This window comes from Macrotis lagotis, chromosome X (assembly GCF_037893015.1).
Source record: "Macrotis lagotis isolate mMagLag1 chromosome X, bilby.v1.9.chrom.fasta, whole genome shotgun sequence".
In the NCBI taxonomy this organism is placed as follows: domain Eukaryota; kingdom Metazoa; phylum Chordata; class Mammalia; order Peramelemorphia; family Peramelidae; genus Macrotis; species Macrotis lagotis.
Genome location: NC_133666.1, coordinates 230,516,202 through 230,588,290, shown reverse-complemented (window position 1 = coordinate 230,588,290; position 72,089 = coordinate 230,516,202).

The following is a 72,089-nucleotide window of genomic DNA, read 5'->3' as shown; positions in this document are numbered from 1 at the left end:
TCCATGTTCCTGGGCAAGAAAGCCTGTCAGGGGCCAAAACCATTCTTCCCAGACTCCCAACAGCTCAGAGCTAAGCTGCCTTCTAGAGAACCCAGCCTCCCACAAGTGCCACTAATGAGGAGGTTCAGCAAGGAGAGCTCAGGGAGAGCTACTCTCTACCAAGGCCTGGCAGAAGCAATGTACAAGAGGAGAAAGAAATATATTCTATGTTTTGAACATTGATTTTGATAGTGGCTAAGATATGGATTGCTCAATCTGGAGAGAAGTTCAATTCTATATTCAGATACTTAACAACTGTATGACTCTGAGCAAATCATTTAACTTCTGAATGACTCAGTTTTCTCAACTATAAAATAAAGATAGCAGTCTTTACAGAATTGCTGCTGAGATCAAATAATATATTTCCAAACATGGTGTAATAATAATCATAAATGTTGGCTCATTTTTACTTTGTTTTGTTTCATGGACTATCATCAATAGTCATATATAAAGCACCTACCATATACAAAATACTGTTCCAAGCAGTGGGGTATAAAAAGAAAGGCAAAGGATAGACCCCCAATTAAAGAACTTACAATCTAATAGCAGAGACTTATACTTTAATGTGACTGTGAAAACAACTATATACAAAAATGCTGTATACTATATAAAAAGGAAATAGTCAACAGAGGGGAGTTGTTAAAATTAAGAATGATTGGACAAAAAAAGAATGATTGGACAGAATAAAATGAGAAACAGGGAAAAGATAGAAAAAAAAAACACAGGGATTTTCCTGAGTTCTTTCAAAAACCCTTTAAACACATTTAATAATACCTCAAAATAAATTCTAGAAATGGAGAGTGCACAAAAGCATAAGAAGAATCAATTTTAAAGTCCAAGAATACCTAAAAGATAAGTAAGGAGATCTGTTGTACCAGGATAAGAATGGAGTGTTGCTCACCATAGGACATACCCCTTTAAATAGCAATAAGTTTGGGGAGCAACTAAATGAGTAACTGCAATGGTGTGTTCTAAGGGAGTCAGACAACAGTTGGGAAAGAAATTATAAGGATTCTGGTTCTGGTACCAGTGGCAGGATTCTGATTGGATCTGGGACAAAGTCTCAGATTCAGGGAAAGGAGGAGCTCTAGCATCCAGATTTTGCAACCACAGCAGTGCAGGTACCCTAGACAGGAAACGAGTTAAGAAATTAGAACACAGAGCAGGAGAGTAGAAAATTTCTCTCTCTCTCTGTCTCTCTGTCTTTCTGTCACATAACTTGAAAATTTACAGATCTTCAGAATTAATTCTGAAGTCTGTTAAAAAAAAACAACTAAAACTTGGAATAGTACTGCCTCCACTATATTTTATTATAAAGTTAAAAGTCAAGAAAAATACTGAAAATGAGCAAACAACAGAAAAGATCCTGACTATAAAGTGAATTTGATGACAATGAAATGAAAACACAGACACAAATGGAAACAACAAAGTAAAAACTCCTCATAAAAGTCTCAAAGAAAAAATATGAATGGGCCTTGGGCCTTGAAAGAGTTCAAAAAAGATTTCAAAAATGAAGTAAGAGAGGTAAAGAAAAAAATAGTAAGAATCTAAAAACTCATGAAAAACTAGTCAACAGCTTGGTAAAGGAGATAAAAATACTGTATAAAATACTTTAAAAACAATATAGACCAATTACAAAATGTAAGTAAAAGCGTTCTTTAAAAAGAAGAATTGAATAAATAAAGTACAAAAATTCACTAAAGAAATGAACATCTTAAAATTAGAATTGGAATATTCAAAACTAATGCATTTTTGAGAATTTAAGAATCAATAAAAATGCAAAAAATGGGTAAAAAGAAGAAATCTGAAATAACTCATTTGAACAACAAACAACTAAAGTTGAAAATACATCCAGGAGAGATAAGAATTATTTACCTACTTGAAAACTATCATCAAAAAACATCCTAGGTATTATCTTTCAGGAAATTATCAGAGGAAACTTCCTTGAAATTCTAAAACCAGGGGATAAAAGAGAAATTGAAAAAATCTACCACTTACCTTCAAAAAGAGATACCCAAATGAAAACTCCTAAGAATATTATATTTATTTTTAAATATTTACTCTAGCTACATACAAAAGTAAGTTTCAATGCTTACTTCTGAAAGCTTGACTTTCAAACTCTCTCTATTACTCCCTCCCCACTCCCAGCTCTGAGAAAGCAAGTTCCTTTGTGTAGTTTAAAAAGGTGTAGCCATGAAAAATATTACTTATAAAAGTCATGTTGCAAAAGTAAAGATAATCCCCCTTCCACTAAGAAAAACATCAAGAAAACTAAAGTGAGCAAAAAAAGGATGCTTCAGAGTGTATTTAGACACCAGCATTTCCTTCTTTGACATGGATAGATTTTTTTTTAATCACAAGACCATCAGAGAAATTGCTTCAATATTTTCCCCAATGTTACTGTTAGTAACTATATTTCCTTTCATTCTATCCCCCCCAGCAACATTTACTCTATTCCTTCTCTCCTTTCACCCTGTCCTTCCTCACAAGTGTGTTGTATCTGACTACCCTCTCCCCAAGAACTTCCCTCTCTTCCATCACTCACATTACCTCTCCCACTGACCCCTCTCTCCAAACCACTTTTTTCTCCTATTTTACTCTGGGGTAAGAGAGATTTTCAAACCCAAGTAAGTGTATATGTTCTTTTCTCTCTGAGACACTTCTTTTTTTTAAAGAAAGATTTTATTTATTTTGAATTTTACAATTTTCCCCCCTAATCTAATCTCGCTCCCCTCAAACACCACAGAAAGCAGTCTGTTAATCTTTACATTATTTCCACGGTATACATTGATATAAGTTGAATGTGATGAGAGAGAAATCAGATCCTTAAGGAATAAAAATAAAGTATAAACAATAACAAAATTACATCATAAGATAACTTTATTGAATTAAAGGTAATAGTCTTTGGTCTTTCTTCAACTTTGCTTAAATTGCTAATTGTTTCCAGTAGTTCTCTAGGTAGACCATCATGTCATCTGCAAAGAGTGAGAGTTTTGTCTCTTCCTTCCCAATTCTAATTCCTTCCATTTCTTTTTCTTCGCTTATTGCTGAAGCTAACATTTCTAATACAATATTGAATAGTAGTTGTGATAATGGGCATCCTTGTTTCATACCTGACCTTACTGGAAATGTCCCTAATCTATCCCCTTATAATGTTTGTTGACGGTTTCAGATAGTTACTGCTTATCATTCTTAGGAACAATCCATTTATTCCTACACTCTAGTGTTTTTAGTAGGAATGAGTGCCATGTTTTCTCAAAAGCTCTTTCAGCTTCTATTGAGATAATCATATGATCTCTGATAGGCTTGCTATTGATATAATAAATTATACTAACAGTTTCCTGATATTGAACCAACCTGCATTCCTGGAATAAATTCTACTTTGTCATATTTTATTATCCTAGTGATAACTTGTAAAAATTTTGCTAAGATTTTATCTAAGATTGTTGCATCTATATTCATCAGGGAGATAGGTCTGTGATTTTCTTTCTCTGTTTTAACTCTTCCTGGTTTAGGTATCAGCACCATATCGGTGCCGTAGAAAGAATTAGGCAGAATTCTGTCTTCACCTGTTTTTTTGAAAAGGTTTATATAGAATTGGAACCAATTGTTCCTTAAATGTTTCATAGAATTCACTTGTGAATCCATCTGGCCCTCGAGATTTTTTCTTAGGGAATTCAATAATTACTTGTTGAGTTTCTTTTTCTGAGATAGAGTTAATTAGATATTTAAGTTCCTTTTCATTTAACCTGGGCAAATTGTATTTTTGTAAATATTCATCCATTTCAATTAGATTGTCAAATTTGTTGGCATAGAGTTAGGCAAAATAATTCTGAATTATTATTTTAATTTCCTCCTCATTGATGATGAGTTCACCTTTTTCACTAATGATATTAGCAACTTGGTTTTCTTCTTTCTTTTTTTAATTAAATTTACCAGCATTTTATCAATTTTTTGGTTTTTTCATAAAACTAACTCTTGGTTTTATTCATTAGTTCAATAGTTTTCTTGCTTTCAATTTTATTAATTTCCCCTTTCATTTTTAGAATTTTTAATTTGGTATTTGAGTTTTAAATTGTTCCTTCTTTAATATGTTCATTGCATATTTAGTTGATTGATGTCCTCTTTCTCTAATCCATTCATGTAAGCCTTTAAAGATATATATATATATAATACCTCCCCCGACAGCCCCCTTGACTGAATCCCATAGGTTTTGTCATGTTGTTTCATTATTGTTATCTAGGATGAAATAATTAATTCTTTCTATAATTTGTTCTTTGGTCCACTCATTCTTTAAAATGAGTTTATTTACTTTCCAATTTAGTTTGGAATCTATATCTCCCTGACCCAATAATGCATATGATTTTTATTGCAATATGATTTGAGAGAGATGTATTCACTATTTCTGCCCTTTTTTGCAATTGATCATTAGGTTTTTTATGCCTTAATACATGGTCAATTTTTGTGTGCCATGCACTGCAGGAAACAAAGGATATTCCTTTCTATCCCCATTCAATTTCCTCCATAAGTCTATTATATCTAGATGATATGTTTTTCTAACAATCTGTTTACCTCCTTGACTTCTTTATTTCCTGATTAGATTTATCTAAATCTGAGAGTGGGACGTTGAGGTTTCCCACTAGTAGAGTTTTGCTGTCTATTTCTTCCTGTACCATCTTCTCCTCTAAGAATTTGGATGCTATCCCATTGGGTACAAATATATTCAGTGCTGAAATCACTTTGTTGACTACGGTATCTTTTAGGAGGATATAGTTTCCTTGCTTATCTCTTTTGATAAAATCTATTTTTCTGCTGCTTTGTCTGAAATAATGATTGCTACCTCTTCTTTTATCACTTCAGCTGACACAAAATATATTTTGCTCCAACCTTTTACATTTACTCTATATCTCATTTCTTTAAATGAGTTTCTTCTAAGTAGCATATTATAGGATTCTGATTTTTATTCTGCTTTGCTATTCACTTACATTTTATTTGCAAGGTAATAGAGTTAAGTGACTTGCCCAAGGTCATGCAGTTAGGCAATTATTAAGTGTCTGAGGCTGGATTTGAACTCAGGTACTCCTGACTCCAGGGTTGAACTCTATCCCCTGCACTACCTAGCCATCCTCTCTTACATTTTAAAGGAAAGCTCAGCCCATTCACAAAGTTCTTATTAGTTACTCTTTATTGCCCTCCATGTTATCTTCACTCTGTTTGTATTTTCCCATCTTTTCACTTTATCCATATTCCCCAGTATTATGTTTCTGAATACCATCATCTTCAGTGTATTTGCCCTCCTATATCTAACCCCACTCCCCTTTATTTTTCCTTTCCCTTTGCCCCTTCTTCTTTCTCTTCCTTCAGTTTGCTCCCTTCCTCCTGCTTCCCCTTTTCTCCTTTTCTTACTTGAAAGATAAGATAAGTTTCTTAATTTACCTGAGTGTATGTTAACTTTAAGCCAAATCTGATGAGTGTAACATTCAGGTGGTTCTCACTTCCTCCCTTCTTCCCCTCTATTATAGTAGATCCTTTGTACCTCTTAATGCAATGAGATTTACCCCATTCAATTTCCTCCATCCTTCCATCTTAATATCTCCCCTTTTTAAGGAAGTATTGTTTTTAAATAATTCTATCTGAGAAATGCATAAGTCATTAGTGTCCATCACTTCTGGCTAAGTATATCCTCTCTAATAGAGTTACAATTCTCAAGAATTATGAGACTCTTTCTCCCAGGTGGGGATATAGCTAGGTTCATTTTATTTGATAGCAGGGTTTTTTCTTTAATTGTTTTTTAAACTTTTCATATGTCTCTTGTCTCAGTCTCCTGTCTGATGTCCAAATTTTCTTTTTAGCTCTGGTCTTTTCATCAGGTAATGTTTGAATTCACATTTTTTGTTAAATGTCCATCTTTTCCCCTAGAAGAGAAGGCTTAGCTTTGCCACATAATGGGATTTTTGCTATATTCCAAGCTCCCTTGCTCTTCAGAATATTTCATTCCAGTCCTTTTGATCCTTAATGATGATGTAGCCAGGTCCTGCATAAAAACAATAGAGGCTTTGTTCACTTGACTTCATAGCTCCAATTTGACCAGCCAGTAGAGGGTGTGAGTTGCTTTATTCTGTTCTGTTTAAGGCCCTCTCCCTAGGCCAAGAGGGAGTGAGGCGTGCCAAAAGGGCTTGAATGGTCCTTAAACAATGATCTGGGCCCTAGGGGAGCTAGTTAATCTCCCTTTCAGCTGAGGGATCTCTATGCTGTCCACACTTGATCCTTTGGGGGTGGCAAGGCACTTGCTGTTTTTCTGGGAAGGGAATTCTGCTAAATGTATGAAACCCAACCCCCCCCAGTGCCAGATTGATGTCTAGCCTTGCTCTGCAACTATCTGTACTGGATCTCTCCCTCTAGCCTGGCTGGGACTCACCAGACCTCCACCTCCTCCCCCAAACAAAGATTCTGTAGCTAAAATTTGGTCCTTGGATCCACCATTCTCCAAAACCTCTGTGGCTAAGGCCAATCCTATGCCTTCACACCACCAACTCTGCCCCATGCTGGCTGTCTGCTCTCTGCTCCTGGTTCACCCAAAGTCCCCTGAGACAGACCATGAGGTAAACAGACCTTGAGGTAGATGTGCTTCTCCTAGCTTCTTTTTCTGTGTTTTGTCAACCAAATTTCTGTTAAGAAGTTTTTTTCATGTTATTTTTGAGGGGAAACCAGGAGACCTTAGCACTGTGCCTGTCTTATCTCTGCCATCTTGGCTGGAAGTGTCTGAGACACTTCTGATTACAGTAAAAGCTCAATCACTCCCTCTTACCTTCCCTCTTTTCCACTCCATTGCAAAAGTTTTTTCTCGCCTCTCTTATGTGAAATAACTTACCCCATTCTACCTCTCCTTTCCTTTTATTCCAGTGCCTTCCTTTCTCACCCATCAATTACATCCTTTTAATATATTATACCTTTAAATACAACTCCATCCTCTATCTGGTCTATATATGATCCTTCTAACTGCCCTAATGAATGAGGTTGATATGAGTTATCAGCATTACCTTCCTATGCAGGAATATAAGCAGTTCAAGTTCTTTAAATCCCTCATAATTTTTCTTTCCCATCCACCCTCTCTATGCTTCATTTGAGACATGTATTTGTAGATCAGACTTTATACTTACCTCTAATTGCTTCATAATAAAAGTTTGAAAGTCCCCTATTTCAATGAATCTTTTCCCTTGAAAGAGGTTGTTCATTTTTGCTGGTTAGTTGATTCTTGGTTCTAATCCAAGCTTTTTTGCCTTCTGAAACATCATATTCCATGTCCTATGAGCCCTCCCCACTTGATAATATTGTGAGTCACATGGATTTTGACTTCGACATTTCTGATATGTAATAAAGCCTAAGTTAATGATAAAAGGCACATGACTAAAACTTTGACTAGCGATTGATGATATACTGTGCTAAAAGCTGCTCATTAAACAATCAACCAATGAACAGTGTGAGGCATGTGCTAAGCACTGGTGAAAAAAAGAAAGAATCAAAAACAGACAATCTATGCCCAGAAGGAGTAGGATCAATTATCAATGACTGTATTCAAATGATGGGGAATGCATATATATATATATAGAGAGAGAGAGAGAGAGAGATATATATAGATAGATAGATATAGATATAGATATATAGATATAGATATAGATATAGATATAGATATAGATATAGATATAGATATAGATATAGATATAGATATCTCAAACAAAGACAAATATAAAGTAGATAGAAGATAGATTTTCTGGAGGTATAACCCTAGTGGCACTTGAGCTGACTCTTTAAGGAAAGAAAGAGTCTTAACAGTTGAAATTTGAGAAAGAACATTCCAGACATGAGGTCAGACAGCACAAAAGTCCAGAAAAATGTAATGGAATAAAAATACATCATATTTAAAAATCTGCAAGTTGAACAATGTGTTGAACCACAGAGTAAATGGGCAAGAGTAGAATGGAAGAAGATTAGGAAAGTAGGAAGAATATAGAATGTGATAAGTTTTTATTGTCAAATGAATTCTATATTTTACCTGCAGGTGATAGAAAATAACTGATATTTATTGAGTAGAAAGGTTAAATGATATCATCTATACTTTTGGAAAAATAACTTTAATAGCTGATTAAAGGATAGATTAGAATGGGAAGAGATGAGGAAGGAAGGTCAAGAAGAAGACTTTCAGTAATCCAAATGAAATTCAATGAAGACAGCACCTGTGCATGGGGATAGAAGGGGGGGGGGGGAATTGTAAAATACTGTAAGATTTTCCAAATCTTTGAATATGTGGGGTAAACAATAAAGAGGAGTTGAGGCTCACACAAAGGTTTTAAACCTGAGTTAATTGAAGGAGGTAGTTTCTTAAATAAAGATAAGAGAATAAAGAAGAGAGTCTTTTGTGGGAAAAGATATAATGGGTATTATGAGGTTCTTAGGCTGAGAAGAAAATTTAGTTAATAATGTACAACAAGTATTAAGTTATGTGGAATTGCAAAAGATTATAAAATGAGATATAGATCTGGGAATGCTCTTTTTACATATAATGATAAATCCACGGAAGTTGATAGGCACAGTAAATTAGTATATAAAAAGTTAAAAGGAATGGTCCTATGCAGAGTTGTCAGACAAAACTACAGTAAAAAGGTAATGAAGATCCAACAAAAGAGGTTAAGAAGAAGTAGTCAAACAAGCAGGAAGAAAATCAAGAGAAGTGTCATTAAAATAAAACACATTGAAGAAAGAAAATTCAGAAGGTGATTAACAGTTTCAAATATTTCAAAGAGGTCAAGAAGGCTAAGAATTACAAAACAATAATAGGTTTATTATTTAAAAAAACATTGCGGCGACTAAGTGGTGCAGTGGATAGAGCAACAGCCCTGGAGTCAGGAATACCTGAGTTCAAATCCAGCCTCAGACACTTAATAATTACCTAGCGCTATGTCCTTAGGCAAGTCACTTAACTCCATTTGCCTTGCAAAAAAAAACTAAAAAAATTGGTTAATTTGGAAGTTGTTTCAGTTGAGTGATGAGGTTAAAAAAGCAGATTGAAGAAAGTTTTTAGAAAAGTGAAAATAATAGAAGTGCAACCAAATTGGGTAGATAGTTTAGATAGTTTTCAAAAGTTTAGCTGAGGAGCGGCTAGGTAGCGTAGTGGATAAAGCACCGGCCCTGAAGTCAGGAGTACCTGCGTTCAAATCCAGTCTCAGACACTTAATAATTACCTAGCTGTGTGGTCTTGGGCAAGCCACTTAACCCCATTGCCTTGCAAAAATCTAAAAAAAAAAGTTTAGCTGAGCAAGGGAATGAAGACAAGTTATCTGGTTGGTATATCTTTATCTAATGAGTGATTGCTTTAAGATTGAATATACTTATCCTGCATTCATTCCCATTACTATCATTCAGTCACTCTAAATTTGAATCAAACTGAACTATAAGACAATTCTTAATGTTTTTATATGCACCTACCTTTCTGAATTTATTTAAGCCATCCCTCATGCCAAGAATGCACTCCTTTCATTTCTATTGAAATCCTTCTCTTCCTTCAAAATCTAATTCAGTAAACATGTCTTCCATGAAGCCTTCCCTTATGTACTAACTGATAAGAAGTTTTCCCCTCTTTAATTTCCTTAAAGCACTTTTCCCCTAAAATGGTTTGATTTTGCAGCATATTTGTTCATGAATGTCATATTCTCCTTAGTATAATTGTGTCAAAGAAAAATTATTTTTTTCTCTCTGTATTCTAAATATTTTTGACTTTCATTGACTCCTTAGGATCTTAGGATTATTGCATCATATTTAACAAGAAAGATATCAGTGCAAAGGTTCATGCTAATAGTGATGCAGAAGTTAAATGTGAATTCACTTAACATACTCATGTGGTTAACATATTACATTTATATTTATTCATTTTTAAAATAAAAAACAAACACATGGTTCCCCTTTCATTTGAATAAATACAGTAATTCACAATATTCTTATTCCCTCCCTCTAATCTTTAGTGTATCTAAATAATGTTTTCTCAAACTGAATACAGGGTTAGAAGGATTACCATATAATTATCTCTTTGGGACTCAGAGGACCAACCAATTATCACTAAAGCAATGTGTTGTGTCTTTTTTTAAGTCATTAATTTAGTGAACCTTGCATTTAATTATATTGTCAATGGAAAGTCATGTGAATGGACTCCAAGGGTAATAAAAATCAGGATCTGTTCTCATATTTGCCTTAATTAAAAGCAGTGACATTTACTTTATCTGTGATCTCTGAAGAAGCGATTCAAGATCAAATGCAGTATATCCTTACACTGTGTACCTCTAGTTTGATTTAGGTCAAATGCTAGTTTGGGGAAAAAAGAGGAAGAGACCTATGATCAATTTCAGAATTACCTTTTGTTTCATATTGGGCAAGGCAATTTTATAAAAACCAAATGAGAATTTCAGATAGGAGGAGCCAAGAGATATATTTGAAAATTTATTGAGTAAAATCTGTTCTTATTTGGGTGTTTCTTCTAGTTCCCTAGTCTAGCAAACTGTATAAATAACCTTAAAATGACTTTTAACATATTCCATCTATTTTTATCCTCTTCCTGCCTACACAGTTATGACCTAAAGTAGTCATCCTGGAAGCATACTCCTTTTCCTCCTCCATTTTGCTTATTGACTTGAACAGGATTTTTCCAGTAAAGATTTCTCAGTCAAATTAGGTTGAGATAATTTGACTCTCCTAGAATATGGTATGTATTAAGTAGATTTACATGATTCTCAAAACCTGGGGTAGAGGGGGAGCAGAGAAGTGGGGTGGAAACTGACCAAGGATCATATCATCTAAAAAGTATCTATATTGGTATAAGCTTCTGTCAGACATAATCCCAAAGTTTATAAACATGATTAAACAATATAGTTCAACTATACCTTAGATGGTATACAAGTTCATGAAAGGATCTATTTTACATATTGCCCAGATTTAAAACTTAAGATGAAGTAAATAGATTTGACTTGCAGAGTTAAAAACAAATTACAATTTTATACATCAAATAGAGTCTGAGTTCCAAAAAAACTCCTCATAGGTGTACATAATTTCAAAAGAAAGAAAAGATTTTGAAGGTTCAAACAATAGTTTATATAGATCATTAAGTTTTATCTTAGTGGTCACTAGAAAATAAGCATAAGGAAACTCAAAGAATAAAAATATAATAATTAAAGTTTATATGTTTGTAGAAAAAATACATTTACATTGCTGAAGCTTTGAATAATTAACATAAATGAGGGTGAAGTTTTATTAAAATTTGAGATTTTCCTACATTAATTGATAAAATTGCAATATTATATATGACATAATCATAAGACTAGTAACTTGCCCTCAGGATCCTCCTGGTTCTCAGACTACCTTAAAATCTATCACATCACTCTATGACACTTCCTATCTATTCCCCACCCTCTCTTTCTCTCTCTCTCCCCCACCTCCTTCTTCCTCTCCCTCCCCTTCTTTCTCTCCATCTCCTGTCTCTATCTCTGTCTCTGTTTCTGTCTCTGACTTTCTCTCTCTCTCTCTCTCTGTCTCTGTCTCTCTCTCTCTCACACACACACATACACACTACATCCATCTTTCCATGTGGAGTGTATGGTTTGTATGGTTTGTTCAAGAAAGACTAGTGCCTCTGGCATGAGTGCGGCTGAGGCCTTTTCAGAGCTGCTTTCCATCTTTGTTGTCCACCAGAGGAACCTAACCCTCACCTGTGTCTTCAAGAAGCTGAAGTATGTACAGTGGCCACCTCCCAGGAAACTGTTTTAGCAGAAGGACCAAACCAGTTTTAGGATCAGTGAGTTAGGAGAGTGCAGGACCAAACCAGTGTTAGGATCAGTGAGTTAGGAGAGTGTCTACCCTAAGTATGATAAGTCTTCCACTGGTGGAATGGACAAATGAAAACAACCTCTTCCAACAGTCATGAAGGAAGCTGAAGCAGCATTGTGGAATGCTCAGGATTTGTTTAGACATCGAAGACACTAAGATCATATACTGCATCTTGAGCCATCATCAATTGTCTTGACCATGTCTGGTAACTGGACTGTGATGACTTTGAGAGAGAGAGAGAGAGAGAGAGAGAGACTTTGTGCACCTCTGCCTCACTTAAATTCAATTTAATCACAAATCAGAAAACATCCCCCATATCATTTTTGTCATTTCTATATCAAAGTCCTGTGCTGAAATGTAAGTGATGAAATAGAATGTGTATATGCCCTGGAAGCTATGTTCACAACCTTACAATAAGGCAACCCAGATCATAAAGTTGTCTCCTCACTTGAAGAAGCAGTGAAATTCAGCAGCCTTCTGGTAGTCTGAGTAACTTTTTCAGGATTGTACTGCTCATCTGGTATGAGGCTAGACAAGTCCTCATTGTCATGGAGGACTTCTAAAATTTTCTGATAAAGAGACCAGAACATTCATAATTAGGATGAAAGAAAAACAACTGAGAAGACAGTGGTACAAAGTTAACATATTTCTGAATGTTTTCCCAACACAACTTTAAATTAAACCTTTACAATGGCATTAAAACTACAGATCCCACCAAAAAGAGCAAGTAATAAATTGAAGATATTATGGAGGATCTTCAGTTAACATCTGTTTCTTGAGGGGTAAAGAGGAAGTACATCTCAACATAGATGAGAGAGCAGGAAAACCAATGGGAGGATCCTAGCCACATCTTAACTCAAGTCCTGGCTCTGCAAGTCAGACAGCCTACAGAAAGGACTCTGATTCCAGACAAATTCTGAGTCCTAGTAACACTGGGCAACAGAAACAACTGGGTTAGGACAAAACTACTGTATAGGTAAAACTTGGGCATAAAGGTAGAAAGAAACATATGCAAAGATAATACATACACTGCATAGGCAATAGCTTGGCAAGCAATAAGCCAAGGACCAGATCCTGACTCCAATACATAAAACTCAGGACTCCACTCCCCTGTAACCCAGTTACAGAGCTCAACTATCAAAATGAACAAAAAAGAACTTTAAACATAGAAATCTCATGTTCAGATAAAGATGATAAAAATGCCATTTCAGAAGAAGAAATCAGTCACAAATTACCTACTTGAGAAGACTCAAAGGTGTTTATGAATTGGAACCAAATCCAAAGCCCCATGGAAGAGTTTAAAAAAGGCATTTAGAAACCAAAGAAAAGAGGAAGAAGAAAAATGGAAAAAATTAGTCATGTAGGATAATAATGAAAAAGCAATGGAAGAAATCTACTAAATGTAAAATGTAAACAAATTAGGAAAAGAGGGTAAAAAACTGGTAAAAATGATCAACTGGAAAAAGCATATAACTCATTAAAAAATAAAATTGAGGGGGTGGCTAGGTGGCACAGTGGATAAAAGCACCGGCCCTGGAGTCAGGAGTACCTGGGTTCAAATATGGTCTCAGACACTTGGGCAAGCCACTTAGCCCCGTCTGCCTTGCAAAAACCTAAAAACAAAATAAAATAAAATAAAATTGACCAAAAGGAAAAGGAAGGAAACTCACCAAAAAGTAAAATTAACCAACTAGAAAAGGAAAACAACACATTTAAAAGCAAATTTATCCCCCCCCCCCAGAAAAGGAAACACAAAAGCTAACTGAAGAAAATAAAACCTTAAAAAAAATTAGACTTGGACAATTGGGAACTAATGACTTTGTGAAACATCAAGATTACATCAAATCTAAAGTATGTCCTCTGAGTTCACAAAGAGATAATCATATTGTAATCTTTCTAGGTCTGTATTCTGTTTGAGAAAGCATTATTTTAGATAAACTAAAGATTAAAGGGTAGGGAAAAAAGAATAATGTGATTAATGCAAATGAAAGGAGTATTGTACTTTTATTTTCATTTTAATATGAATAAACCAAAATAAATCATGTTAGCTCTATGAGTATGTTAAATGAATTCACATATAGTAGTGATATTCACATATTCATATATATATATATCACTATTAGGATGAAAAAAATAGAAGATAATGCGAAGAACTTTATAGGAAAACAAACAAACTGGAAAATAGAGCCAAGAGAGAACATTTACAAAATAAGTATCTAAAAGTTTATTTATGAAACTGTCAGTCAAGGAAAGAGCCTAGCAAATATCTTTCAGAAAACTATCACGGAAAATTACCTTAATATTCTAGAGCAAGAAGACAAAATAGTCCTTGGAAGAACTCATAGACCACTTCAAGAAAGAGACCCCAAAGAACATAGCAGCCAAATTTCAGTATTCTCAACTAAAAAAGATATTGCACGCAGTCTAAAGGAAACAATTTAAATACCAAGGAAGCACAAAAATATTATACAGAACTTATCAGCTTCTACATTAAGGTATCAGAGAACTGAGAACATGATAGATCAGAGGGCAAAGACCTTGGAATACAAGCAAAAATTAATTACCCTGAAAAATTCAGCATATTCTTTCAGAGGAAAATATAGATTTTAATTGACATAGAACTTCCAAAATTTTCTGATAAACAGAGCAGAACTGAACAGAAAATTTGATCTTCAAATACAAGACTTGAGTCCTGTATTCCCTTATCAGAAAAGGGAAAATTTGATAGTCAAGAATATAAGATTGTATGCACTCCTAAAAGGGAAGATAAATCCCATAATTTTTGAGAATTGTATTTCTCTTAGAATAGGTAAAAGAAACTTTTAGTTATAGAGGGAATATGAGTATAGGATGATCATAAGAGTTTTGAGACTTTAACGAATACCTTAGCTAATTATTATTGAATATAGTAAAAGGCCCTTATAACATATGGGCATAAATGAGACCTGAAGTGATTATTATGATGGTGGTATTTTCAATGGAGACACAGAGAAGATTAAATCATGAAGTGATGTTACTTTACTAGATACTTTAGCTAAAAATAATTGTAATACAATAGGGATAGAGTATGGTACTACATTTAGAAGACTTGGACAAAAATAAATCATGAAGTGATTTTGAATTATCCCATCCTTTAGTTAACAAGAGTTGTGCTATGGTTGGAGTACTATAGGGATGTAGGGAAAGAGTGGGCTTAAAGAAAAGACTTGAAGTGATTTTTGTCTGCTTGATGCTTTGGCTACAATGGGAATGAGTGTGCTGGGGGGGCAGTACGAATGATTCATTAAAGGATTTGACTTTGCATGAGGCTTTGGCTCATGAATATTGTGGGTTCATGGAGGGTACTTGAAAAGAGGCTGTGGTATAAATTGATTATACCAAGATTTTATTTATTCTCTGGAAAAGTGCATTTCTAATGGGACTGAAGAGGGGATGGTTCTTACATAGTGACTTTGGGGCAATGTTGTTGGACAATAAATCAAATAACTCTTGAGAAAGGTACTTCTATCAGAGCATTAGAATGGAATAAACAACAACTCATAGAAATAACAATTTCATTTAAGTCAACAATGATAACAATGAGACATCATATCAAAATTTATGTGATGCATCCAAATCAGGTTTTGAGGGAAATTTTATTTCGCTAAATGCTTACATGAATAAAATAGAGAAAGAGAAGATCAATGAGTTTGGTATATAACTTAAAAAACTAGAGAAAGAACAAATTAAAAATCCCAATTAAATAACAAGTTAGAAATTCTGAAAATCAAAGGATAAATTATAAAGTTGAAAGTAAGAAAGCCATTGAACTAATAAAGAAAATTGAGTTGCTTTTATGAAAAACAAATCACTAAAATAGATAAACCTTTAGTTCATCTAATTGAAAAAGAAGGAAGAAAAGCAAAATACCAGTATCAGCAATGTAAAGGAAGAACTCACCACTAATGTGGAGGAATTTAAAGTGACAGTCCAGAACTATTTAGCCAACTATATGCCAACAAATTTTACAATCAGAATGAAATTCAAGAATATTTACAAAAATACAAGATATCCAGATTAACTGAAAAGGAAATAAAATACTTAAATAGCACCATTTCAGATAAAGAAATTGAAAACACCAGGAATAAACTCCCTAAGAAAAATTTTCCAGGAGCAGATAGATTTACAAATGTATTCTACGAAACATATAAGGAATATTTAATTACATTTCTAAGTTAATTATTTAAAGAATAGGAGGAGTTCTGCCACATTCCTTTTATGACAGCAATATGGTGCTCATACCTAAACAAGGAAGACTTAAATCAGACAAAGAAAATTAGAGACCAATCTCCCTAAATGAATATTAATGGAAAAATCTTAAACAAGATTTTATCAAAGACACTACAACAAATTATTACTAAAATAATACATCTTGATCAGGTAGAGTCTATACCAGGCAGGCAGGGACAGTTCAATATCAGGAAAAACATCAACTTGATTGAATATGTCAGTACCAAAACCCACATACATCATGTTTTTATCTATTGAAATGCTGAGAAGGCCTTTGATAGAATACAACATCCATTCCCATTAAAAACACAAGATAATCTGGGGAATAAAGGGATTTTTCTTAAAATAATAAGCAGCAACTATCTAAAATCATCAACAAATATTATAAATATACAAGGGATAAAGTGGAAACACTTCCAATAAGAGCAGGAATGAAACAAAAATGGCCAATATCATCTCTACTCAAAATAGTATTAGAAAGATAAACTTTAACAATAAGAGAAGAAAAATAAAATGAAGGAATTCGAACTGGCAATGAGAAAGCAAAGCTTTCACTCTGCAGAAGATATGATGGCATACTTAGAAAACTCAAAAAGCTAACTAAAAAATTACTTGAAGGGGCAGAGCCAAGATGGTGACAGGAGAAGAGCCTTAGGTGTTCTTTATAATTTTTCAAAACTCATAAAATAGTGATCTTGTGATAGTAAATTTTTGAGAGACAAAACCCACAGAAAGATCTAGTGAGGCAGTTCTTCAGACCAAGGTAACCTGGAAAATAGTGGAAAGCCTCTGCTCCACATGGTTAGAGGGGCAGCCCACCATAGTGAAGGAACTGTAGTGTTTGGGAGGCAGCCCCAAGGAGTCTGGGAACTCTAGCTCATGGGAGGGGTAGTTTAGTTTCCTGACCTACACCCCGAGGAGTACCAGATATAATCTGGAAGATCAGCAGGGGGACCTTTGCCAGAGGGAGAACATGAAGCATAGCCCTCAGGGCCCTCAGGGAGTAAGGTGGCTGTGGCAGCCCAGATACAGGAAAAGAAAACAGGCAGAGACAGTAAGCAGGAGCCTCCAGGCAACTGAGCCTTGAATGCTCAGCCCACCAAAGGTAGGGGAGTGCACAGAGACTTCTGAGCTCTGAACTCTGGGGCTCTGACCACATTCAGATCTTGATCACAGTCTAGACCCCCATAGAACAGCAGGGACACCCCCTACACCTCAGCCCAGTAGCAGCAGAGTTTGCTTGTGGTCATTCACAGATCAGGAGGGAAGACAGAGCTTCAACCACTGAGATCCTTGTGGGGGTGTGTCCCAGTAATACTCAAAAGCTCAGGAAGTGCCCCAAAACCAGGCACAGGTCAGGGAACTGAATAAACAGAAAAAAGAGGACCACTGAAAAATACATTGTCTATGATCCCAAGAAGGATCAAAGTACTCAATTTGAAGATGAGGAAGTACAAGTTCCAGCTTCTAAAGATTCCAAGAAAAATGGAAATTGGGCTCAGGCTATGACAGAGCTCAAAAAAGGTTTTGAAAATCAAGTAAGGGCAATAGAAGAAAAACTGGGATAAGAAATGAGAGAGTTACAGGAAAAAAACATGAAAAAGAAGTCAGCAAATTAGGCAAGGAGATTCATAGAATACTGAAGAAAATAGCATGTTAAAAACCAGCATAGGTCAAATAGATAAAACGGTTCAAAAAGTTACTGAGGAGAAGAATGCTTTAAAAGACAGAATTGGCCAGATGGAAAGAGATAAAAAAGTTCTTTGAGGAAAACAAATCCTTCAGATTTAGAATGGAGCTAAAGGAAGCTGATAACTTTACAAGAAGTCAAGATACAATACTTCAACAGCAAAAGACTGAATGATTAGAAGAAAATGTGAAACATCTCATTGAAAAACAACTGATCTGGAAAACAGATTCAGGAAAGATAATTTAAAAATTATTGAGTTACTGAAAATCATGATCAGGAAAAGAGTCGACTTCAATTTTAAAAAATTCCTACAGAAAAATTGCCCAGATATCCTAGAAGCAGAGGGAACAATACAAATTGAGAGAATCCACTGATCTCCCCTGGAAAGTGATCCAAAAAAAGAAAACAATCACCAGCAATATTATAACCAAGTTACAGAAATCCCATTTCAAACAGAAAATATTACAAAGAGCCAGAAGGACACAATTCACATATCATGGAACTGCAGTCAGGATCACACAGGACTTAGCAACAACTAATTTAAGGGCTCATAGGGCTTGGAAAATGATATTCAGGAAGGTAAAAGAGCTCACAATGCAACCAAGACTTAATTACCCAGCAACACTGAACACCATCTTCCAGGGGAAAAGGTGGACTTTCAGTGAAGAAGGGGAATTTCATTTGTTCCTATTGAAACAACCAGAGCTGAACAGAAAGTTTGATTTTCAAATACAGGACTCAGGTGAGAGTGGAAGAGAATGGTAAAATATGAGGGACTTGATAATTATGAATTGCATGTATTCCTGCATGGAAAAATGATACTGATAATACTCATATGAAATGTCTCATTTCAAAAAACAGGTAGAAGGAGTTTTTATAGATGAAGCACAGGACAGAGCTTAATTTGAAGATATAATATATTGTAGAAATGATATCAATGGCTAAAAGGGAAATGTAATGGGAGTAAGAGAAAGGAGAGGTGGAATAGGCTAAGATATTTCATATAATAAGTTTTTTATTGCAATGAGCTACTGCAGTGATATGGAAGGAAGGAAGGGAAGGTGGAATGAGGGAAGCTTCACTCTCATCAGAGGTGGCTTGGAGAGGAAATAGCATATATACTCAATGGGGTATAGACATCTAGAGTAAGAAGAAGAGAAGGGGGCAGGGGAAGGAGGTTTATGTGAGTGATGGAGGACAGGGTGGATTGTGGGGGAAAGTGGTCAGATATAACACATTTTTCTTTTGTACTTTTTGCAAGGGGATGGGATTGTATGGCATGTTGGGACCACAGGGCCGGGTGGTTGCTGGGCCTTCAGGGTGGCATGTGGTCTCTGAGCCTCTTGGCCTCAGGGCCAGTGATCAGTATACAGTGCCACTCAGCTACCCTACAGCATATTTAAGAAAAGGGACAGAGTGAAAGGAGAAAGAAAATAAAATATATGGTAATGGGGAAGTACAAATGGGGGGAGTTGTGATAAGCAGTGGCAATGGTGGAGAAATATGGAAGCAGCATTTGTGATGGACTTATCATAAAGAATGTGATCCACCCATGACAGAGGTGGTGGTGTTGGGACACAGACTGAAGCACATTTTTTTTATTATTTTTTATTTTTATTTTTTCTTTTTACTTTATTGCTCATGAGGGTCTATATTTTTTGGGGGGAGGGGGTATTATGTTTGCTCTTAAACAAGAATATTTTTAGTAATGCATTAAGAATATAATTTGTACAAAAAAATAAATATAATGGTAAATATTAAAAAAACCTTGAAGCGATTAACAACTACAGCAAAGTAGGAGGATATAAAATAAACTCATAAAAATCATTAGCATTTCTGTATATTTTAATAAAGCCTAAGGGCAAGAGATAGAGCAATTTCATTTATATTTGCTGTTGACAATATAAAATTCTTCAAAATCCATGTCCTAAGATAAATTCAGAAATCATATGAATGTAATCACAAAATAATTTTCACACAAAGTCAGATCTTAACAACTGGAAAAGACATTAATTGCTCATGGTTAGGTTGAGTACTATAATGAAAATGACAATTCCACTCAAATTAAATTACTTAATCAGTGCCATATCAATAACAGTACCAAAAAATCTATTTTACAGAATGAGAAAAATAGTAACAAAATTCATCTGGAGCAATAAAAGGTCAAGAATACCAAGGAAGCTAATTAATGGGGGAAAATGGAGCAGTAAAAGATGGGGAAAAAATGGAAAGAAAAGTGGAAAACTGTACCATATCTAAAACTATATTAAAAAAAACAGTAATCATCATAATTTTCTGGTAGTGATTAAGAAATAGAGTATTGGACCAGTGAATTAAAGTAGGTACATAAGAAACAGTTCTAAATGACTATAGTATTCTACTATTAGAGAAACCAAAGTCATTAGCTTTTGGAAAAAGAACTAACCATTTGACAAAAACTGATACAATTTGAAAATAATCTGGAAAGAACCAGGAATAGATCCGCATCTCACAACCTGTACCAAAATAAGATCAAAAAGAGTACAGTATTTAGACATATTCCATGATACTATAGACCAATTGAGAGATCAAGAAATATTAAATCTACTTAATCTGTAGAAAGGTAAAACTTTATGACCAAATAAGAATTCAAGAATATATATATATATATGCATATATATATATATATATATATATATATATATATATACTAGAAAATGGATGATTTTGATTTACTTAAATTGAAAAAAATTGGACTAATAAAACTAAGGCAGCCAATGTTAGAAGAAAAAAGAAAACCTGGAAATAATTTTCACAGCTGATGTTTTTATAAAGGTCTCATTTCTAAGACACTTACAGAACTGAATCAAATTTGTAAGATTGTGAACCATTCCCCAATTGATAAATGATCAAATGAGAGGAACAGGGAGTTTTCAGATGAATAAATTGAAGCTATTTATATTTATTTGAATAGATAGTCCAAATCCTTATTGATTAGAGAAATGAAAATTAAAACAACTCTGAGGTACCCCCTCATACCTATCAGATTGGCTAAGATGACAAAATATGAAAATGATCAATGCTGGAGAGAATTGGGGAATATTTCAACATTAATGTACTGTTGGTGGAATTGTGAATTGATTCAGCCATTTTGAAGAGTAATTTGGAGCTACGTCCAAAAGGCAATAATACTGGTCATACCCTTTAACCCTGAAATACCAATATCAGGCCTATATCCAAAAGAAATCATAAGAGATTGGGAAAAAACTCACATGTTCAAAAATATTTATAGAAACTCTTTTTATGGTGGCAAAGAAATGAAAATTGAAGGGAGGCCCATCAATTGTAGAAAGTTTGAATAAGTTATGTATATGTGAATATTATGGAATCCTATTTTAGTTAAAGAAATCATTAGTCATCAGATATTAGGGAAGCAAGGAAATAATTACAGGAACTGGTGCTGAGGAAAAGAACAGAACCAAGAGAACATTATGCACATTTGCAACATTGTGAACTGATCAACTAAAATAGATCCTTCTCCTCTTAGCAGTTCAGAGATCAAGTGCAACAGTGAATGATCCATTATGGACAATGCCATCCACATCCAGAGGAAAAAATCCACAGAATCTGAATGCATACTATGTTCACTTTTTTTAAAACCTTCTCCTATGTTTTTTTCTTCTTCTTACTTCATGGTTTCCTGTCCCCTTAATTCTAATTATTATTATTACACAAAATGATTAATATGTAAATATGTTAAATGTGTGTGTGTGTGTGTGTGTGTGTGTGCATAAAAACAACTTTTACCAGGCAATTTGACATTATGAGGAGGGAGGGAAGTGCCATTGATTGAAAACTGTGTAATTCATTATGGATGAATGTTGAAAAACTAGCAGAGAATGTAACTGGAATAATAAAATAAAATTTCAATTAAAAAAAGTTGAAAATTAATTCCAAAGCTCTCAAGAGAGAACTATTGCCTCTTCAGATGCCCCTGTAAGTGCTTGGGCTGTGTGAGTTCACCATAAAATGTCCTACATTTGGCATTCTAACAATGTGGCCAGTCCATTATAGTTGCATTCTCTGTAGTAACATTTGGATGCTTGTCAGTTTAGTGTGAGAAAGGACCTCAGTGACTGTCACCTTATCCTACCAAATGATCTTCAGAATCTTCTTAAGACAATTTGAATTGAAGTGATTCAGTTTCCTGCATGGAACTTGTAAACTATTTAGGTTTCACAGACACATAGCAATGAGGTTAGTTCAGGTTCTCTGAGGAACTTTATTTTGGTAGCCAGTCAAATATTTATTCTCTCCTCCCTCACTTTCTTGTAAAGCCTCTCAAATACAGAAGTAGTTCTGATAATGAAGGTATCAAACTCTTTACCAATATGTACCTCCCTGGAAAGTACATTGTCAAAATAAATTATCTTTTTCACAGTATTCAAAACTTTATTTGTTGTAATAATCTCTGGTTACACATATGGATAGCTTGGTGCTGGCTCATAGAAAAGCTATTTATTTGGTATTAATTGTTAGACCAAAATGGGCATAAGTACCAGAGAATAAATTCATACTTTGCTGCATCTCAGTTTCAGAAGCTTCATTGAGTGCACAGTCATCTGCAAGTAGGCAATCATGCACCAGTACTCCTCGAATTTTTATCTTAGCTTGTAGCCTTTTCATGTTGAAAAATTTACTATCAGGTTAGCTAACTTTGATGCTGTGTTCATCCTCAGAGAAGGCATTTGATAGCATGACTGAAAACACCATGCTAAAAATGCATGGGTGCAAGGATACCATTTTGTTTCACTCAATTGGTGACCAAGAAATCACAAGGAAATCATTCATGTAAACCCTATAGAGTTCTCATTTTTTCATTTAGCAGCTTCTGTATTTCCCCATTATTTTCATCATACCAGCCTTGATGTTTGTAAGTGTACTGAATTAAATGAGCAAATGCAGTGCTGTTCACCAAATTTTTCAAAGTTACCCATTCTTTTTCTGTTGCACTGTTGCCAACTGTTTATTGACTCAATTTTCCCTCCAAGTTAGCAACAAACTTCTTCTACTCAGAGAAGCACTCTTATCCCTTGGCATTAATTTTTCTAGTAATCATTTTGCCTTGAGGTCTCCCCTTCTATTGAATGTATTTTGCTTAAAGATAATGAGTCTCTAATCAGTCCAGCACTCTGCACCACACATTGCTTTTGTTACTATCACATCCTGTGTGTCTCTTCTCCTCACAGTCACATTGTCTATTGCATGCCAATGTTTGCTGTGAGGAGGCATGCAGTACGTTTTATTGCATTTAGGCAAACAGAAGACAGTGTTTCTGATGAGAAAGTCATGAGATGCTACTTCAGTACCAGGAGACCACTGCTATTATTGTTTCCAACTCCATTTCTCCCAAACACTCCTTGCCATGTTTGATAGTCTAGGCTTACTCTAGCATTGCTACCCAGAATTATAAGCTTGTCCTCTTTTTATACATTGATGATAAGGGTATCCAGATCTTCACAAAATTTCTTTCAGTTTTCAGGGTTCATCATGGTGGGAGTTTAAGCACTAACGATAGTGGCTTGGTGTTTTCCAGCAAGTGACAATCACATTGCCTTGAGTCTGTCATTCACTACTTTCATTAGACATACATGTTTTGACTAGATTTGCTTTGATTGAAAAATCTACTCCAGCTTCACAGTTCTCTTTCACTTTGTGTTTCCATCTGTAACTTCAGGAGGCTGACCTTCATTTACCAACCTTGTTTCACTCATGGCTGCTATTTGAATATGATACTTTCTGAACACTCTTGCTAAAAGACCTGTTCACCTTTCAAGTCTATAGGGTCTTGTTTTGCCTCTGTGTGTGTGTGGGGGGGAGGCATTCCATTCACCAAGAGTGAACAGAATCTTTTTGAAGACATTTTTGTATATTTTTGTAGTGTTTTTCAACCACAGAATGGGATCTCCACCTGCCTCAGAAATCATATCGGTATTGGGCAAACCATCAATTTTTAGGGTACATTTTCTTTTTTAATTTTTACTTGATATTTTATTTTATTTTCCTAATGCCCTAATATGGTAAGGCATTCATCCATCTGAAAATTTATGTTACAAGTTTTTTTCATTATTCTCTTGCATGGCTCTCATTTCTTTTTTTCATTTTTATTCTTTCTTTCATTTTTACTTTTTTAGGTGCTTCCATGAGGTTTTGGATTTGAGGACAACTCCTTTGAGATGTCACCTTTGGGCAATTTGCTGCTGCTTTATTCTTCTGAGATGGGATTTTTAATCATCCCTAACTAAATAATAGCTTTTTATGCTTAGCCCTCTTTATTACTTTTTTTTTATTTTTGCTCATTTTAATAGTTGAGTTCTGCCCCTGAGGTACAGGAAATATAGTCCTAAGTTTTTTATGCCAAGACCAAGATCTGATCCCTGGCTTACTGCTTGCATAGGCATTGCCTGTGCAGCCTGTGCTTTGCCTTTACAGTGGTTTTTCCCAATGTAATCCTTTCTTTTGACCAGCATTTCCAGTTCTCAGATTTTGTTTGGGGATAGGATCCTCCCTGTTGAAATGCTATATTGAACTGACTGTGACTAAGAGCCTCCAACTGACTTTTTTGCTCTCCTACTTAAGTTGAGCAATATTTCCCCTTTACCCCCAAAGAGACAGTCCTTTACTGAAGATGCTCCACAATATCTTGAGTTGGGAGGTTGTCTTGCTCTTTTTCTGGGTAGGATCTGTAGTTTTAAGTTCTGTGTAGAGGCTTCATTTAAAATTGTATTGGAGGGGCAACTAGGTGGTGCAGTGAATAGAGCACCAGCCATGGAGTCAAGAGGACCTGAGTCCAAACCTAGCTTCAGACACTTAATAATTACCTAGCTGTGTGACCTTGGACAAGTCACTTAACCCCATTGCCTTGCCAAAAAAAATTCCTTAAAAATAAAATGTATTAGAAAAAGCTTCAGGAACATGTTAGTTTCCTGCCACAATTTTGACTCCCCACTTCTCTATTTCTTAGTCAGTTCCAGACAGTTTTGATGACTGTCACATTATGAAATAGTTCCTGGTACAGTTAGACTTTATTTTCATTCATTTTAATTTCCTTGATTTTCTTGACCTTTTGTTGCTCTAGATGAATTTTGTTACTATTTTTTCTAGTTCTGTAAAATAGTTTTTTTGGTAGTTGATTGATATGGCACTAAATTAGTTATTTAATTTGGGAAGAATCATCATTTTTATTATATTAGCTCATTTTCATCAAGAGTAAATGACAATTTCTCAGTTGTTTAGATATGATTTTATTTGTGTGGAAAATAATTAATAATTGTGTTCTTAGAGCTTTGGGGTTTGTCTTGGGAGGTAGACTACCAAATATTTTATATAGTTTAAAGTTACTTTAAATGAAATTTCTCTTCCTATCTCTTGCTCTTAGTCTTTACTGGTCATATATAGAAATGTTGAGGATTTATGTGGGTTTATTTTATATCCTACTACTTTGCTAAAGTTATTCATTTTTTCAGGGAATGATTTATTTGATTTTCTAGCACTCTCAAAGTAAACCATCATATTATCTGGTTGTTCCTCTTATTTGTTGTTAAAAAAATTATTAACTCTTCTAGGAATTCTTACTATAATATTGCCAAATTGCTGGGTTGTTTTTTTCTCTTAGGCTTTGTACTTATTTTGAAATTGTTGCCTTCTAAGTTAGTATCTTCATCTTCCCTGTCACCATAGTAGCATATTATGGTCAGGATCTTCTTCTTGTTGATTTTTGCTCATTTTCTCATTACTTAAATGTTGCTCTCAAGTTAAACTTTCTTCCTGGATCAAAGTTGTCTACTGCATAGACTTTGAATATTGCTGTTTTTCAAAGTTAGATTAAGGAGATATGTGTGGAAGTTTTCTTTTGGCTTTATGTAATCCTGGAGAAATTGTGATCACCACTTTCATAGTGTAATCTCTTGACATTACCCAGGAACTTCTCTACTCCTTTATGAACATAAATGATATTGTTCCCTGGGAGCCCTGATCCTTGTGACATGAAGCAATAATTCTCTCAGGTCTCCTATTTCCTAGTGAACAAAAATTCCTCTCTATCCAGAAAATGTGACCTGAAAGAAGGTATTGTCAGCGAAGTTCTCAATCATTATTTAATTCTCTCTCCCTTAAATCAAAGACATTAGCTCTTGACCTAAGTTGCCTTGTACTAGAAAAATAATTCTTGACTCAAATTTTTGTTGGCTATGCCTGTCCAGAATTTGATTTGAGATATTATTATTATTATTATGCTTTTAGGCTTTTGCAAGGCAATGAAGTTAAGTGGCTTGCCTAAGGCCACACAGCTAGGTAATTATTAAGTGTCTGAGGCCAGATTTGAACTAAGGCACTCTTGATTCCAGGGCCAGTACTCTATCGACTGCACCACCTAGCTGCACCGAGATATTATTTTTAAAGTTGTTTGGAGGGAAATGTTGAAAGAGCTCCCCTATACTCCACCTTTCTTGTTTCCATGTGGCTTTTTAATATCTTGTCTTCCCTTTCTTTGTGTTCTATTTCTATCTCTTTAGTAATCCATTCTAGATTGTCTCAGGAGTTGAATGTTTGACTTACAAATTTTCATTGTCTGTGTTCCTGACTTAGGAAACACATATAAATGGATCTTTTCTTTTCCTGGATCCAGTTATGTTGGTAGCAGTATGGCAAAGAGCATAAAATGTTGTGTCAGAAATCACAAAGACTTGAATTTCAAACCAACCTTAGACAATTAGTAGTTCTGTGAATTGAACAAATCTCTTAATCTCTGCTTGCCTTGATTTTCACATGTGCTAAAATGGGAATAATTATAGCATTTTATAATCCCAGGATTATACTATTGATAGTTCAGATATCCATATAGGATATGGAAATGGAAATGATAATAAAGTTAGCAAAAAGTTAATTGGAAAGGGGGGAAATTTTAGAGACCCAATAAATGCTCTATTTCTTTATATGAGCAAGTGAAAATTAAAATGACAGTACCTCATTATGTTTTATGTACTATAACAGTAAAACACACTAAGATGATTAGTAGTGTTCTAAAGGTTAACTAATTCTGCTGTTTGGGCTATTTCCCAGGCCTTCACTCCTAACTTTAACTTCATGAAAAGAAAGAGATGACAGATACTGAATTTAATTATTTTCATACCACTGTGCTTTGGATTAATATAAAACATACCTAGTTATTATCAAATGTAAAAAAGAAAGAAACATAAGAACTGTTTTAATATACTTATTTCATTATCTATAATTTGAAATTTACTTTTAAAAATTAATTTAGAGAACTTTGGAAATAATCAGCAAGAAAAAAGATACTTTTTTGAAATATTAAAGTATTTATAGTCTAGATAGCAAACATCACACTAAAAATTTGACATAGATAAGAAAGATATCTTATACTGTTAGCATAAAATAGATAGTATCAAATAGTATAGTGAGTACAATATGGGCATTTTCCAGTGAGCATTTAGTCCCTTAAAAGTAAATGCAGCTATTTGCATAACACTATTTAGAGGGTGTATTTTCACTTTAAGTAAACATTAAGAAAATTTCATCATAATTTGTGATATCATTGAAGTGGAATATAAGAGAAAACGATTACATTTAATTCCATTTCCTTCAGGTTTATTAATGATTGCAAACTCCCATTCTTTTAGTCATATTAAAGCAAACAGAGAGGGAGAACTGTATTTCAAAAAATAGAGTGATGATAATACAATTCGGTTGCTTACAGTCAAATGGAAATTCTCTATAAAAAGTGGGTACTAGTCTTTAACCTTCTAGGATGTCAGTGACTGAGTTACAAGATGAAAAAGTGATATTTCTCTTGACAGGTTTCTTATCATTTAGTAACAGGCAAACAGTTCTAAACTCTAGAGTCAAAAAGTAAACATCATTTAGACGGTGATTTGGTATGAAGAATTCTTTAAATTAAAATAAGGATAAATTGCAAAATCCATTGTAAATAATTTCAGTGAAAATATTTCTTTAATTATGCTAGTTAATAAATATAAAGAATGTAATAGTTTACTTCCAAAAATTGTAGAAAAGGTCAATTCTGCTTGTATTGTATAGTAGATAAATTGTTTGGGTTGATTACACAAATCGAGGAAAATGTTCCACGATCATAGTTTTCTTGGATATAAAACAAAACTTAATGAACACCATGCCTCACAAGTAAAGGTGAAAAATGGAAAGAACTAGGAAAAACTAAAAGTCAGTCTCCTAATCATTAAGCTGAAGCTTGTATATGATCTTAAAAATTGGGAAGGGGGGTATTTTGTAGCAAATTTGTTATTTCTTATGATTTAAGTGAATTAGAAATATATGCAAATAATGAAAGAAGGGGTGGGGAGGAAGTGGGCATTGGATGAATCTTACTTCTATCTGAAATAGTCTGACTGCCAAATAACACCTATTGGTGGCTTGATGTCCAAATGCATCAAACTCAATAGAGAAACGGGTGCAGAAGAGTTTAAGGGGGAGGATATTTTATGGAAAGAATACCTGGAAGTAAATTAAACTTCCTGTTTCTGAAGGGTGGATTAAAAAAGTAAAACTCTAACAGCACAATACATTTAAAATGAAGAAAAAACTAGTAAAGAACTAGAATATAAGGAATGTTTTAAATTACCTACCAAATGTTTAAGGAATGATAAAAAATTACAGTATATAACATGCAATAAGATTATGTTCTAAAAATTATGAAAGATACAATTTCAGAGATTTCTTGTGGAGTGGAATTGTTGTGGAATGGAATGAACAGAACTGGAATAACAATTTATGAAAGGTAGCAACATCACAAAGAAAAACAACTTGAAATATTTAAGAACTTTCATCAATATAATAACCAAATGTGTCCAGAGGATATATGTCCAGGGAACCTGCAACCTGACAGAGAAGTGACAGATACAAGGTGCAGAAAAAGAAATGTTTTGGAGACATGATAAAAGTCCCTTATAACTCTGAATCCATGAACCTTTGACTATGAAACATAGACTGCTGCTCCCACTCACTCACTTGCTCTCTCTCTCTCTCTCTCTCTCTCTCTCTCTCTCTCTTTCTCTCTCTCTCTCTCTCTCTCTCTCTCTCTCTCTCTCTCTCTCTCTCACACACACACACACACACACACACACACACACACATATACAACCATTTATAACAGCCAAATATATCTGTAAGGGAAATAACTCTTACAACTGCAAACACTATACATGCATATAATAGTTATATTTAATATTTATGAAGTATTTTATTTGAATAGCAAATTTAGCATATTTTCCATATCAGAGAATTTGATTAAAATTAATGAATGTTATGAAACACATGCATTTGTATAAGATGAGAATACCAGCTGAGGGGATATTTATTCCCCATTTGACTGACTATCATATAATTGGCTGAATTATTTTATTCTTCCTTTATTTCTAAAGTGCTACATCACTTGGGTTCTCAATCTTCTAGTATGTCTTCGTAATTTTTCAAAAGAAATAGAACTTGAGTAATCATGTGAGAACTAATCCTATACAAAACCTTGAATAGAGATGAAATTTAAAGACGAAAAAAAGTCACTGAATTGATACTTGAAGAACCCATGGCACAAAACAGAAGCAATTAGCTTTCTGATTTTATTTTCAATCTTATCTAGTACAAATGGCACAATAAATATATTGAAATGTCACAATTTCCTTATATTTCCTATACATGCCTCCCTTTCATTCCACTTCCGGAACTTATTACCTCACTTTGTTAAGTTATTCTTTCAAAACAGTTGGTGAATAAACTGAGACACTGACTACAATTATTAAAATTATTATCTTTGTATATATTTGGACAATATCTTGATGATTAGGGACTGACATGCCAACACCAAAAGACTGAGTTTAAATTTTTTTTGATTTTTGATGTCAAAAGAATATAAACGCATATATTATGTGTATCTAGATATCTACCTACCGACCTACCTATCTATCTATATGTATGTATGTATATACAAGAGACAGAGAGAGAGAGAGAGAGAGAGAGAGAGAGAGAGAATGTAATACTGAATAAGAGAGGTTAAACCCTATTAAGAATCAAGATTAATTAAAAAAATCACACTATTCTGTGGAACCTTCATTATAGTTATTATTATTTTATTTTAAAATTAAAGAAAAAGAGGGCCAGCTAAGTGGCATAGTGGATAAAGCACTGGCTTTGGAGTCAGGAGTACCTGGGTTCAAATCCAGTCTCAGACACTTAATAATTACCTAGCTGTGTGGCCTTGGGCAAGCCACCTAACCCCATTTGCCTTGCAAAAAAAAAAATCTAAAAAAAATTAAAATTAAATTAAAGAAAAAGGAATAAAGAAGCTTCAATAAAGCAATGGAGAAAGTATCTGTAACTGAATCATTTTAATCCCTCCAACAAATAACCAATTATATATGAATACATATGTATAGGAACTTATTCATATGTGTGTGTTAAGGTTAGTGAGTAAACTATAGCATGTTATAATGGAAAGAAGATGCATTTTAAAGTCAGAAGTCCTGAATTCAAAGCCTGCCTCTGTCATTTAAAAACTATATGACTTAGGACAAGTCATCTAACTTCATTAAATTCCATTCTTATCTATAAAGTGAATGGATTGGATTAGATATTATCCAAGGACTTGTCCAGCAATATAACTATGACACTAAACTCTATATATATTTAAAAGATGTTGAATCTAGTCATTTCAATTTTTTTTTTTTTACAAAATCATTTAAGAATATGTATGCTTTTAGAGAACCTATTTTTTTATGTGTTTGTCTTTGATCCCCAGTGTATGGAAGTATCTGACACATAGTACTTAAATATTTCTTAATTGCTAAATTAATTATTTTTATCAAATGTTGACAGACATTCCAATTGATTGAACAGTAGTGTGATAAATACTGAATCTATACATATGAAGTCAATGTAGTAATTTAGTGTCATGCAGACAAAATAATTTGTTCCTCCTACTTAGCATGCACCAATTTTTCACTTTGGCTATTTGGATTTCTGTAATTTCAATTGTGAATATTTTTATAAAAACCTTGAATTACATAACTATTATATTGCCTTACATATGATAAATAGTCACTTATTAGCATGTTTCCAAGTAATTTCTTGTTGCTGAAAAATTTAAAGAAATTTTAGTATGCAGAAATTTGCAAGTGTTCTATTCATTTATGAAAGAAAATTGCTACAAGTTGTAGCACTATTTTCTATGTTTGCAAAAACACTTGCAAATATTATTTTTCTTGCTCCATCTTCATGTCAAGTAATACATCTTTTGAGACTAAATTATATGCATTATTATTTGTATCTCAAATCCACTTGGTCAATCTGAGGGAAAAATTTTATTAAATAAAATATTGCTTGCACCCTGAAGGGACAAAATAACCATAGAATTTCAATCCAATCAGCTCTGGATAAATCAGATATGGCAAAAAAACAAAAAACAAAACACAAACCAAAAAAAAATGCTTTTCAGTTTGCAAGATGGAAAGCTATTGGGTTGAACAAATACAATCCAGTTAGCAATATATTCTTTTTCTTGTCATATTTGTAATCTCAAGTAAATAGTTCTTCACTATAATTTTAATTACATTCCATATTTCTTATGTGTTGTGCAAGGAAGCAACATTTTACAACCTTTCTCATTTTTACATTTTATAAATTCTATCAGAATTCCAACATCTAAAGATAAACAATGAATCACTTAATCTTTAATTTAGGATTATTTTTAAAGCGAACTTAATTCTCTTGAAATATCTTATTCTGATTGACAAGGTTCTTTCATTGTCATCACACTGGAAACAGGACACAAAATGCTTCCTCATGGTGTCTCTCTTTTTTCTTAAATATGATTTTAATAAAAAGTGTGTTAAAATATCTTTAATTTCTCCCAGCAATGTATTCTTTTTCTCTTAATTTAATGCAAAATATACGATTTTCAGTACTTTTCTAGTCAATAGCTCAAATTTGAAAAAATATGCAGCATATATAATGACCAAGTATTCATTCTGAGAAGTGATTCGTCTTTCTATAATTGGAATTAGTTTCAATGACTTTTTCTTTTAATTGCTTTTTTGCTTTGTTCTTTTACTGTGTCTATATTACAGGTAATTTTAAGCACAGGATAATGGCTTAATTGGAGTTTTGCTAACATTACAAATGAATTTAACCCAAGCATGATAAAACCTGTTTTCAGATGCAAACCACTTAAAGTGAACAAATTACCTGTTGAAAGCTATCCATACAATCAAATTAACCATTACCTGTGGCTAATGTTCAAACAAGGAACTAACCTCAAAATAAGAACTAAACCATATAAAACAGTGAGCAATAGCTGCGTGAGCATCAAAACAACATGTATATTTAATCAATTCATCAGAAAACAAAAACAGACCGACAGCCATTTATTGTTTTTCATATGTGTCATATATTATGCTAATTATGAATGAAAATTTTCCTTTTGCACAGGCATTATATTCTAACAGAACAGCATAACACAAACTAACCTTGCTAGATCAATTGCTAAACATACTATATATACCATATATATATAAATATATGTATATATATTATATATTATGCATGTGAATATATTTATTTAAATATATAGAAAAGTAAAAAAATTAAAAATTAGCATTTTAAATTTTGTATGATTCATTGTAGACAAAGTTCAACATTATTCATTTAGCAAATGTCTGCAATTTAGCTATAAAAGCTAAAAGGATTCTCTTTTTGCCATTTTGTAATTAATGATTGCCATCAGTCTAGAGATGACATGTATCATTGCTTGAATCAATCAATCTAAATCCAGATTCATACTTAAACATATACTTGTTGTTAATACTACTTTCAAGTAATGGAAATCACAACATTTCTATGACTTAATGAGTTTCCTGTGATTTTGAGAGGTTTTGGTATCCAAATAATTTAACATCCATAGTCAAGATTGTAATTCTGCTAGCATTTTCCTAGACATAATAATTCCTTTCTATCTCAATTCCTTTGAATGTTTCCTTTATGTCTTGAAAAATTTTCTTCTTACCTTGCTTTTTAGAATTTTTTAAAAGAGCATTCATGTGACCCTTCCTAATGAGATAACTTCTCATTTGCCAATTTTTAATCATATTCTCCTGCTTGCAATTACATGGTAGATACATTTACTTGCTTCAGCACATTTTGTTTCTTTTCATCAAAAAGAAGATAAGTTCCTTGAGGACAGGAAGAATTTTTTTCTAATATCTCAAGAATCTTACGCATAGGCACTTAATAAGTGTTTTGTTTTGTTTTTATTGAATTTAATCATTTAAGTAAATTAATTTCTCCATACAGATTCAAAATTCTAGACTTTTGAAAAAAGTATTTGCCTAAAGATTCATAATGAATTTTTTTTCAGCTTACTAGAACTTGTCAGAGCTTTTGAGGATTTAGGCTTATCTCTACATGAAAAAACCCCATCATGGTGTTACTTTAGTAAAATTGGCCTAGAAACAAAGCTATATATACAAAACGGGCAAAATGCTACGTGAATGGTTAGGAAGCCTATAACCCAGAATGAAATAAAGTCTGAGAAAATTGAAAAGGACAGAACAAAAAGACCAAGGAAGGGATTGGCATACTACTTGAAGATCAGTTGTAATTTGTTTTTTTTTTTAAATATGTTGCATGCACACTTAAATATGTGTGTATATTCTTATGTGCTGTTTATATTTGAGTGTTTAATCTGAGCTGGTCTTCTTGAAGGACTCCTTCATTCCAAACAATTTACCATCATTTTCTTTATTTCCCCTGCCCTTTTAGAGATAACTTCTAGCTTCTGTACTCCAAGTGGAAAATGATTTTTGCCAAAGATTTTAGTTTCCTGTACTTACCTTACTTTTATCCTAGCTCTGAGAAATGGTTTTTCTGTTATATTTTCTCTTTAGCTTCAACTGTTGAAGGTCATCACAATGAGACTAGCAGTTTATACCATTGTGACTTCAGAGCCAGGAATAAAAGGGGATGGTTTGAGAGTGTGACAAGACAGTATGAAAGAAATATCTTGAGGATCCAAAGTAACTGGAGCTCAAGTCATAAGTGGGTCAGAGGACTTTGAAACCATAACTTTATTTTGTGGGAACCAAATCAAGTTACGAACCGAATTCCCTTCTCCCCAGAGACTGAATTGGTCTAAGACTAGAGGGAAACTATGAATGTGTATGTGTGTACATAGACATCTAATGTATATGTAGATGCTGATATACAAATATGTAAATACATATATATAATTTAGTATAATACTAGAAAAGTATGAAGCCATGTGTTTCTTTGAATACGTCACTAATTTCTTAAAAATCAAATTGTTCATAATTATAATTAGCACTTTTTCAACTTTCTATTGTATTTAAAACTATACTAGCTTTGAAAGTCTGTCTTTCTGAAAAATTTTCATATATGCTAAAATCTAGCATATATATGAAGATATATATATATATTTGCAAAACTAAATATGACATTCCTCACCACTGCAAAAATATGGCCATTTTCACCTTAGAGTTTAATTTTGTTTTTATTAGGCACTTTAAAAATTATTTAACAAGAACATTTTAATAGTAAAAGAAAAGATATTGTCTATGAATTAGCAAAATTCTACTACATGCGATTTTCAGTATGTGAATTTTAACATAATAGTTCCAGAAACCATTTATAGCTATTGATGAAATTATTTTAGTTTGTTCTCTGTATTTGAATAGTTTGTTAAGGTTCTTGTTTTACTTTTTGAAGTTTATATTATGCCACTGATATACCAAATATATGCCAACTATATCAATTATATCAATAATTTCTCAGACAGATAAATGGAAGCTATCATTAAAACAAATAAGAATGATAAAGTAAAATAAGTTAGCAAATCAAAATATATGAAAACATGAACACCACTCTGCCAAAGGTGGAGGTATGCTTCCTTAACAGTCCTCTCTTGAGGTATTCATTATTGATACATTCCTATCTTTTTTTTCCATTTTGTCCACTTTTAGGTGCAGGACAACAACAACAAATTTTCAATTATTTCAACAGATTTCAAAAAGTCCCATCAGTCACCAAAGCACATCATGGATTTATTTTAGAGTTTGGTTCCAGTAAACACACTTGTAACTGAAGGCTTTAGTCTGTACTGTCCTTATAACTAATTTCTTTTTTTTTTAGGATTTCGCAAGGCAAAGGGGGTAAAGTGGCTTACCCAAGGCCACACAGCTAGGTAATTATTAAGTGTCTGAGGCCAGATTTGAACTCAGGTACTCCTGACTCCAGGGCCGGTGCTCTATCCACTGTACCACCTAGTCGCCCCTATAACTAAGTTCTTAAAAGAAGCAGTTTCCCTATGAAAACTACTCAAGGGGCAGCTAGGTGGCATAGTGGATAAAGCACCGGCCCTGGAGTCAGGAGTACCTGGGTTCAAATCCTATCTCAGACACTTAATAATTACCTAGCTGTGTGGCCTTGGGCAAGCCACTTAACCCCCTTTGCCTTGCAAAACCTAAAAAAAAAAAAAAAAAAAAAAAAAAAAAAACTACTCAAAATCTTATCCACTATAATTATCCATTCTTAAAACAATTATTTCCCTCTATAAAATCTAACTTTTCAATTCATCTCATTATTTTCTCCATCCCCTTCAAATTTTCATTATAATTCTCTTGTTCATATTTACCACTCTCCCACAAATATTTTCCTCCAGACTTTTTTTAAATTCTTTATTTTTAAATTTTTTTAAAGATATTTGAGTTTTACAATTTTCCCCCAATCTTGCTTCCCTCCCCCGACCCCCACCCCACAGCACTCCATCAGTCTTTACTTTGTTTCCATGTTGTACCTTGATCCAAATTGGGTGTGATGAGAGAGAAATCATATCCTTAAACAAAACGGAATTCTCAGAGGTAACCAGATCAAACAATAAGACATCTGGGTTTTTTTTTTCCCCGAATTAAAGGCAATAGTCCTTGTACTTTGTTCAAACTCCACAGCTCCTTATCTGGATACAGATGGTACCCTCCTTTGCAGACAGCCTAAAATTGTTCCGAATTGTTGCGCTGATGGAATGAGCAAGTCCTTCCAAGTTGAACATCACCCCTATGTTGCTGTTAGGGTGTACAGTGTTTTTCTGGTTCTGCTCATCTCACTCAGCATCAGCTCATGCAAATCCCTCCAGGTTTCCCTGAAATCCCCTCCCTCCTGGTTTCTAATAGAACAATGGTGTTCCATGACATAACATATGCCACAGTTTGCTAAACCATTCCCCAATTGAAGGACATTTACTCAATTTCCAATTCTTTGCCACAACAAACAGGGCTGCTATAAATATTTTTGTACAAGTAATGATTTTACCCTTTTTCCTCATCTCTTCAGGGTATCGACCCAGTAGTGGTATTGCTGGGTCAAAGGGTATGCACATTTTTGTTGCCCTTTCGGCATAGTTCCAAATAGCTCTCCAGAAGGGTTGGATGAGTTCACAGCTCCACCAACAGTGCAATAGTGTCCCAGATTTCCCACATCCCTTCCAACAATGATCATTATCTATCCTGGTCATACTGGCCAATCTGAGAGGTGTGAGGTGGTACCTCAGCAGAGCTTTAATTTGCATTTCTCTAATAATTAATGATTTAGAGCATTTTTTCATATGGCTATGGATTGCTTTGATCTCCTCATCTCTAAATTGCCTTTGCATATTCTTTGACCATTTGTCAATTGGGGAATGGATTTTTGTTTTAAAAATATGACTCAGTTCTCTGTATATTTTAGAGATGAGTCCTTTGTCAGAATCATTAGTTGTAAAGATTGTTTCCCAATTTACTACTTTCTCTTGATCTTGATTACATTGGTTTTATGTGTGCAAAAACTTTTTAATTTAATGTAATCAAAATCATCTAATTGGTTTTTAGTGATGTTCTCCAACTCTTCCTTAGTCATAAATTGTTCCCTTTCCATAGATCTGACAGGTAGACTAGTCCTTGATCTTCTAATTTGCTTATAGTATTGTTTTTTATGTCTATGTCCTGTAACCATTTGGATCTTATTTTGTTAAAGGGTATGAGGTGTTGGTTTAATCTAAGTTTCGTCCATACTAACTTCCAATTATCCCAAAAGTTTTTAGAAAAGAGGGAGTTTTTATCCCAGTGGCCTGACTCTTTGGGTTTATCAAACTGCAGATTACTATAATCCTCTCCTGCTTTTACACCTAGTCTATTCCACTGGTCCACCACTCTATTTCTTAGCCAATACCAAACAGTTTTGATGACTGATGATTTATAATATAATTTTAGATTGGGTAGTGCTAAGCCACCTTCATTTGCATTTTTTTTTCATTAAGCTCCTGGCAATTCTTGACTTTTTATTTCTCCATATGAATTTACTTACAATTTTTTCTAACTCATTAAAGTAATTTTTTGGAATTTGGATTGGTAGGGCACTAAACAGATAGTTTAGTTTTGGTAGAATTGTCATTTTTATTATATTAGCTCTACCTATCCATGAGCAGTTGATATTTGCCCAGTTATTTAAATATGATTTAATTTGTGGAAGAAATGTTTTATAATTGTTTTCAAAAAGATTCTGAGTCTGTCTTGGCAAATAGACTCCCAAGTATTTTATACTGTCTGAGGTTACTTTGAATGGGATTTCTCTTTCTAGCTCTTCCTGCTGTTTCTTGCTAGTCATATATAGGAAAGTTGAGGATTTATGGGGGTTTATTTTATGACCTGCAACTTTGCTAAAATTGCTAATTGTTTCCAGTAGTTTTTTAGATGATTTCTTGGGATTCTCTAGGTAGACCATCATGTCATCTGCGAATAGTGAGAGTTTTGTCTCTTCCTTCCCAATTCTAATTCCTTTAATTTCTTTTTCTTCTCTAATTGCTGATGCTAACATTTCTAATACAATATTGAATAGTAGCGGTGATAATGGGCACCCTTGTTTCACCCCTGATCTTATTGGGAATACCTCTAGCCTCTCCCCATTGAGTATAATGTTTGTTGATGATTTCAGATAGATACTGCTAATTATTTTAAGGAACAGTCCATTTATTCCTACACTCTCCAGTATTTTTAATAGGAATGGATGCTGTATTTTGTCAAAAGCTTTTTCAGCATCTATTGATATGATCATATGGTTTCTGATAGGTTTGTTATTGATATAATTGAGTATACTAACAGTTTTCCTAATATTGAACCAACCCTGCATTCCTGGAATAAATCCTACTTGATCATAATGTATTATCCTAGTGATGACTTGCTGTAATCGATTTGCTAAGATTTTATTTAGGATTTTTGCATCTATATTCATCAGGGAAATAGGTCTATAATTTTCTTTCTCTGTTTTAACTCTTCTTGGTTTAGGTAACAGTATCATATTGGTTTCATAGAAAGAGTTAGGCAGAGTTCCATCTTTCCCTATTTTTCCAAAGAGTTTATATAGGATTGGAACCAATTGTTCCTTAAATGTTTGGAAGAATTCACTTGTGAATCCATCAGGCCCTGGAGATTTTTTTTAGGGAGTTCAATAATGGTTTGTTGAATTTCTTTTTCTCAGATAGGGTTGTTCAGGTATTTAATCTCTTCTTCATTTAACCTGGGCAACTTATATTTCTGTAAATATTCATCCATTTCACTTAGATTATCAAATTTATTGGCATAAAATTGGGCAAAATAATTTCGAATTATTACTTTAATTTCCTCCTCATTGGTGGTGAGTTCACCTTTTTCATTTATAATACTAGCAAATTGGTTTTCTTCTTTCTTTTTTTTAATCAAATTGATGAGAGGTTTATCAATTTTATTGTTTTTTTCATAATACCAACTTTTGGTTTTATTTATTAATTCAATAGTTTTTTGCTTTCAATTTCATTAATTTCTCCTTTAATTTTTAAAATTTCTAATTTGGTATTTGATTGGCGATTTTTGATTTGTTCTTTCTCTAATTTTTTTAGTTGCATGTTTAGTTCATTGATTTCCTCTTTCTCCAATTTATTCATATAAGCATTTAGAGCTATAATATATCCCCTAAGAGTTGCTTTGAATGAATCCCATAGGTTTTGGTATGTTGTTTCATTATTATCATTATCTAGGATAAAATGGTTAATTCTTTCTATAATTTGTTTTTTGATCCACTCATTTTTTAAGATGAGGTTATTCAATTTCCAATTTGCTCTGGGTCTATATCTCCTTGGCCCAGTGTTGCATAAGACTTTTATTGCATTGTGATCTGAGAAAGATGTATTCACTATTTCTGCCTTTCTGCAGTTCATCATTAGGTTTTTATGTCCTAGTACATGGTCAATTTTTGTATAGGTTCCATGTACTGTAGAGAAAAAGGTATATTCCTTTCTATCCTCATTCAGTTTCCTCCATAAGTCTACCATATCTAATTTTTCTAACAATCTGTTTACCTCCCTAATTTCTTTCTTGTTTGTTTTATGATTTGATTTATCTAGATCTGATAGTGGGAGGTTGAGGTCTCCAACTAGTAGAGTTTTGCTGTCTATGTCTTCCTGTAATTCTTTCAGCTTCTCCTCTAAGAATTTGGGTTCTGTCCCACTGGGTGCATATATATTCAATATTGAAATGACTTTATTGTCTATGGTACCTTTTAGGAGGATAAAGTTTCCTTCCTTATCTCTTTTAAAGCTATCTATTTTTGCTGCTGCTTTGTCTGAGATAAGGATTGCTACCCCTGCTTTTTTTTTTTTACTTCAGCTGAAGCAAAATATATTTTGCTCCAACCTTTTACCTTTACTCTATATGTATCTCTCTGCTTCAAATGGGTTTCTTGTAAGCTGCATATTGTAGGATTCTGGTTTTTAATCCACTCTGCTATTTGCTTATGTTTTAAGGGAGAGTTCATCCCATTCACATTCAAGGTTATGATTACTAATTCTTTATTGCCCCCTGTGCTATCTTCCCTCTGTTTGTATTTCCCCCCTTTTCCCCCCTTTTATCCATATTCCCCAGTATTTTGTTTTTGAATACCACCCCCTTCAGTGTGTTTGCCCTCCTATATCACACCCTCCCCTTTCTTTCCCCTTTCCCTGTTCCCTTCCCTTCCTTTTGTTATTTCCCCTTATTTCCTCCATTCTCCTTCCCTTTCTCTGTCCCCCCTCCCCTTTTCCCCTTTTAATTCTTGAAAGGTTAGATGTTTTATAAGTTAACTGAGTATGTGTAGGTTGACTTTAAGCCAAGTCTCATGAGAACAAGATTCAGGTGTTTCTCCTCTACTCCCTTCTTCCCCTCTATTACCATAGGTTTTTTGTACCTCTTAGTGTAATGAGATTTGTCCCATTCAATCCCCTCCCTCCTCCCATCTCTTTCCTGTCCCCCTTTTTAGGGAGGTAGTGTATTTTTTTTAGATCATTCTATCTAAGTCATAGAAAATTCTGAGTGTCTCTCCCTTTTAGTTCAGTATATTCTGTTGAATAGAGTCAAAATTCCTAAGAGTTATTAGAGTCTTTCTCCCCAGTGGAGTTAAAGCCAGTTACATCCCATTAGATATCAGTCTCATGGATAGGTCATGGATGTCCATCATTTCTGGCTCGGTATATTCTCTCTGTTAGTTACATTTCTCGGGATTTATGAGAGTCTCTCCCCCTGCCCCATGCTCGGATATAGCCAGTTTCAACTTGCTGGATTGCATTTTTTTCCTCTTACCACCCCACCCCCTTTTTTTTTTAACCTTTTCATGTGTCTCTTGAACCTCCTGTTTGATATCCAAATTTTCTGTTCAGCTCTGGTCTTTTCATCAGAAATTTTTGGAATTCTTCCATTTCTTTAAGTGTCCATCTTTTTCCCTGGAAGAGAAGGCTCAGCTTTGCAGGAAAGTAGATTCTTGGCTGCATTCCTAGCTCCTATGCTCTTCGAAATATCTTGTTCCAAGCCCTTCGATCCCTTAAAGTTGACGCAGCCAGGTCCTGCGTGATCCTTACTGTGGCTCCTTGATATTTAAATTGTTTCTTTCTGGCTGCTTGCAGGATTTTCTCTTTTATCTGATAGTTCTGGAGTTTGGCCACAACATTTCTTGGTGTTTTCCTTTTAGGATCTTTTTCTGGTGGGGATCGATGTATTCTTTCAATAACTACTTTGCCCTCCAATTCGATGATGTCAGGGCAGTTTTCCATCACTAGATCCTGTAATATTAAGGCCAGGCTTTTATTCTCTTCAATGTTTTCAGGAAGACCTATTATTTTCAGGTTGCCCCTCCTTGATCTATTCTCGAGGTCAGTGGTTTTGTTGATAAGGTATTTCACATTTGTTTCTATTTTTTCTATTTTTTGCTTTTGTTTAACTGACTCTTGCTGTCTCGTGGAGTCATTAGTTTCTGTAGACTCCACTATTTTTTGCGGAGAGGAGTTTTATTCATTATTCATTTATTCATTAACCTTTTCCATCTGTACACTGCTTATGCATTTGCTATACCCACACAAGAGCAAAGCCTAAAATAAAAAAGAAAAAAAGATTTTATCATATGTATGTATATATATATATATAATTAATGTGTGTATGTGTATTACAGTTTCAATGATCTTAAGATCATCCTAAGATGCAAAAATATTTGTGTTTTTAAAAATATTATTTTTTTAAATTATATTAAATGCTTCTGAATCAGTCACTGAAAGTCATGATCTTAGAAGAATCACAATTGCAGACAACGTAAAAGACAAGAAAGAAAGATGCAAGATGCCAAATAGCAAAACAAAAGAGTAAAAATCAGCAATCAGCAATCATTTAAGACTCTATCATGTGCCTGATACTGTGCTAAGCATATCATTGGCTAGGAAACAAAATGACCTTATCCTGTAGATGAGAGATAACAAATGAACATTTTATGTTACACTTGAGTCCATGAAATATTGAAATATTTAAAAGAAAGTCATTAACACTTTGGGTAGAAATTTTATGTATGTGAGATTTTATGGAAGCATATGAAAAATTTACCAGTGAACTTTTTAAATGATAAATGATGATCATGTAAATCAGAACAAAAATTGCCTACATTACTGAAATCAGAAGTCCCTAAAGTACAAAATCAAATAACAAATATACTAATTATTTAATAGCAATTACTCCTCTAATGGATAGGTGGCACAGCAAATATGGTTTTTTACTGGAAGTTAGAAAGACCCGAGTTCAAATCTTGCCTCGGATATTTAAAAAACTATGTGACACATGGAAACTAGGTGGTGCAGTAGATAGCGCAGCCTCAGACAGTTAATAAATACCTAGTTGTATGACCTTTGACAAGTCACTTAACCTTCCCATTTTTGCCATGTTAAAAAAACAACAAAAAAAATCTATATCATTAAACCTCTATTTGATTAAACCTAATTTTGATTAAATTAAAATAAAAATCCATACTTACCCTACAGGATAAATGAAACAATAATTCTATTATATAACTTAAACATAATAGATACTATGCTTATTTCCACTTATATTTTTGTATATATATGTGTGTGTGTGTGTGTGTGTGTGTGTGTGTACACATATTTGCATATTTTACATACAGTTCTATATTTGGAATATTTTGATGCCTGCATAAGCTTAATAAATAACATAATAGACTACATAGAGCTGGATTAGGTTGTACAGTTTGTGAAAATTATGCAGTTTTGTATAATTTGCATATTTGCAACAATTGTATGGTCATATCATGAGTATATCTTAGAATTCTGACTTCCTGATAGCTATATCTTTCTTTTTTAGGTTTTTGCAAGGCAATGGGGTTAAGTAACTTGCCCAAGGCCACACAGCTAGGTAATTATTAAGTGTCTGATACTGGATTTGAACCCAGGTACTCCTGACTCCAAGACCGGTGCTTTATCCAGTATGCCACCTAGCCGCCCCCTGATGGCTATATCTTGCTAATTTCCTCATAAGTAAAAATAAGTTGTTGGACTTGATGACTTCTTAGTACTCTTCCAGGTTTAAATCTGGAGCTTTAGAATCCATACATTTGAAGATTTTAATAGATTTTTAAAGTCATCAGTAAAGATACACCAACTAAGAATGAGGATTGCAATTCATATATACTTTCTTATCCTGTGTCATTCTTATCCTTAGCAACCTACAAATCTTTCATAGAAGATACACCCAACACCTTGAACATTTCCTTTGGATTTCTTTATAGAATAACAGAATTCCATAGTCAGAACAAAATTCAGAAACTATATGGTCCTGCTTATTACTGAAAATAGATCTATTGTATATAATATACAATGTATTCCTATCAAATCTTTCCCTGGTAGTCTCAAAGGAAGAGTATTTCATCTCCTCCTAAGGTAATCCATTTAATTAATAGATATGAAAAATTAATGGAAAGTTTTGCCATTTTAGAACTTCCAGGATTTCTCCCAATTCTGCTCTCTGGAAAGTTCTTGCCAATATATGAAGTATGAAGAAAGTTTTAAAATCTCTTTAGGAAACATCAATTTTATTTAAGGAAGTTTAAAAAAATAACCCTGTTAAAACTGAGGGTTTACTGTAAGTATATGTTCTTGTTAGGCATCTGTATCACTGGAAAACTTTAGCTTGGCAATATACAGATAAAGGTTTAGCAGAGAAGCACTTTTGCTTGAATGCAGTGCAGATAGTATCCTTTTCTAACATCTTGATATTTTCAAGCTCATTATTTTTATGCCTTTGAACCTTGACTACTGAATGAACCTGGGAATCAATCTAACTTCCTCTAGCCTGAACAGGTCATGCATGCTATTTTCCATCTGCATTACTCTTTACTTTATTAAAGGTATACCAGGTTACATTGTTTCAGAAAGTGAGGATGGGGGGAAAAAACACCTACAAATGTTCACTTTGGAGAAAGAAATGATGCAGACACAAGTCCATTAACTACCCATATAAGCAAGGGGAAGGAAATACTATTTTCAGTTATCTTATCTAAAAGAAAAGAATGACCAAGGTCATAGTATAGCAAAGAAAAACATTTTTGCTACTTGTTAGCCACTGAATTGCATAGTAAATTTGAGAAGAAATGAAAAGAAAGAGTTGAAATGAACAATTCCTAAATTATAATTATAATTAAATGTAGTCATATATTTTCTTCTATAATGATGTCCATCTTGTATGGAACTGTCTTGTCATTTTCCTTTTGGCATCAATAGTTTGAATCTTACACTGAACACTACTTTCATTTAGGGATCTTCATAATGTGTTTTTCAATAACTTCTTTGAGAGGCAAACTGTAGCAATCATCCTTAGATTGGCCTAAGGCATGAACACTCTCTTACCTTTAATATACTGCACCTGTCAGCTTTATGGATCTATTTACTTTCTTTTGATTTTATTTCCAATGTGCTTCTCTTCTGGAAATTTGGACCTAATAAAGCACCATAATCCTAAATTTTCTTCTGAAATAACATATGGAACCATTTAATTGGCTTTGGAAAATTTTTTTTAGAGAAAATGTTTTTATTTCAACTATTAAACCAAAATATGAAGTCAGGGATAAACAATCACAAAAAAAAGATCCACTCATAGGAAAACTACTGTATATGGAACTGTAAAGCAAAAATGCTGAAGATTTCTCTATTCTGACTAAAAAGAGGAATAGTACAATCCACAATGAAAATCTTATGAGAATAACATGAGTTAATGGATGTAAGTCATCAATCACTTTAGTATGATCAGTTCATTCAAATCTTATTACAAACCAAATGATCTATAAGGCAGTGATTCAAGTTTGCTTTCTGCAACATCTTTGGACATTGCCAGTCAGGGATGGAGTAAGGCATTTCCCAGTCTTTCCCATTTCACTTATATTGTTTCATCATTCATACCAGTTACAGCAAAGTGAAAAGCAGCTTCTCCAAATAAAATTTTTGACCACAACATGTCTTTATATAACTAAGTAAACTTTTTCCAAAGATAAAGTACTCATAGAGAAGGAAGACAAGACCAGTGGTTCATGTTTGTTGCTCTTCCCTTCATAGTCTTTTTTTTTTTGGTTTCTGTAAGGCAATGGGTTTAAGAGACTTGCCCAAAGTCACATAGTTAAGGAAGTATTAAGTGTCTGAGGCTGGATTTAAACTCAGATCCTTCTAACTCCAGGGTCAGTGCTGTACCCCCTGTGCCACTTAAACTGATCCTAATAGTCTTTTCTTACAGAAGTATAACAAAACTATTTACTAGAGGCTAAATACTCTAAATAATCTCACATTTGAGTCAGGGATCAACAGAAAATTCAAAAGACCAGAGTGAGAGTTTTTTTTCCTTTTATTTCTCATCTACCTGGTACAGGACATTATTATTTGTATTCTCCAAAAAATGAATATGAGCATTAAACTACTGTTTAACATAGAAGTTTAGAATGATTTCTATGGTGATAAGTGTATAGTATCATAGAAAAAATGAACAGGAATCTTAGAGACCCTTTAGGCTAACCCCTTCATTCTACTGAATATGAAAACATAGGCCCAGTAAATTTAAGGGGCCTGTTCAAGGACATCATACTGCCAACTTACAGAAATAAATACAGTTAAAAATCTTATTTGTAGCTTGCATAAAATCTTGCATAAGGCAATGGGGTTAAGAAACTTGCCCAAGGTCACACTTGCATAAAACTATGAATTCTCAAAGGACAATGTTACAATGGGAAAGAACTACTCAAGGCATCCATTTCAAATGTCATTTACTCAGAAAAAGGTTTAGCAATAACAAATACTATTTTTTCTCATCCACGATATAACTAATAAGGGCAAACATTATTATAATTTTTAGGATTTATAAAGTTCTTAATTTTGTTCCTTATTACAGTCCTGTGGGTAAATTACTACTGATTATATCATCTCCATTTTACAGATGAGAAAGCTAAGAAAGAAATTGGACTACAAGATAAGTACCCTTTCTACCACACCACATTTTGAATCCTCTGGACTTTATCATTTATTAAAAAATCATTTCCTTAACTGCATAATAACTTGCATGCATGTAAATTGCATTTTATAAATTACTAATAAAGTTTAATCTATTCTGAAGTTATTAAAATTCTGAGGTGATTATAATATTTCTTATCACAAATATGTTATTCAAATATAATCAATAACATAGCTTATCCCATTGAAGAACTGTAATTGATATCTTCTGACAAATTTAACTTCCTACACATATCTCTTTTTCAATATATAAATGTCAGTGATTTGACAAAAATTCTGTAAGGGAGTTTAGTATTATAATATTTAGTATTATAAACTGAGATTTAGGATTCTAATAAGATATAGGTTTCACATCACTGTTTCCAAGAAAATGTAATTTACATCATCAATCACATTATTTGATTCTGCAAAGAATTTAGAAGTGTTGCTTCTATGAATGATGTATAGAATGCATTAAGTTGATATTGTTGTCACTTGTTAGAAATGGTAATGCTTAACAGTAATTAGATTTGCTTTTTTATTATCTGGTCAAGTTATTTTTCTTCCCTAATAAAAATTTAAAAAATTCAAATGAATACACCTCATAACGAATGGCTAATTTTTGCACTCTAAAATGAAAAATAAGTGAAGGTTACAATGCTGTGGCAAATTGACTCAGAAATTAGAAGGGGCAAAAATACAGTAAGGAGAGGTAGAAAAACTACAGATCTCAGGGCAGCTAAGTGGATGCAGTGGATAGAGCACCTACCCTGAAGTCAGGAGGACCTGAGTTCAAATTCGGCCTTAGACACTTAATAATTGCCTAGCTGTGTGACCTTGGACAAGTCACTTAACCCCATTGCCTTACAAAAACAAGAAAGAAAAAGAAAGTACAGATCTCAAAAGGAGTCAACAGAATTATGAGAGACAGCTCATATGGAACAATTGTATGAAAGATGTAATGTCTCAAGCTCATAAATTTAACTCTTTCTAGTATATTTGACTCTTAAGGGAAGTTGTGGAAAGGTGCAAAATTAAGTAAAAATATAATAAAATATTCAATTTTCCTCTCTCCTTCTGGCATCTTACCTGTTCACCTCCCAAAAAATTCCACTTCTTTCCCAGTCCTCTCTTAACTCATTCATTGACTCAAAATGTCATTCTATATGTCTCCTCTCTTTTAGAGCAGGCTATCTATTCATCTTTTCTCTGCCCCCACTTTCTCTCTCTCTCTCTCTCTCTCTCTCTCTCTCTCTCTCTCTCTCTCTCTCTCTCTCTCTCTCTCTCCTTGCATACTCTTTCCTCTCTGGATGTTCATGACCTGGCTCTACTTTGTTTTACTTCTTACCTTTATTAGAATTCATTTTCAGTCTCTTTTCTTCAATAATCATCCATGTTTTTTCTTCCCTGAATTATAGATATATCACTCTATATCCTCCTCATAAGTCTTTTATTTTTCTGTATTTTCCTTGTCTTCTCTCACAGTGATCTCACTAGAGTCTTTCTCCTTAGCTCCAAACCCAAGTAATCTGTTAGATATTGTTAAGGTCATATTTTATATTCATCTAAACATTTCTAAAACAAATCTCATTGTCTTTCCCACCAAATTAGTTTCTCTTTTTAAATTCCCTATTTTTATTAAAAACAATAACATTCTTACAATAATAATAAAGGTTTTCAAACTCAGATTTATCCTCAGTTCTTGTCTAACCACCTATATCCAATCAGTTACTATGTGTTTGTTCATTCTACCTTCACATCTTAGCCAGATATTTGTTTTTTTTTCTCTACATACACACCAAAATATAAGTTCAAACCATCATCATCTCTCAACTGAATTATTGGGCCTCTTTTCTGGATTCTTCTACTTCCAAATCTATCATCCACAAAGCTACCAAAATGATTTTCCTAGAATACAATCTCCTGTGTCACACCCTCTATCAACACCACCCTTTCCTTTGTCCCTGGTAACTCTAGGATAAAAGACGAAAAATTCTGTTCCCTTGGTAAACTACTTCAAAATGTACCTTCAGCCTATGTGTCCAGGATTTTCACATGCTATTCTTTTTATAAACTCTATCTTCCCCTAATAGTCCTATTTATTTTCTTACTAGGCAGCATCCCAATTCTCATCTCTATACTTCTACTCAGACTATACGTTCCATGCTTGGAACATAATCTTTTTAGACTCCTATTCATAGACCCCAGTTTCCTTTAAATCTTAGTGCAAATCTCACATGTACTTGAGGTCTCTCTTGATCCCCCTCTACTTCTAGAAGCTATCTCTCTCAAATTATTTTTATATTACATATTTTATATATATCCAAGCATTAATATATGTATATATCCATATTTCCAGTAAATCTCTTGCTAGAATGTAAACATCTTAATAGTTCTGCTTATAATTTTGTCTTTGCATCACTGATGCATAACATAGTACCTGGTACAATATAATAACTGTTCGTTGACTAATTGATTGACATAACTAGAGAAATGAGAGAATAAATTTCAAGGAGGGTTTTCTGAATCTAGGGGGATGTTGAAAATAAATATAAAATGGAGAGAAATGGATTTCAAATAATTATACTGTGACCTGTTTTGTTTCATAAAATTAGATTTAGTCATGTGACTCTAAGAATCCAGAACAGGTGCATACATCTAAAATTTAGGAAATTTGTTTGAAAACCTATTTGTCATTTGTCATTGCCAAATTGAGGAGTTACTGAGTGATAAAATAAAGCTACTTATTAGGAAATTTGCTAATAATTTAAAACTTTTTGAAGATACCACAGAAATGTTATGTTGGGGCGGCTAGGTGGCACAGTGGATAGAGCACTGGCCCTGGAGTCAGGAGTACCTGAATTCAAATCCAGCCTCCGAACTTAATAATTACCTAACTATGTGGCCTTGCGCAAGCCACGTAACCCCACTGACTTGCAAAAACTAAAAATAAAAGTCATGTAAATTTAATAAAATTATATTATTGTTATTATATTTTCATCATTAAAATTTGCAAAACACTTCTCTCCCAATAGTTCTGTAAAGGAGGTAGTACCAATTTTATTATTCACACTTTAATGGAGTGGAAATTGAGGCTGAGTAAGGTTAAATGACTTGCTTACTGTCACAAAGAAGAGATTAGTTATTTGTTTGTTTGCTTTTTCCATATGACCTCAGATGTTAGAGGTAGGAGCAAAAAGTGGAAATCACAAAAAAGAAAGTTAGGTTTGGTGACAGAAAATTTTCCTATAATTAAACCTATTCAAAATTCTAAATAAGAAGCTTATATCTCCTCATTAAAAGTATTCAAGCAGAAGCTAGATGAAGTGTGTATTTTAGTGGAGGATTCTTTTAGTTAGGGGTTGGACTAAGTCACTTAAATTTTATTTTTTATTTCACATTTCACCTTCCATCATGCAACTGCTAGATGGAACTATATATTGGGGAAAAAAGGAGTTAAGATTAGAATGAAAGACTGTATATCTCATCCTCTTGTCTGAAATCTAAACCCGTTTCTCACCTCATTCTTGACAAGTGATTTATTTGATCTCTTTATTCAAGATATATAATGACAAGTAAATTAAAGATACAATAAGGTAGCCTATTCAATTCAAATTTGTGAGTACTTTTTCTCATAATGAATTAAGCTCTTTCTCTTTATAATGTACTTCCATTGATCTTACTCTAACTTTATTCAATGGACATTTATTATTTGCCTACTATGTTCCAGGTACTATCCTAGACAATAAGACAATGTCAAAAACATAATAGATACTGCTTTCAAGGAGCTTATGTTCTACTTCAAAAATGTACCATGCATAAAAATAAATAATATGAAAGCAATTTGAGGGTACAGAGAACACTTTCCGAAATATATTTTTGTACAGTAGCTAAAACAAAACAAAAACAGTTTATCTTTGTTGTGAAACTCCTTCAAATTATTGATGATTGCTAATGAATTTGTCTTTTCCAAGTCTTCCCCTCCCTCAGATAAAATATCCTTAATTCCTTTTTTTTCAGTCTAGTGAAATAATATATTTTCAAGTCTCCTTGTCACCCTCTTCTGAAAGCGTCCCAATACATTGATGTCTAGAACTAGTCTAGCACTAGACAAAATACTCCAAATGTTCATTATCTGTTTTGGTTAAGTTGCTGCTGAATATTCTCCCTAAAATAAGTTAGGCTGGTTCTCCTAAAACATCTGTATAGTAACATAAAGTTGCTAAGTTTGTACTTTAAGTCTTTTCAACAAGTAGGACCTTATAGAACTTATGCTTCCCCAGCATCGTCTTTGTGAACTTTCATTCTAGAGTGAGGCATCAGGTCAGGACCTTAATTAATACTATTGCCATCAAGTCATCCTAAATATTTTCTAGAATTTCTAGGCAGAGATACAAAGATAGTAGCTGATATAGAAGGAGAAGGGAAATAAAAGAATTAAATGTTGCTCACACAGGTGTGAACTGACTCTTTGAAGAAAATAGGAATGAAATGGATTTTCATATAAAGATATTTATTTAAATATCACTTAAATATTTAAACATATCATTTAAAGTATCACAACTTAATAAAATCTGATTTTATATATATATATATATATAATAAACTTACACATCACTTTCTTTAATATATAATAAAACCATATGCTTGCTACTAGTTAGAGAAAATTAAGGGAAAATAAAACATACCAGAATATTCCCCACCTCTCTAGCTTCCCTACATATTTATCCCTTCTAAGCACAATATGGATTGACATATTGGTCTACTTACTACATGCACAATGCTTCATCACCTATCTCTATGCTTTTTATACCAATAATCTCACATCCCCTTATCTTAACTTCGTATAGAATCTTTATTTTTTATAACTCATCTCAGTGCAACCTTTTACAAGTCAACTCAGATGCAATGACCTCTCATCTAATGTTCCTTTTGCCTGCTTTGTATTCACTTTGTATGTATGTTTATATGCATATATTTTTACCCTGATAGAAAATAAGCTCCTTGAGACACGATCTATTTTGATTTTGTCATTATATCTCTATCATCTAAACTGATAAATAGAAGGTACTTGATAAAGTTTGCTGATTGATTGATTGATTTAAGTATTGTATATGGACATGAAACAAAATTTTAGCACAAAAATATAATACATAATAAAATAAAGTAAGTATACAAGGGAGAATACACACAAGGTGGAAGCACTAATAGAAAAAATATTTGTGACATAGGAAGAGTGAGTCAGGAAGAAACACATGGAAGTTGTGACATTTTAGTTTATGCATGAAGGATTAAAATAATTTTAACAGGCAAAGATGGGCATAGCATGTTTTACTACCTCAGCAATGACAGAAGCAAGAAAGCACAAGATATATTTGAGAGGTAGCAAATATTGTAGTTCAATCTTCAGCACAGAATGTGTGAGAAAAAAAAAAGATGAGGTAAGACCAAAATGAAAGAAAAGAGGCAAACTACGGAGGATATTAAATATCAGTTAAAATTTAGAACTTTATGCACCATTACAAATAGATTGACTGGTTTTTGTTGAACAATTAACTGAAATGAACAAATACTGTAAACCAAAGAAATTTGTCATTCTAAAATGCCATATTGGCTTGCTAAGGAGTAGAGACAAGAGGAGCATTAGAAAAAACATGATCCTAACAAGAATCTTAATCATGTGGGAGCTGTTTTGTCTTGTTAAGAGATTCACTATAGGTTGTATTGAATAGCAAACTATTCTACTACATGTAAAACCTTACGTGATTTATTGATGATTCATTTGTACCTAAATTCTTGTGAATTCTGCTAGGATAAAAAGGGTCTGAATTCAACCCTTCAAATTGAGTTTGATTTTGATATTACAAAAATTTTGTATTATGAAATTCATTCAGATCAATTTTAAAAAAATTAGTTCATTTGCATTAATGCTTATATTATCTTGTTTTCATTATCATAAACTTAAAAAGATTATCAAAGGTATTTATTTCACAAAAATTGTTATGGGCCCCTGTTTTTGATGGTTATTAAATAAAACTTTGAGTTTTACCTCTCAAGGCCCAAGACAATTCTCTAAAAGATACTAAATTGTAAAGCAGGTGTAATTCTAAGCATAGAAAGTTCCTTGGGAGTTTTCAGTATAAGTAAAGCATCCATGAAACTGAAGTATAAACAAGCATCCATAAAAATATGAGTACTATTTAATAATTGTTGGAAATAAGATGAATGATAAAAGCATCATTCTGCTGTGCTTCAATTTCTTAGATGCAGGAAGTATACAAAATATGAAGGAAATGGTGTAGCTTCATCTTTCTAACAATTAGAAATAGGGCTATCCAGCTTAATGGTCAGATATTTTACATCCTGTCCCCTTTACACACTTAAAAATATTGAAAACCATTCAAAGAGTTTTTGTTTATGTGCTTCCTATTTACCTATATTTACCATATAAAAATTAAATTGTTGGTATTATTATGAATATAATTTTGATATCACAGACTTCCTGAATTGGTTTTGGCAAAGTCAAGGAATCCCAAGATCAGTCTTTGAATACTATTGATGTAGCAGAAATAAAAAGTCAAGAGATCTAGTCTCTAGACAACTACTACTAACTGGTCTATGTCTTTATACACATAAATTAATATCTTAAACTTTAAGTTTTATCACATAAGAATTAGAAATAACAATAGATTCCCTGATGAGATTATAACTTACAAAGAGAACAATCATACGAAAATAGAGTTATTAAAATAAAACAACCAAAACCAATTTCAAGGACCCCAGGTTAGAAAAACCCTCTTCTAGGATCTTGTAATGATTTGAGTTTGAAAGAACTCCATTTCCCCCCCACCCCATGGTAAATATTTAAATAGAGAATAGTAGAGAGAAAGTAGGGAGAATTTTATATACAACAGTATTACATTCAGATTCAGATTCAGATTTAAATGATATTGGAACTATTCCAGTTCAACAGCTGGATTTTTCTATACTTTTCTAATGATTCAAGGTGATTCTCAAAAATGAATTTTTCATAGTCTTTCTCAAGGGGGAAAAATAGTGCAAGTTGATTTTCTTGATTAAAGACACACAAGGAAATATATGTGTGTCTAAATTTTAGCATGGTGGAGAGAAGTAAAATGGGGCATGATAAATGGACAAAAGGGAAATGATGATCAAGGTACTTAAATGCTCTGAATATTTCACTTGAATCATTGAGAAAACCAAATGAAATTGAATATAGAGCAACAATTAAAATGATTTATACACATAAATGTACACATTTACATGTTGACTATCATTTCACTAAGTTTTATTGTGAATTCCTCTAGCCATACATTGGGATGGGGGTTTGGGGGAATTCAATGGTACAGTGATTCATGACTTATTCTTTTCTATACTCTCTCAAAACATTTTTAATTTTAACATTTACTTCCAGCTACTGTATGGAAGAAGCATTAGTTTTGGAGAGGACTTGCATTCCAGTCCAGATTCTATTACTTACTCCCTGTGACTTTTGGTAAATCCTTTAACTCAGACCCCCTTGGTTTCAACAATTATAAAATAAGTGGTTTAATACGATGGTATCTAAATTCATCCTATCAGAAAACATTTATTTATTAATTTTATATTTTAGTCATTAGAAGAAAACCACTTTAAATAGGAATGAAGCTTCATTTTTAAATAGGAAAATTAAAAAATATAATTTGTAGAAGACTGTCCTTGAAATCAGGAAGATATAAGATCAAATTCTGGATTTGGCACACAGAGGCATGTGCATGCTGCAGGATTGTGTTTGAACCAATCCAAACTCAGTAGAACTAATTGCCAAATTTGTCAATGTGAGCATTTATTCTTCAAAAATTTGTCAATAATACACATCAAGGCTTGATTTCTGTTGTTTTTAGTATTTTTTTTGATGGAATAAAGTAATGGAGAAAATGTTATTACTTATGCTGAAAAGAGAGTTACTTGTTTCTTTTGGGAGAGTTAATTGTTAATCATTTACTAGCAAATGCCTGAACCCCAAAATTCAAATTTCAGAGCCCCTGTAAATCCTTTAAAATGAAGTAACAAAGAATTTCCCTCTATATCAATAGTGGACTGTATTCAGAAATAACTTCAATATCTAGAACTTCTTCATGTTGATACAATTACATGTTAGAAACCTTCCCTTCAAAAAATTCAACAAAAATATTTCAGATCTAAATGTAATTATGAAATTATATCTTTAATTATGCATAAGACTATGATATTTAGCCACAATCAGAGTTCTTTGAGTTCCCCCCTCTATTAACAGAAATAATTTTGTACTTATGCAATCTTAGTCTCTTAGTTAGATACTTTACTGACAATTGCTCATAAGAAAAAAGGTAATAATTGTATCCTGTGATTCCAAAACAAAATTGTCAAAAGATTTTATGTGTGTGTAATAAAAATGTGATTATATAACATATAAAATATATAAATAAATATAAAATTATAAATAAATGTATCATTTATTTTCAAGATATATTTTTGTGCTTTTTCTATTCATGATTTTTATGCTCAACATTTTTCCTGCATGACTGAGTTCCCTTGAGGAATCCAGAAAATCAGGTTTCAGAAAATAAATCATAGTAAAATTAACAAAATCAAAAGATAGTTTTAATTTTTTTCAATTAAAGAATAAAGAGAACTTAATAAACAATAAAGTATAATAACACATTATATTCAGAACTGAAGGGGACTTTGGAGATCATCTAGTCCAAACTTCTCACTTTACAGATAGGAAAAATGTGAATAGAGAGGTGAAATTGATTGTCCAAGGGAACACAAATAGTAATAAGAAGAAAAGAGAATTTGAAGTCTGGTCCCCAATTAGATCTTGATTGACCATTTACAATATTATGAATATGCAATTATATTGTCTTTCATTTTAAACTTTCCCTTCCTTAAAGAAGAATCATCAAAAATATTCCTTTTAAGAGTAGTAGTAGAATTCAGAGCCTTGCAAAAAATGATGGGTACATATTACTATTGTATATAATTGCAAAACAAATAAAATGTTAAGTTGCACCTAAAAAAAGTAGTAGTGATATGGGAATTTTTATGCAATAGGCATAATCAAGTTTAATTTTCCTATTTTGCTATGGAAATATGAGCTCAGTCTACATATTTTATCTGATTTTTTTCACAAGAAATTTTTGTAAAACTATTCACAAAACTGAAAGTGCTATATGAATTCTAGTTACTCTTACTATCATTGTCATCATTGGCAGCAGGAGTAGTAGTAATAAGTTTGACTTAAAAGTTTGTATTCCTAACTCTGCCACTGAGTTTGAGAGTTTGAATAGCTTAGCAAGAGGGTTGAGAGGTCCAAATGAGATAATGGATGAAAAATACCTTCTAAATCTTTTTTTAAAGTTTATTATTTTTTTCACATTACTACAATAGTCTTGTTATAAAAATAAACAGGAAGTTCCCTCCCTCTACAAAGATAGAAAAAGTTCAAAAAATATATAGAGAAAAATTGTGCTTCAGTCTATACTCAGATAATATCAGCTCTGTCTTTGCAATGGATAGCATTCTTTATCATAAGTCTATTAGAGATGTTTGTTTAGTATTTTACCAAAATTGCTATTGATAGCTCTATTCCTTTCCATCCAATTCCTTCCCACCCCCATTTATTCTATGTTCTCTCTCCTTTCACCCTGTCCTTCCTCAAAAATTAATTGTAACTGACTACCCTCTCCCACAATTTTCCCTCTCTTCTATAACCTACACTCATCTCCTACCCTCCTTCCCCTTTCTCTCAGCCCATTGCTCTCTTGTTTTCCTCTAGGGTAAGATAGATTTCTGTACACAATTGAGTGTGTTTGCTATTTTCTCTCTGTGCCACTTCCAATGAGAATAAAGGCTCATTCACACCCCCCCACTTCCCTCTTTTCCACTCCATTGAAAAAGCTTTTTCTTGCCTCTTTTATGTGAAATAACAGCCCATAAAGCCTGTCCTTTCCCTTTCTCCCAGTAATTCCTTTCTCCAACATTAACTATGTCTTTATAATATATTATACTTTCATAATCTGCTCCCTCCTGAACCTTGTCTATTCATGCTCCTTCTAACTGCCCTAATAAATGAGAATGTATATAGGAGTTATCAGTATCACCTTCCCATGCAGGAATACAAGCAGTTCAACACCATTAGATCCCTCATAATTTTCCTTTCCTATCCACCCTCTCTATACTTAACCTGAGTCCTGTACTTGAAGATCAAACTCTCTGTTCAGCTCTGGTAACATCAATAGGAAAGTCTGAAAGTCCCCTATTTCATTGATGCCCATTTTTTTCCCTGAAATAGGATGTTAATTATTGCTGGATACCTGATTTTTGATTATAATACAAACTCTTTTGCCTTATGGAATATCATATTCCAAGACCTATGAGCCCTTAAGGAAAAAGTTGCTAAATCCAATATAATCCTGACTGTGGCTTCATGATATTTGAATTGTTTAATTCTGGCTACTTGTAATATTTTCTCTTTGACTTAGGAGTTCTGGAATTTCACTATTATATTCCTAGAGTTTTAATTTTGTAATCTCTTTCAGGAAGTGATCAATGGATTCTCTCAGTTAGTAGTTTTCCCTCTACTTCTAGGATATCAGGGCAATTTTCCTGGAGAATTTCTTGTAAAATCAAGTATATGGTTTTGTTGTTTTTCTGGTCATGACTTTCAGGTAACCCAATAATTTTTAAATTATCTCTCTATGATCAGTGTTCCAGGGCCATTGCTTTTTCAGTGAGATATTTCACATTTTCTTCTGGCTTTTCATTAATTTGGTTTTGTTTTACTGTTTCTTGATTTCTCACAGTCATCACTTTTCCTTAGCTCCATTCTCTGTTTGAAGGAATTATTATCTTTGGAGAGATTTTTAATCTCCTTTTCCAAACAGTAGCTGAAAGTAAATATTAAAATGAAAACTGTTTTGAGAAAGTATAGAAAAAAATAAATTGTGAATCACTGGACCATTGGACAACCCCCTCAATTTTGCTTTTTAAGGCATTTTTCACCTCATTGACGTTTTTTTGGACTGCATATTTCCATTTGAACTAAACTTGTTTTTAAGATATTATTTTCTTCATTTTTTGAATCTCCATAACCAAGCTGCTGACTAGGTTCTCATGATTTTCCCATATCACTCTCACTTACCTTCACAATCCCTCTACCCACCTCCCTTACTTGATTTTCAAAATGCTTTTTGAGTTCTTCCATAACCTGAGCCCGAATAATGTTTTCTTGGAGGCTTTGGATACAGAAGCTTTGACTTTGTCATCTTCTGAGTGTGTATTTTGATCCTCCAAGGAACCAAAGTAATTGTCTCTGGTTAGATTACTTTTCTTCTGTTGTTTGCTCTTTTCCCCAGCCAATGGCTTGATTTTGATTCTTGTTAAGGTGGGGCTCTGCTTATGGGAGGGGGTGGACACAAAAAGGTTCTTGCTGATGTTTTCAGGGACACCCCCTCCCAGATACCTCAATTCTTTCAAGCTCTCTTGAGTGGTTCTGACCAATCTCCTTGCCTGCGCTCTGGTCTGTGAATGACCAAAAGCATGTCCCTCTGCCCTGGGGCTGTGAGGAGGGTCTCTGCTCTCTTATTGCAGAATGGGGCCCCTGACACCTGGATCTAAGGTATGGGCAAGGCAACAGAACTCTGCTCTAGTCCTGCTCTGCTATTTTTTTTTATTTTACCTACTATTTTTAATAGCAGAGAGACCTTTGCAGTCTTCCCAAACCCTCTTCTCATCCATAGACTGAGTGTCTAGAAGCAGCCATTTAGGGACTCTGCAGGCCTGCTTCTAGTTCCCAGGACCAGGGCTGCACTGAGGCCTGTGCTAGCGTGGCATTCACTCTGGTGAGGCAGAGTTTTCCCACTGACCTTCCATGTTGTCCTTGCAATTCTTGGGTTGAGAGTCCTCGAAACAACTCCAGAGTTACAGACCCAATCACACTATAGGCTGTTCCTGGATGACTGGAGCAAGTTTGCTTTGGTGGCCAACATGGCCCCAACTCCCCTGTGGACCTTTTCAACCTTGGTGGAACAGACCCATCCTGCAGCTATTTCAAGCTGTCTTGGACTGGAAAATTGTTTTCCTCAGACATTCTAGGGGTTCTGCCATTCTAGAATTTGGTTAGAGTCAAAATTTAAAGGCATTTGCGAGTGGTCTGAGAGAGACCTTCTGGAATTTCCTGCCTTCCCTCTTTCATCTTGGCTCTGCCCCCTCTGTAAATCTTTTTTTTTTTTTATTTTGGTGTTTTTTTGAAAGGAAATGCAGTTAAGTGGCTTGCCTAATGCCACACAGCTAGGTAATTATTAAGCGTCTGAGGCGGGATTTGAACTCAGGTACTCCTGACTCCAGGGCCGATGCTCTATCCACTGAGCCACCTAGCCACCCCATAAATCTTAAAGAGCTATATTAATGTCAATCTAGTATTGCTGTTTTTGTTATTATTATTATTAATTAGATTAGAATGCCTAAACCTTTACTATTAATATGACTTCTTTTCTTAAGCCTTCTTCTGAATTTCTGATGAGCTCAAGCAATGTTAATATAGCAATATAGAGAAGTGATCATAAATATTAACAACCAGGTGCTCAGGGGTTAGGAGGGAAATGGGTAATACACTTTTAAGTTCAATCTGCAGTATTACATTTTCCTAAGACTGGGAAATTAATAAAACAATAAAGTAAGTTCTGATCTTTGGCAAATGCTGATTTATGAAGTCTAAACACTCACAGTGAGAATTCAGCAATTCTCTCTCAAGGCTGCTCACTTACCCTTTTTGTGACTACACACATCATACCAAAACATCAAAAATAAATTGTTTAAACATCCTGGTGCTCTAGGTAGATAGAAACATCCTAATGGTTCACTAGTTTCGTTTTCCTTTTTAGACACTTAGCATTATAGGAGCTAGACCTCAATTGAATAAGGAATAGACAGTAATAAGTATCAATAATAGTAGAAGTCCTAGTGGAATTCTGACTTAAGGTCTTGGTGACCAATGTTTGGGATCAACATCTTTTACCTTGTGAATTATGTGTATACCATATGTCCCTTCATTATGTAAAGCACTGGAATTAATAGAGACAGCTTCCTTCAAAATCAGAAATTTTATTATTGTATAATTATAAACATAGAAAATTTAGAAAACAAACATTTTGTAATAGCCAAATAAATTCTTCTTTAGAGGTCATATGGCATGATAAGAGTGTACTAGATTAGTATCAGAACACCTAGGTTCTTTCTGTACCTTCGCTACTTATTAGCTGTTTGACCTGGGAAAGTCTCTCCTTTCTGATTGACAATTGCTCTGTTGGAAAACTAGCAATGGTACTTCTACTACATATCTCATAAACTTCTTGTAAAGAAAGCACTATATAAATAAATGATTACTGATTGATTAAAAATATAACATACAAACCAGCAGAAGCCAATCCTTCAAGGCAAGAATACAAATTTCTTGGGGACATCCACACAAACATTGAGAAATGAAGGTCCTCAACAAAAAAGCCAATATTGTAAAACAAAAGGAATGTGTTAGCATTTTATGAGAGTTAGTTCATCATTAATAGTCTTCCAGTCAGTGAAAGATAATATCCAAATTTTAAACTTTAATTAACTTGGGTGTCATGTTAAGGTTCAAATAATGTTTGATGGCTGATCTAAATGCTCCTAATGAGCATTTGGAAGAAAAAGAAACAGGGAACAAAAGTTTTTTGTGATTGAGGATTGAAGACTTTTTAAAAAAAAACAGTCTAGAAAGAGAAAGAATGCTAAAAAACACCTCTCCTTAAAATTGTAACAATTACTCCTTACCTAATTCAATTTAATTCAAAATAACATTTATTAATTGCATATAATAAGAAAGTCCCTCTCACAGACACTAGAGATGCAATGATATTTAGAAAATGGGACCTAACATACATCAGTGGGGAAAATTAACTCACATAGGTAAAATATGGCAAGATATTCTCTCAAGGAACATTGTATCTAAAACATTTGGGCCAAGGACTAACTTAATCATTTAACACTTCAGATATATGTCACCACACAGTAGATTATGCTTATTGATTATCTGTAGATAACAGTAGATAAAGTGTTGGAGCTAGTATCATTAAATCCAACTTCATGAATGTGATGTTGGTTAAGTTATTAACCTCTTTCAATTTCAGTTTTTTCAACTGTAAGGCAAGTATAGTAATATCAGCTGCCTCTCAAAGTTGTTATTACCTGATCCACAGAAGACACCTAATAAATACTTGACTGCTTCCTTCCTTCTTTTCTACTGGCTAGTGTGGGCAGTGGGATATGGGCAATCGTCCTCCTCATTACCCTCAGTTGCTTCTGGGTGCTGCCAAATACAACTATATGTTAAGGATTGTCTGTTTCCAGTTTCTGGCTTCAACTAGAATTCTAGTTTTCTCTTCCTCCTACAAAGAGGAGACTACATAATTGTAGTTTCCTATAACTCTTCCTGAGAAATATCCATCTATTACCTACTCAGTCACTAGAACAGCTACCAAAGAGGGAAGAAAAAAGGAGACCTTTCCAGGATTCTTTCTGTTCCTTTCAGAAAAAAGAAAACCAAATTCTTTAAAAACAGAACTGACCAAATGGAAAAGGAGATTTATTTATTTTCATCCACATGCACATGTATATTTTAAAGTCACAAAATTTCCTTCCACCCTTCCTTCTCAACCCCCTCCCCTCAGAAGTGAACCGTCAGGTTAGCATTGTACATACATATATTTTTAATAAACTTGTTTACAGATTAGTTATTTTCAGGAAAAGGAATTAGGATTAAGGGAAAGAGACACATAAAAGATCATTTTCATAAAGCGTTCTTCAGACTCTGAATGGTTGATTTGGGGTATTTTGTGTTTTGTTTTGTTTTGTTTTGTTTCTCTTCCTCTGGATGGGAATGATATTGTCCATAGCCAGTCTAATACATTTCTCCTACCTCTCTAAACTGCTGAGAGGAGCTGCTTTCATCAAGGTTGTTCATCTCACAATGTTGTTAATATGTACGTTGTTCTCTTGGTTCTACTCCTTTTACTCAGCATCAGATCCCATAAGTCATTCCATGCTTCTCTAGGGTCCAACTATTTATGGTTTCCTATAGAACAATAGTATTCCATAATATTCAAGTACCATAACGTGTTTATCCATTTCCCAATTGATGGGCAGAGATGCAAAATCTAAGTGAAGAAAATATCACCCTGAAAAATAGATTCGAACTAGTGGATGCTAGTGTCTTAATAAGACACCAAGAATCAGTTAAACAAAATGAACAAAATGAAAAAATAGAAGAAAATGTAAAATACCTCATTGGTAAAACACCTGACCTAGAAAATAGATTGGAGAGATAATTTCAGAATCACTAGATCCTTTGTTTCTCTTCATGTGATGCAATTTATCACATTCTACCTCTTCTGTTCTCCTGTCTCTTTTCAGTTCACCCCCCCTCCCCCCATTTAAACACAAATTATTTTTAAATCATTCCATCAAAGTCACAGACATACCATGGAAGCATTATATATAATGGGGATAAGCTATAAGCTTTCAGTATAATATTAGGGAGGAAACAAGAATCCCCATTATCACCCATATCATTCCATATTGTAATAGAAATGTTACCTTCAGTAAATAAAAGAAAAAAATTTGAAGAATTTAGAATAGTTAATGAAGAAACAAAACACTTAGTTTTTTAAGATAATAGTATGGTATGCCCAGTAAGCCCTAAATATATCATCTAAAAATTACTTGAAGCAATTAGCAACTTCAGCAAAATTGCTAGATATAAAATAAACCCACATAAATCCTCAGCATTTCTATGTATTATTGATAAGTCCCAAAAGCTAGAAATAAGAAGAGAAATTCCTTTTAAAGTAATTGCAGGAGACAGAGTCAAGATGACAGAAATCCCATAAATTCTCACCCTGGATCTAAATACCTTTAAATTAGGACTCCAATCAAATTCTAGAGTTCTGGAAACCACAGAAAGCCTGAGTGAAACAATTTTCTAGCCCAAGACAACTTGGAAGATCTGTGGGAAAGATTTGCTACAATGGCATTAAAAAGGGCCACATAGTAGTCTAGGCTGGGTTACCCACTGTAGCAAACCAGTTCTAGCCATCCAGGAACAGCCCCAGGGCACCTAGGTCCTTGGGGGTACCTGGGTCCCTGGCAGCAGTGGTGATTTTCATATCTCTCAGCCCAGGGATTGTCAAGGCCAACTTGGAAGGTCAGTAGAAAAACTCTAGCACACCAGAGTAAACATAGAGCCCAGTCCAGGGCAGGACTTAGCACAGATCCAACCCCAGGAAACCTGAAACAGATGTAGAGAGTCACCCAGCAACTGATTTTAGTGCACTCAACCCATAGATTGTGAAGGGGGACAGGGAACACTGCTGAGGTCTCTGTGCTATTTATCTCTGGGACAGGACTGTGTTGCTTCACCTACACTGAGATCCAGGTTGCAGTCTGGGCCTCAAATCACAAGAAAAAATTTTACTGATATAGAAGAACAGGGACCTTCAGGTTCATAGCAGAAGGAAGTACTTGTAGTCATCCACAAACCAGAGTACAGACCAAGCAAACAGTCAGAACTTCTCATAAGATCCTGGAAGAATTGTTGTCCCTGGAGGAGTGTCCCTGAAAACAGATGCAAAAACCCTCAAAAACTTGGGAAAGTGCATTCTCTATTCCGGAAACAAATATTCACCTTAATAAAGAGTAAAAATCAAGTCATAGATTAGGAAATAAGCAAACAAAGAAGAAAAAAATCTAACCATATTCAATTACTTTGGTCCCATGGAGAATCAAAATATACATTTACAACATGACAAAGGGAAACTTCTGTATTCAAGGCCTCCAAGAAAAATATGAAAAATTAAGTATGAGAGGTAGAGGGAAAAAATGCATAGAGAAATGAGATTAGTGAATGAGAGAGTGGGAAAATCAAGAAAACCAAGTCAACAACTTGGTGAAGTAGATACCAAAAAACTATTGAAGAAAATAGCATCTAAAAACCAGTTTCAGTTAATTGGAAAAAGCAATCCGAAAAACCAAGTAGAAGAAGAAAGTTTTAAAAAACAGAATTCACCAGATGGAACAGGAAAAACAATAGCTCTCTAAAGAAAATTATTTCTTCAAATGTAGAATAGAGCTAAGAAAAACTTGACTTTATGAGAAATCAAGATACAATAAAACAAAAAGAAAAGAATGAAAAACTAGAAAAAAATATGAAATATCTCTTTAGATAAACAATTGACCTGAAAACAGATCTAGAAGAGATATTTTTTAAGTTATTTGACTACTTGAAAGTCAGGTCTAGGGAAAGAAATCAGGCTTCATTTTTCAAGAAATAATCAAGAGAAATTACCCCAATATCCTAGAAGCAAAGAATAAAACTAGAAATGAGGGAATCCACCAATAAAACCAAATTATAGAATTCCCAAATCCAGGAGAATTCATTTCAATCAGTCAGAAAGAAACAATTAGGATAACGCAATATTTAGTGCCTTCTACAATAAAGGCTGGTAGGACTTGGACTAAGACATCTGGGAAACAAGAGATACTGGATTACAACTAAGAATCAACTACCCAAAAAAACTGAACATTCTCTTTCAGGGAAAAAAGCTGGGCATTCAACAAAACAGAGGACTTTCAAACTTTCCTGTTGATACAATCAGAACTGAACAGAAAGTTTGATCTTCAAGTTCCAGACTCAGGTGAAGCATAGAGAGTGAACAGGAAGGGCAAATCATGCACGACTTGATATTGAACTGCTTATATTCCTGCATGTGGAGATAATACTGATAATACTCATCTGAACCTTTTTCATTTATTAGGAGCATATATACACAAGGCACAGGAGTGAGCTGAATACGGAGCTATAATATATTATAAAGATGGAGTTAAAGGTTGAAAAAGGAATGTAGTAGGACAACAGAAAAGAAGAGGTAGAATAAGGTAAACTATTTCACATAAAAGAGGCAAGGAAAAGTATTTATAATGGAGTGGATAAGAGAGAAGTTGAGGGGAAGAGAGTGAGCCTTTACTCTCATAAGAAGTGACTCAGAAACTTCTGGCCAAGGTCACAGAGAGAAGCCAGGCATTGTCTTAAGCTCTCCTGGCTTTCCCTCAGAATATGAACAAAACCTCTTAACAGAATTTACATCCACAGAATGGAGAGAAGAACTTAGGAGAACATTGTACAGCAAGGTCTATCCCAGGGGAGCATGGGTGAGATGGGGGCAGAGAGCAGAGAGCCAGCTCAGGAATGGCAAGGTGAGGCCCAGGGACTAACCTTAGAACAACAGCAGAAGCATTTACTGTGGTCTGGTCAGTTTGGCTGATTTGGAAGACCATGGCCATGAGCCCCTGTGTTTTCAACAATGTCCCCGTGTTTCCAATTGAGTCCCCCTCTCCCCCATTCTTTTGGGAGAAAACTACTATTCCCAGAAAAAACACAGTAACAGTCCCCCACCCCCACCCCCCCTCCCCAGCTCAGGTATGGTTTGCAGTGCTGATTGACAATTAAGTAGATTAACTACATAGCCCACGGACATAGCCCACATTGTTCCAGGATAACTCAGATCCTGCTGTCTCCCCCAAACCCAGGGACCTAGTAAGCAGACCACTAATCAAGATCACAGACATTCCAGAGAAAGCATCTTAGCACCCCCTACTGGCAGGCCCTCTTGGAGCCTATAAGCTCAGTGAGCAAAGATTCTAGGGATAAGAACACCAAAGTTCTGTGAACTAGCCCCTCCCCCAACATATAATACTAGGAAAATGAAGGAAGCCAGCAGAAAGGGGGTGTACAGAGATGGGAGGATGGAGGAGAATGGGGTAAATTATATCACATTAAGAGGTGCAAAGGACCTATTGCAATACACATGCACACATACACTCAGTCACTCAGTTAAGTTTAATATCTATCTTTCAAGTATTAAAAGGGAAAGGAGAAGAGGGGGAGGAAAGGAGGAACTGACAGAAAGAAAGGAAGGGAGAAGGGGAAAAATGAAAAGGGAAAGAAAGGTGGGTTGGATATAAGGAAACAAACACATTGAAGGAAGTGGTATTCAGAAGCAAAATACTGGGAAATAAAGATAAGGTGAAAAGGGGGAGGAATGTAAACAGAGGGAAAGTAGCATGGAGAGCAATAGAGTTGAATCCTACAGTATGCTGCTTCTAAGAAACTCATTTGAAGCAGGGATATATATATATATATATATATATATATATATATATATATATATATATATACAGAATAAAGGTAAGAGACTTGAGCAGACTATATTATTCTTCAGCTGAAGTAAAAAAGGCAGGAGTAACAATCCTTATCTCAGTAGTTGCAAAAAAAGGAGATCTCATTAAAAGAGATAAGGAAGGGAACTATATCCTCCTAAAAGGTACCACAGACAATGAAGCAATTTCAATCCTAATTATGTAAGCATCAAGCAGTATTAGCAATCAAATTCTTAAGAAGAGAAGATGAATGAGGGTCAGGATGACAAAAAAAGAGCAAAACTTTTCTGGTGGTCTGGTAGGAGACTTCAACTTCCCTCTCTCAGAATCAGATGAATGTAACTATAAAATAAACTACAAGAAAGTTGAGATAGACTGTTAGAAAACTGAGACATGCTTTGGAGAAAGTTAGAAAGGAATATACCTTTGTTTCTGCAGTCCATGAACATGCAAAAATTGATCATGTACTAAGGAATAAAACCCCATATTCCAAAAGGCAGAAAGAGTGAATACCTTATTTTCAGATCATAATGCAATAAAAATCATATGTAATAATGGAGCAGGGAGAAATAGACCTAAAGCTAACTGGAAACTAAGTAACCTCATTTAAAAAAATGAATGGATCAAACAATGAGGTATAGATAGAATTAGTGATTTCACCCTAGACAATGACAATAATGATACAACATACCAAAACTTATGTAATACAGGTAAAGTAGTTATTAGGAGATATATTTTAGCTCTAAATGCTTACATGAATAAAATAGAGAAAGAAGATATCAAAAAACTAACCATACAATTAAAAAATAGAGAAAGAACAAACTAAAGGCCTTCAATTAAATACAACATTAGAAATTCAGAAATTAAAGGGGGGGGGGCAGAGCCAAGATGGCTGCAGGAGAAGAGCCTTTCTTAGGTGTTCTCTCCAAAATATTTCAAAAACCTTAAAATTATGTCTCTAACTAAATTTTTGAGAGACAGAACTCACAGAAAGATCCAGTGAGGCAATTCTATAGCACAAGGTAACCTGGAAAATAGTGGAAAACTCTATTTCAGGGGACTGGAGGGGCAGCCTAGATGCAGGAAATGGAAGTAGGCCTGTGGAGTTACCCAGCAGGAGCTTCCAGGCAGCTGTGCCCTGAGTGCTCAGTCCACTAAAGGTAAGGGAATGGAGGGAGACTGCTGAGGTATATCTTTTCTCCCTGGTACAGGAATCTGGGGCTCTGACCCCAGTGGCACTCTAGGGCCCCCATAGAGCAGGGACCCCCCGTCCCACAGCCCCAAGGCAGAGGGGAGAGTTTGTCATCATTCATAGACCAAGATAGTAGTCAGAGACTTGATGAGGTCCTTGTGGGGGAGTCCCAATAATATTCAAAAGCTCAGGAAGCTCCCCTAAACCAGGCAAAGACTGGGGAAATGAGTAATAGACAATAGGCAATTACTTTGGTGCCATGGAGGACCAAAATACTCAATCTGAAGATGAGAAAGTTCAAGCTTCTGCATCTAAAGACTCCAAGAAATACAGAAGTTGGACTCAGGCAATTGCAGAGCTCAAAAATGATTTTGAAAATCCAGTAAGGGAGATAGAAGAAAAATTGGGAAAAGAAATGAGGGAGATGCAGGAAAAACATGAAAACGAAGTCAGCAGTTTAGTCAAGGAAATCCAAAAAAAAAAAAATGCTGAAGAAAATAACATCTTAAAAACCATCTTAGGTCAATTGGATAAAACAGTTCAAAAAGTCATTGACGGGGCAGTTAGGTGGCAAAGTGGATAGAGCACCAGCCCTGGAGTCAGGAGTACCTGAGTTCAAATCTGGCCTCAGACACCTAGCAGTGTGGCCTTGGGCAAGCCACTTAATCCCATTTGTCTTGCAAAAAAAAAAAGTTATTGAGAAGAAGAATGCTTTAAAAAGCAGAACTGGCCAGATTGAAAAAAGAAATAAGAAAACTCTCTGAGTAAAACAAATCCTTCAGATATAGAATGGAGCTAAAGGAAGCTGATCACTTTATGAGAAATCAAGACATTAAATTAGAAGAAAATGTGAAATATCTCATTGAAAAATCAATTGATCTGGAAAACAGATTCAGAAAAGGTAATTTAAAAATTATTGGGATACCTGAAAGTCATGATCAGGAAAAGAGTTTTTAACCTCATTTTTAAAGAATACTTACAGGAAAATTGCCCTGATATCATAGAAGCAGAGGGAAAAATAGAAATTGAGAGAATCCACTGATCTCCCCTGGAAAGAAATCCAAAAAAATAACAACCCCCAGGAATATTATAGCCAAGTTCCAGAATTTGCAATTCAAACAGAAAATATTTCAAGCAACCAGAAGGACAGAATTCAAACATCATGGAGCTGCAGTCAGGATTACACAGGAAGTAGCAGCAGTTACATTAAGGGCTTGTAGGGCTTGGAATATAATACTCTGGAAGGCAAAAGAGCTTGGAATGCCGCTGAAAATCAACTACCCAGAAAAACTGAACATCCTCTTCCAGGGAAAAAGATGGACTTTCAGTGAAACAGGGGAATTTCAAATATTCCTGTTGAAAAGACCAGAGCTGAACAGAAAGTTTGACCTTCAAATACAGGACTCAGGTGAAGCACAGAGAGTGGAGGAGAGGGGTAAATTATGAGGGAGGGACTTAATGATGATGAACTGTGTGTATTCCTGCATGTAAAGATGATACTGGTAATACTCATATGAACCTTCTTATTTAATGGAGCAGGTAGAAGGAGTTTTTATAGATGAAGCCCAGAGGAGAGAGAGTTGAATTTGAAGATATATTGTAAAAATGGAAATGTATTGGGATTAAGAGAAAGGAGAGGTAGAAGACGCTAAGATAATTCATATAAAGATATTTCATGTAGCTTTTACAATGATATGGAAGGGGTAAAGGCAAGAGGGAATGAAGGAACCTTCATTCTCCTCAGAAATGGTTCAGAATGGAAACAGCATTCATAATCAGTAGGATATAGACATCTAGAGGAAAAAGGAGAGAAGGGAAACAGGGGGAGGGGAGGGGGGATGTGGGTGATAGAGAAGAGGGTAGATCATAGGAGAGGGTAGTCAGATATAACACATTTTCTTTTTTGCTTTTTGCATGGTGCTAGGATTGGCTTGTCTGTCCAGGACCATGGGACTGGGTAATTGCTGAGTCTCTGAGGTGGGATGTGGGTTGCGGGTCTCCTGGTCCCAGGGTTTGTACTCTGTCCACTTTGCCTCTCAGCTGTCCCACAGTACATTTTTGAAGAGGGACAGAGTGAAAGGAGAGAGAAAATATAATAGATCGTAGTGGGGGAGGAATGGATGGAGGGAGTTACAATCAGCAACAGCAACTGTAGAAAAATATGGAAGTAACTTCTATGATGGACTTATGATAAAGAACGTGATCCACCAGAGACAGAGTTGGTGGTATCAGAATACAGAATGAAAAACATCACTATCTCTTTCTTTTACTTTGTTTCTCAGGTGGTTTTATATTTTTATGGGGGGATATTATGCTTACTGTTAAACAAGAATATTTTAGCAATGTATAAATAAAACATAAATAAAATCTTTAAAAATATTTTTTTAAAAAATTAAAGGAGAAATTAATAAAATTGAAAGCACAAAAACTAATGAACTAATAAATAAAAAAAGAGTAGGCTTTATGAAAAAATAAAATAGATAAACCTTTGGTTAATTTGATTTCAAAAAAAGAAAGAAGAAAACCAACCAACTTACTAGTATCAAAAATGAAAAAGGTGAACACACCACCAATGAGGAAGAAATTAAAGAAATAATTTGGGTTTATTTAGTCCAACTGTATGCCAGTAAATTTAATAATCAAATGAAATGGATGAATATTTACAAAAATACAAGTAGCCCAGGTTAAATGATGAGGAAATTAAATACCTAAATAACCATCTCAGAAAAAGAAATTCAACAGGCCATTATTGAACTCCCTAAGAAAAAGTCTCCAGGACCAGATGGATTCACAAGTGAATTCTATCAAACATTTAAGGAGCAATTGGTTCCAATTCTGTATAAACTCTTTGGAAAAATGGGTGAAGACAGAATTCTGCCTAATTCCTTCTATAACACCAATATGGTGCTAAATACCTAAACCAAGAAGAGTCAAAACAGAGAAAGAAAATTACAGACCAATATCCTTAATGAATATGGATGCAAAAATCTTAAATAAAATATTAACAAAACAATTACAGCAAGTTAACACTAGGATAACACACTGTGACCTAGCAGGATTTATCCCAGGAATCCAGGATTGGTTTAGTATTCAGAAAACTGTTGTGTAATTGACTATATAAATAACAAATCTAAGAAAAATCACATGATTTTACCAATAGATGCTGGAAAAACCTTTGACCAAATACAGCACATATTCCTACTAAAAATTATTGTCCTAGTTTATTAAAATTTTGTCTTTTATGTTTAAATCCTTCACCCATTTTGGTCTTATCTTGGTATAGGGTGTGAGATATTGGTCTAATCCAAGTTTCTGCCTTATTATCTTCCAGTCCCAACAGCTTTTATTGAAGAAAGAGAGCACATACTATAGCACATATGAATAAATGAATTATTCTTTAAGAATGATATCCAAAAAAAAAAAAAAAAAACCAGTACATGCAAAGGAGACAAGCTAGAGGAATTCCCAATAAAATCAGGGATGAAACAAGGATTCCATTATCACCAGTACTATTCAACATTTTATTAGAAAGGTTAGCTTCAGGGGCAGCTAGGTGGCACAGTGGATAAAGCAACAGCCCTGGAGTCAGGAGGACCTGAGTTCAAATTTGACCTCAGTTAATTGATGATTATCTAGCTGCAAGATCTTGGGCAAGTCATTTAACCCCATTTTCTTGCAAAAACTAAAAAAAAATCAACTGCTTATGGATAGATTGAATTGATATAATAGAAATGACAATTCTGCCTAAATTAAACACTTATTTAGTGCAATACTAATCAAACTTCCAAAAAATTACTTTAATGAACTAGAAAAAAATTGTAACTAAATTCAATTGGAGAATCAAAAAGTCAAGAATATGAAGAGACTTAATGAAAAAAAGTACAAAGGAAGGCAGCTTAGTCTTACCAGATCTAAAATTATATTATAAAGCCACAGTCATCAAAACTGACAAAGGATCAGTGGAATACACTAGGTGCAAATGAGACAGCAAGAAATTCTTAAAGTAATCTGTTATTTGATAAACACAGAGTCCAGTGTCTGGGATAAGAACTCTTTCTTCAATAAAAACTGTTGGGAAAACTGGAGGATAATAAGGCAGAAACTTGGATTAGACTAATATCTCACACCCTATACCAAGATAAGACCAAAATGGGTGTAGGATTTAAACATAAAAGGCAAAATTTTAATAAACTAGGAAAATAAGTAATAGTTTACCTATCAGATCTATGAAAAGGGAACCAGTTTATGTCCAAGGAAAAGATGGAGAACATCATCAAAAACAGACTGGATAATTTTGATTCCATCAAACAAAACCACTCTAACCAAAATCAAAAGAAATGTAGCAAACTGAGAACCAATTTTTTGTAAATAGTGCTCTGACAAAGGACTCGTTTCTAAAATAAATAGAGAACTGAGTTAAATTTATTAAAAAAAAAAACCAAGCCATTCCTCAATTGCCAAATGGTCAAAGAATATACAAAGGCAATTTGCAGATGAGGAAATCAAAGTTATCTATAGTCATCTGAAAAATTTCTCTAAATCTAATTATTGAGAAATTCAAATTAAAGTATCTTTGAGGTAACACCTCACACCTCTCCGATTGGCCAATAGGACCAGAAAGGGCAATGATCAATACTGGAAGTAATGTGGGAAATAATTGTTGGTGGAGCTATGAACTGATCCAACCTTTCTGGAAAGGAATTTGGAATCATGCCCAAAGGGCAATGAAAATGTGCATATTCTTTGATCCAGCAATGCCACTACTGGGTCCATACCCTGAAGAGATAATGAAAAAGGCTAAACACATCACTTGTACAAAAATATTCATAGCTACTCTATTTGTGGTGCCAAAGAATTGGAAATTGAGGGACTGTCCATCAATTGGGGAATGACTAAACAGTTTTGGTATATGTATGCTTTGTAACACTATTATTCTATTAGAAATGAGGATGGGTGGGATTTCAAAGAAGTTTGGGAAAACTTGCATGAATTGATGCTGAGCAAGCTGATCAAAAGAATAACATTGCATCAACATTAATGGACTTGCTCATTTCATCAGTGCAATAATCAGAGACAATTTAAGGGCATCTGCAATGGAGAATACTACCTGTATCCACAGAAAGAACTGTGGAGTTTAATCAAAGACCAAAGAATATTGCCTTCATTTATTTTAAAAGTTCTCTTATATAATACATAATTTTTCTGTTTCTAATATTTTATTTCCTTCTCAAAAATACAGTTTATTCTCTCAACACATTCAATTTTGATTAATGCATAGCAAGGAAACAATATAAAGATTATCAGATTGCTTTCTGGGGGGAGGAGGGGGAAATTGTAAAATTCAAAACCTTACAAAAATGATAGGTAGAAATTAATAATGTATATAATTGGAAAACAAAATATTTATAAAATAAAAAAGAAGTGCCTCAGAGAGGAAATTACATAGTCAATTGAGTATAGAAATCTATCTTATCCTAGAAGAAAATCAGAGAGGAAAGGGATAGGAGAACAGTAACAGGAGAAGTGGGTGGTATAAGTGATGGAAGAGAGGGAAGATAGGGGGGAGGATAGTCAAATATAACACACTGTTGGGGAGGCACCAGGAGAAAGGAGGGAGAGAAATGGGGATGGGGAAGAAGAGAATGGAGGAAATACAGCTAGAAATACCAACTGTGGTAAAAGTCACTAAAGCAAATTCTCTGAAAGACTTATGATAAAAAATATTATTTATTCTAAAGATAGAGAGATGGTAGCTGATTACAGATTGAAGCACACTTTTTTCCCTTGACACTTTATTTTTTTGAGGTTTCTCT